Here is a 72,089-nt window from a genome sequence, read left to right as displayed (position 1 = left end):
TGTTTTTTGAATGCTTGATGTTAGTGAGAGTGTATCTGAAAAATAATGGCTTTGGTATAATAAATTTTGGGTTGGCTTTATTATTATTTATGTTAGTGTACCACCCAGGAGCACCAATCAGAAACCCATTGTGGTAGGTACTTTACAAACAAGAACAAAAGATGATCACTGACCCAAAGAGTTTTGCCTTCTGGGGTTTGGGTCTTTAGAGTTCATATTTTCAAGGTTTTGTCCACAACTGAAAATAGAAAATTGTTAAAAGAAAAAAGGAAAGGCTGTTTTTTTAAACATAATCATATGGTTGCTGGGGCTTCAAATTGCAAAAGTTGGCTACACTTTGGACACCCTCAAATGAATCAAATCAATAAAAAGGCCAGTATTGGAAACAAATGTTCATTTTTTAAACTTCAAATGTTATTTTAAAATGCTAATCGAGACCTCCACAATTAAGATTTAGAGGAGGACATAAACCTGTGCAAACAGCCTTAGCAATGAGTGGAAGTGAAAGAAAAGGTGTACCTTTGAACATAAGAACAACCATACTGGGTCAGACCAAAGGTCCATCTATCCCAGTATCCTGTGTGCCGATAGTGGACAATGTCAGATGCCCCAGAGGGAATGAACAGAACAGGTAATCATCAAGTGATCCATCCCCTGTGGCTCACTCACAGCTTCTGGCAAACAGAAGCTAGGGACACCATCCCTGCCCATCCTGGCTAATAGCCATTGATGAACCTATCCTCCATGAATTTATCTACTTCTTTTTTAACCCTGTTGTAGCCTTGGCCTTTATAACATCTGGCAAAGAGTTCAGCAGGTTGACTGTGTGTTCTGTGAAGTAAAACTGCCTTTTGTTTATTTTAAACCTGCTGCCTATCAATGTCGTATGACGACCCCTAGTTTGTGTTATGAGGAGTAAACACTTCCTTATTTACTTTCTCCACACCAGTCATGATTTTATAGACCTCTATCATATTCCCCACTCAGTTGTCTCTTTTCCAAGCTGAAAAGTCCCAGTTTTATTAATCACTGCTCATTTCTCCTCTGTGCTCCATACCCTTATTCATTTTTGTTGTCCTTTTCTCAACCTTTTTCAATTCAAATATATCTTTTCTTTTTTTAAAGATGGAGCAACCACATCTGCATGCAGTAATCAAGATGTAGGCATACCATGGATTTCTATAGAGTCAATATGATATTTTTTGTCTTATTATCTATCCCTTTTTAATGATTCCCAACATTGTTAGCTTTCTTTTGACTGCCTCTGCACATTGAGTGGATGTTTTCAGAGAACTATTCACAATGACTCCAAGATCTTTCTTGAGTGGCAACAGCTAATTTAGGCTCCATCATTCTTTATGTATAGTTGGGATTATGTTTTACAATGTGGATTACTTTGCATTTATTAACATTGAATTCCATCTGCCATTTTTTGCCCAGACACACAGTTTTATCCTTGTTGTTCTTTATTTGGCAGTTAGTAAATAAGAAAATGTTATATCGCTCTCTAGATTGATGAGTCAACTCTATAGAGATATATATAGAGAAAAAATAACATTTTCATATGTTTTAACTTCCAAATAAAGAACTACAAGGATCTATCTATATCTAGATAGATAGATATATAAAATGTGAAAATGCTCCTGAAAGGTCATTTTCCTTTAATTCTCACTTTGCCTCTGTTATGTTAAATGTGTAATAATTAAAGATGAAGTGACTGCACTACAGATACTGGTGATGACACAGGCAAAGTGTAGCTTTACATTATCTCTCTGTTAAGAAACTAAGAGTACCTGTCTGATACTGATCTAAATGTTTAAGACTGAGCCAGATCCATCACTGGAGTAAAGTGGATGTATCCCCAGTGAAATCTGCTAGGCTTCCCCAGTTACAGCAATGGTGGATTTGGCACAATATGTATTTTGCATGCTACCCCAAAGCTATTCGAATAAAATGGATGACATACACTCACTTTAAACTTGCCTAACATTGTTCTAATTCCTTATTTCATGCAGACAAACAGATGGACTCCTAAAGCTCATCCATCAATTTATAATCTGCTAGCATTTCTTTTGATAAGTGCTAACATGATAGTCCTATTTCTGCTAATTGCATCACCTTTCCCCTTAATACATTTGCTGCCCACTTTATAATTTGCTGATACATTTGACAGTTAATCCACTAACATTAATGTGGCTTACATTAAGTTTTATTAAGTAGAAACTCTTTTCTATCCAAAGTCTTTTTGCACTCTTCATAAATGTTGAGCACATTTGTTCTTCTTCGAGTGATTGCTCATATGCATTCCAGTTAGGTGTGTGCGTGCCGCGTGCACGTTCGTCGGAAGATTTTTACCCTAGCAACACTCGGTGGGTCGGCTGGGCGCCCCCTGGAGTGGCGCCGCTATGGCGCCGGATATATACCCCTGCCGACCCATCCGCCCCTCAGTTCCTTCTTACCGCCCGTGTCGGTCGTTGGAACAGTGGAGCGCGGCTTAGCTGACCTCCACTTCCCTAGCTACTCGTAGTTTCTCTCCTTAATTCTGTTTATATAGTTCAGATTTATATAGTTGTAGTTAACTTTATTCGTTTGTAGTATAGTTAGTGTATAGTTCACAGGGGTTCGGGGATTATCCCCTTCCCCGCACCCGGTGCCGGGTACTATGCTCGGTTCACAGGGTTTCAAACCGTACTCGGCCGGCCATAAGCCAATGCCGACAAGAGATCCTCTCTTAAGTGCCTCGGGGAATCTCACCTAACAGATAAGTGCCGCATTTGTAAGGCTTTTAAGCCGAGAACAAAAGGGGAGTGGGACTTCATCTCAAGCAGCTCCTAAGAGCGGCAGCTCTTACTCCTCCGCCCTCGGCATCGAGCGCTGGTCAGTCTACAAGAAGCGCTCCCTCGGCACCGGATCGCCGGTGCCACCAAGGCATGGATCCCTCTCCTGGAGGATGAAGAGGGACAAGACTCCTGCTGCGTCCGAGCCGCCTGCTCCGCAGCCCGAGCGCTATGCTAAGTCGGACCGCCCAGCACTGATACCTGCCGTGGCACCGACAATATCGGCACCGTCGCCTCCGGCCACGCAAGAGCCGTCGAGTCCGGTGCCTGAAAGCTCCCCGGTACGAGCCGTGGTTGAGCTCACTTCCCTCCACATCAGAGACATTTCCACGGCGAGGGAGTTGATTGCAATGACAGCGCCTGCGCTGCCTCAACCCCGGCCGCGCGCCGGTGGGTATATATATAGTCGTCGGCAAGCCTGTCTTGATCAGTCCCACCTGGCACGGGCACCCACGCGGCACACCGCTGTCCCCCCCCCAGATGTTTCTCCGTCCAGTCCCCGTCCCAATGCAGCGGCCGCAGCCGCGCCGGTCCCATTCTGTTCCGGTACGTGCGGTCATCGCGGCACCGCCTCGATCAGCCGCCCACTCTCCCTCGTTGAGCTCCTCGGACCTCGCGGGACTCGCTCCGTGCGCCCGTCCCGCTCGTCTCGTTTATCGGTATGTAGTACCGATCCCGTGTACGTCGGCGTCGTGTCGGTCAGCTCGAGAGCGCCAGAGACGCGAGGGCTTTTCTCCTCCTCATGGCCATCCCACATATCCCATCGTCGCATCGGTTCATATCGCACGTCAGTTCAGGCGATGGTCTGTGAGTGCTGATGTCTCAGCCAGCCCCAGAGACCCCCCCCCCCCAGGACCCCCCCCCCACCCCCACCCCCACCATCAGGGCGCATGCCAGGCCCCCCAGGCGGCCCTGTGCTCTCCTCCTCTCTGCTGCATTCCATCAGAGGCACTGCAGAGGAGGCCCTGACCGCACGACCTCCGGCCGCCAACGGGAGGAAGGTCCCCAGATCAGGCCAGGATCAGGGATCTCCCCCATCATCCGGACCCAGAGCCACCTTGCCCCGGCCTTTCCCTCCTCTCCAGAGGCGGGCCTTTCTTCTTCCTCTCGGGCCAGGAGGGGTGGCAGAGGGCGTGCTCCCAGGGCCTCTGGGGTGATTTGGAGCTCCCATCAGGTCCAACCTGATTGGTGGATCTGGTGGAAACCTCGGCTCCATCGGATCGTGGATCTGTCGCATTCGATCGGCTGCCGCTACATTAGAGTGGCGGCCCATTCCTGCCGGTGGATTCCGCGGTCAAGGCCAATCAAGGCCAATCCGGATATCCCAGCCACTATCCAGGGCGCATGCAGGGCAGCGGGGCTTGCAGGTACTACGCTACAGTACCCGCCCAGGGCTACAGGTACCCAGGTACCGCCTCCCCGGCCCCGCCCAGTCCACCTCAGCAGCAACGCCATGGGCCAGGGGCACAGCAGCCTAACCCAAAGGGGCAGGCAGGGGCTCTGAGGCTGCCGTAATCAACAAGCAAGCCCTGGCTAAGCAAAGCCCCAGGCGGCGCACCTGCTTAGCTTACAGCCGCGGTGAGCCTGGGGGGTACTATAACTCAGGTGGGGTTTGAGGGAAAAAGAAGAGAAGAGATGCCTGAGAAGAAGGAAGAAGAAAAGATGCTGGGGAGGGCCCCTCCAGGCTGCTGGGTGCAGCTGACTCTGGCGCCCTGATTCTGCCATATGCCATGAGCTGGCCTCGGTCATCCTGCATTGTATTGAGCCTAAATGCCTTGCATGCACACTATACATTGCAAAAAAAAAAAAAAAAAAAAAAAATTTTGTTACTTGAAAAAAAAAAAAAAAAAAAAAAAAAAAAAAAGGCCTGCCTCTGGCCTAAAAGCAGGGCTTAGCACTGTCACTCTGTCTCTCCACGCAACCTGCTCCCATAGCCTCGAGCTTCCATCCCCCCAGCTCAACAAAGACCCTCAAGGCGCCTTCCCGACAGTGCACCAGCCAGTGCGTGGCAAAGGGGCAGCGTCAGAGATCAATCAGGAAAAACCCCCCCAATGAAAAAAGTTCTTCCTTTCTCCTCCAGGGCTTAGGGAAAAGCCTCCTCCCTCTTCCCCCTCTCCACGAGAGGAAGCCTCTCTCTCCCCTCTCATGGAGTGCTCCTCCTCTCTCAAGAAGGTCTACAGCTCCCCCTAAAACCTAAAGAACTCCCGAAGGAGGTCTCTCCTAACTAAATAATCTAGGGAGTCAATCCTATCTCAGACTATCTAAAAAAACTCAACACACACATCCATGGGCTGATAAGTTCCATGGTCGGGAACTGGGGAGACTCATCCATCAGGGGATTCCCCGCGGCGCATGTTTTCACGTCGCCATTTCTCCATTTTTTTCGGAGATTCTCCTCCGCCACACACTCAAAGGTCTCGCATAGGGCCAGTACATTTCATCATTCACCCTCACTGACATTATCCATAAATCCACCTCCCACCATCATCATTCCACAGATATGATCAATTCATAAAAATCCCTCTGCTCCACCAGCTTGCCAGAGCCTGCCTCTAGGTCCTGGTAGGGACATACCATAAATTATACACTTCAGGTGGACCTTCACACAACTGCCTGCATCCTTCAACACTTGCTCACCTCCTGCCTACTGGCTTCCGAATCATTTGGGTCGCTGCCAGCCCACACTCTGTCTGTTTGTCACCTCTCATGCCACGTCCACCCTCATACCACCTCAGCATGCTCACCTGACTGCCATTCCCTCCTCTCCCTGCCCCTCGACTGGCCCCATCATCCTCCACAGGGGCCCCAGCTCCTCTCACTCCCCTCACCTCACCTCCGGGGTCACCTCCTACCCCCTCATCGGCCACTGGGTGTTCTCGGCTGGGACCTCTGCGTGGGCTGGCCTGCGGTCCTGGTGCAAGCTGCTCTTCTGTGTTCACGGACAACACAACGGCCGTGTATTACATATACAAGTACGGAGGAGCACGGTCCTCCCCTCTTTGCAGAGAGCTATCTAGCTCCGGGACTCCTGCACAGCCCAATCAATAGACCTGGTAGCGTCCTTTCTCCCAGGGGTTCGGAACATTCTGGCGGATCGCCTCAGCGGATCCTTCCTGTCTCACAAGTGGTCGATTCCTCCGGATGCTTCCATTCTGGAAGTGGGGCTTTCCCCGCATAGTCCTCTTCGCTCTCGCAGGAACAGAGATAGAGAGAAGTTCTCCTCATTCCAAGGCCTCTCCCCGGGTTCGATATTGGATGCTTTTCTGATGCCGTGGATGAGCCATCTGCGGTACGCTTTTCCACCGTTCCCGCTGGTTCACAGGGTCCTGCTAAAACTCTGCAGGGACAGAGCGCACCTGATCATGATCGCTCCAGCGTGACCCAGGCAGCACTGGTACACCAGCTTGCTACAGCTGTCGGTAGCCAACCCGATTCCCCTGCCTCTTTGCCCAGACCTCATAACGCAGGTTCACGGCAAGCTTCACCACCCAGACCTGCAATCCCTGCACCTCACAGCATGGCTGCTGTGTGGCTAAACCGATCCGAGTTACGTTGTTCTGCCTCAGTTCTACAGGATTCTCCTGGGTGGTAGGAAACCTTCCACTCGATTAACGTATCTGGCCAAGTGGAAGCGTTTCTCCTGCTGTTACAAAACGCACAATGTTTCTCCACCGAGGTCCTGATCCATTCCATCTTGGACTACCTCGGGTTTTTCAAACAGCAGCGCCTGGCGCGGCCATCATTAAGGGTACACTTGGCAGCCATCTCTACCTTCCACCCAGCGGAGAGTGGCCGCTCCGTATTCTTACACCCTGTGGTTTCTAGGTTCCTCAAGGGCTTGGAGCGTTTATACCCCCCAGCTGGCCCCACCAAAACCTGGGTCTTCAACCTGGTTCTAACCAGTTTTATGACTGCCCCATTCGAACCACTGACAACATGCTCGCTGACATACCTGTCCTGGAAGACAGTTTTTCCTTGTAGCCTTTCCATCGGCCAGACGAGTCTCCGAGCTTCAGGCTCTCACGATGGACTCACGGTATACTGTGTTCTCAAGGACAAGGGCAGTTGTGACCACGTCCGGCCTGCCTCCCTAAGGTGCTGTCGGCCTTTCATATCAACCAGGATATCTTCTTTCCGGTCTTCTTTTCGAAGCCACACTCATCGCGAAGGGAGCAACAATTGCCCTCCCTAGACGTCTGTAGGGCACTCGCAATCTATATCAAGTGGACAAAGCCCTTTCATATCGCCCTAAATCTTCGTTGTACTGGCATACCGGATGAAGGGCCTACCTGTCTCCTCCTAGAGGATTTCATCTTAGATGACGTCGTGCATCTGCACCTCCTGTGATTTGGCCCATGTTCCATCGAGCCACCTTACTGCACATTCCACCAGGGCTCAGGCTTCTCTGCTGCCTTCCTGGCTCACATACCCTTCCAGGGGATATGTTGTGCAACTACCTGGTCCTCCGTCCACACCTTGGCCTCATTGGTCCAAGAGTCCAGAGATGATGCAGCCTTTGGCTCAGCAGTTTTGCATTCTGCAACATCTCACTCCAACCCCACCGCCTACGTAAGGCTTGGGAATCACCTAACTGGAATGCATATGAGCATATGAGCAATCACTCAAAGAAGAAAAGACGGTTACTCACCGTTGTAACTGTTGTTCTTTGAGATGTGTTGCTCAGATCCATTCTTCCCCACTGTCGGAGTAGCCGGCAAGAAGGAACTGAGGGGCGGATGGGTCGGCAGGGGTATATATCCGGCACCATAGCGGCGCCACTCCAGGGGGCGCCCAGCCGACCCACCGAGTGTTGCTAGGGTAAAAATCTTCCGACGAACGTGCACGCGGCGCGCACACACCTAACTGGAATGGATATGAGCAACACATCTCGAAGAACAACAGTTACAATGGTGAGTAACCGTCTTTTTCAAGTGATTTGTGGAAAATTCAAAACTGAGCAGAAAGTCAATAGCCTATAACAATTTCTGAACAAATGATTCAGGGTTATATAGCTTAGTGTTTTTCCTATTGAAAATGTAGTAAATTTGCTCTTCATAGCAATAATAACCATCCTAATTTTAAATCTTTACTTCTGAAAAGGAAAATTGAAGTTGACATTAGTATGCAGTGCCTTAGGATATCATAATTGTATTTATGTCTTCACCTCAATTTTTATCAATATATTCATTGCTTAATAATATTGTTTCATGAGTAGGCTCATTTTAATATAACACAATTACTGCAGGAAAGCTAATATAGCCAGAAGTTTATTTGTATCATTCACAAATGGTGGTGAATTATTCAAGGTTTTGTTTATTATATAGACAAATTTCGTCAGCTGTTCATGAGTTTTTAATGTCTTTTAAAAAGTACCTTTTACTGCTTGCATACAATGATAGACAATACAGGAAAAGCAAATTGTATCAAGACAGAAGTACTACCCTGATGGGTATTACAGAAGACAATAAGGTAGACAGACAAAATAAACTGGGCTAAATTCTGTCATGTCTTATACTTTTAGACAAAGGGATTGCAAAGGGTGTAAATATTGGCCCATTTCTTTTAATTAAAAAAAATGGTAAATTTTTCAAAATTATCTAGAATGACTTAAGAGCCTGAGTGTTTTCAAAAGTGATTTAGGAACCTTGGAGCCTAAGTCCCACTGACTCTCTATCCATAGCTCACACAAGTCTGCCTCATTCTCCATCTCTGAGCTATGAGAACCATCTATATTGCTTACAGCTTTCTTCTTCTATCTGAGTGAGTCCTTCCAGCCTGTCAGCATTTTCATTGACACATAGAATCATAGAATTCAAGATCAGAAGGGACCATTATGATCATCTAGTCTGACCTCCTGCAAGATGCAGGCCACATAGCCGATCCACCCACTCCCCTAGGCCCTGCCCCCCCCATGCTTGGAGGAAAAGGAAAAAAATTGCCAATCTTTGCCAATCTTCCCTGGAAAAAAATTCCCTCCCCCCCCCATATGGCGGCAGCTGAACCCCAAGCATGCATGCGGGACTCTCTCTCAGCCATACAAAGAAAAAATATATATATTAATTGACCCATTGTACTATTTGTGTGTGTGGGCACTAAAATTATTGATTAATCTTATCCTCTCCTATCTTCCATTCTCTTCCTCAAACTTATCTTCTTAAATTTAATCTCAAGTCTGTCCCGCCCACCTTGGTCTGCCTCTCTCAACAGACCCAAATAAACCTCCTCCCTTTCTGCCAGGGGCACCTGTTTAACCAGACAGGGTCTTCTAGTCTTTTAGGATTCCAGTCTTGGCAAAATAAAACCTGCTAACTTTTCTGGGGCTTGGAAGCCTCCAAGTAAGGGCCACATTGTTCTGCTAGCTGCTTTGAATGTGCATACATCAAACTGTTGTATCTGAATGGTTGATTTATCTTTCCTTCTGAGTTCTGTAACAATCTCTTTATAGCTTTCTTTGATTTAGCTCCATGCATTCAAAGCAACATACAAGAAAACTGAGTCAAACTTAATATTCATGGGAAATAACACAGGCATTTCTCCCCCTGTAAACATAAATCTCATGAGTGTACACCAGGCCACACCTTTGGACATATTGGTCTCTCTCACCCCTGACTCTGACATTCCTAACTTACAGGGTGACACTAAGAGGGATACTATAGTTTTGTCAATGCATGACACTTAATACACAAATGATAGGTTAACCATTGCAGTTCTACTACATAAAACATACTTGATATTTATATAGTGCATGATTATTTCTGGATCATATGTAACTTAATGTACAATAATACACAGTTCACGTTTATTTAGCACTTTTCACCAAAGGATTTCAAAGTGCTTAAATATTCAGTAAGAGGTGGAACAGCTCTGGGAAGTAAGGAAGTATTTTACAGATAAGCAAATTGAGGTACAGCACAGCTGGAAATATAGCCCCAGTGTCCCAACTTTCAGCTACTTGCCTTAAGCACTAGAGAACATCTTTCCCCATATAAATTATTTTATGTTGAAAACACGGAAGTATCTGCTGTATGGTGAAAGTCAGTGAAAACCTTGAATTTCTATGCACACACCTGTGCTCTCTCTGAGTTCTACTCACTCATAGGTAGCCTAAAAATCAAATGTACAGCCAAAATACCCATATAACACAATGGACCTTGATTCAATACCATCTTTCTCTAGCTTTATGCCAGTACAGTTTTAATGATTTACATGTGGTTACAATAGTGAAAAGACTGAAGTAACACTGCTCATGGTTTTTTTTCTGATTTGCAAACCAGTCCAATAGCCCGATCTGCAAATTGCAAAAACATCTGAGAACATCAGGGACAGAATCTAGTCATGCATAGAGATCAGCCAAATGTTTTGATTTAAGCACTTATTTCTGCATCTGGTGCTTAATATTTTTTGTATGAAGACAAGCGAAAGAGCAGGAAAATAAACAGACCAGGTCCCTGTGGGTTTGTCTTTCACATTTCATAATCAGAACTTGCTTGTGCAGATTTCAACATGACAGCTTAATAAATTCTGTCTTGTTTTGATTTGTCAAAATTGTTGAAATCCCCAGAGCTGAAAGCTTTTTTAAATAGGAGCTAGAATAAAAGAGCAATAGCAATTGACATAAGAATAAATGAAAATGTATTAAACAGTCATTGCAACCTATGTACAAGACAGTTCTCATTAAGTTTTCTTTTCAATCATAAAATAAGATAGAAAATAGTGATGATAAACATTCGGATGAAAAGTTCTCTATATATGGAAATTTATGATTTGACATTTAAAGCTTTGTGAGTGAGAAGACACTTCAGTTCACAAGTGGCAAAGCAATGAAAAAATTGAAGTCTCTTCACTAGGGAAGACAAGTGACACAGCAAACTAGAGGCATAACCATGGGTGAAAATGATCCTCGCACAGAGGGTCTGATTCTTGTACACAGGTCTATGTGTATCATTCAAGTTCCTCTTAAACCGTATTTTTGGGAGTTTAACTGGAATTTAAGTTGTGCATAGGATTTGTGCTAACTTTCTGTATAGAGTTGAATTCCATCCCAAAATACTATAATTCTGTTCTAGTCTAGTCTATATAGGTTATTATACCATGCTTATTACCATAGTATCTGAGCACCTTCCAGTAGTGCATTAACCAATGGGTCTAACATCTGTCATTTGTTGTTTGTTTTTCTCATCTTCTCCCCAGAGAGAATGTTTGGTTTGGGGATTTTTTTTTTAAATTAAAAGTGCACTTGGAGTGGAAGGTGGTGAGATTTGTGACAGCCCTAAATTCCTGTCTTGGTCTGGCCCCTGGGAAAGCTCTGTACAGACCAAATCCATCCTTCATATACACAGGTACAAACACTATATATTGAAATCAATGGAGTTGAACCTGTTTAGACCATAACTGAATTTAGCCTTATAGATTTTTATTTCTTCCAAAATTGGGGTCTTGAAGGTCATGACTCCACATGAAATCCGATTGGAATGGAGTGACTCAGCATTTTACCTGCAGGTTACTAGCTGTGCTCTGCTGTTGTACTTCTGTGATTTACTAAATACCATTGGCCTAACTTTGATCTCATGTAAATCAGAAGTAACTCGAAGTCAGTGGCATTAGATAAGTGTAAAGCTGGTAAGATAGAGGAATCAGGACCTGGATTTTGTTAACTGATGTTATATGAAAATATTGTAGTGTACCTAAACTAAAGGCAATTGCAAGCTAGTCTCTCAGCCTTTCCTTGTCTGCTTGGCTGGCTCACACATTTGCTTGTTCCTTTCTAAAAATCAATGGAATCCCTGACTACTTTCTGTACATTCAGCATAAGCCAAGTAGAAGCAAGATGAAGCACTGGCCAATTACAATGGATTCGTATTACTAGTGTGTAGGAAATAAATGCAATGTGCCTCTCCCAGCAGTGATCTAATTACCTTATTAAACTATTCCAGAGTATCAAATATTGTCCAAAGAACTTGCAGCCATAGTTCTGCAATGCAGTGTTCCAGTGCAGTATCTCAGCATTGTAACAGGATATGCATTATTTGATAATTTGTCAGCCATTAGTTTAGTAATTAGGTTAATTTCTGCGGCTAGATGAGAACTATAATTTTTGGAAAATGTAAATGTTGCTACAAATTCTGATGTCTTCGAGATACCAAAATGAAGTCCCCATCTACAGTAAATTGCCCAAGTAATACTATATGTTTTGTGAGGCTATTGGGTATAATCAGTGTACATATTGTAACTATAGTTATGTATTTAAAATATGTAGAGAATTACATTAAACTTTGTTAAAAGAAAATTAAGGTGACTGAATCAAGCACTGTGAAGTTAGGAAATGACAGAATTAAGACTGCAATAGTAATTTAGCTCCCTTATATGTATGTAGCATGATAACATTGTCCCCAGCATCACACTGGAATCTGTGGGAGACCCAGGATTGGAATCCAGGTCTCTTTTTGTATCTAAATTTCTTAGGTTTTAAAAAAGAAAACTGAGGAAAATAACCACTCACCAGTTTTATTTTATGGAACCATATTGAGCACCATTGCCACCCCCACCCCCAACCTTGAAAAATTTGCTGTGATTTGGATCCTGCTCCACAGCTCTTTGTATGCTTTGTCTTAGGCCTTGATGCAGCTAGAAATGGCATCCTTTCCACCCTCACAAATCCCAGATGATATCACTGGGCTCCACTCAGGTATAGAAATCTTTATGCAGGGAGCTCATTGCAGGATCAGGGCCATAGACTTAATCTTCTTGGGGTATCTCTTCTGGCCATAATCCTGCAAATATTTATGCATCGTGTGACAAAGCTCCGACCTTCTCTCAGTGGATCCTGTGCTTCCAGGCAGATTACACTAGCCTCAGAGGCTCACTGTGACTCTCCAGTGTAGCCCCTCTCTCTCTAGAAGCGAAGGCCACAGCCTACTGACCCATTTTTCCATCATAAGGAAGGGCGGTGGAAAGAAGCAACCCTCCCTCACACAGTCTCTGTGATAAATTGGGGAGAGTGGAGCAGAGGGGAGAAGGGAGCCTGGGCCCACCTTCTACTCCAGGCCCACCCTCTACTCCAGGGACCCTTATAGTAGCAACTATTGGTAGCTGACTTTTTGAAACAGGACAAGTACAATTCCCTGGGCCACAGGGCCACCAGTGGGTGGGAGGGGTGGGATTGGGCAGGTGGGGCAATTTGCCCCAGGCCCCACAGGGGCCCCCATGAGAATATAGTATTCTATAGTTGTCAAGGGAAGGGAACAGCCCTCCTGTGTACAATACTATAAAATCCCTCATGGCCAGAGACACCAAAATCCTTTTACCTGTAAAGAGTTACGAAGCTCAGAAAACCTGGCTGACACCTGACCCAAAGGACCAATAAGGGGACAAGATACTTTCAAATCTTGGTGGGGGGAAGTCTTTTGTTTGTGCTCTTTGTTTTTTGGGGGTTGTTCACTCTTGTCCCAAAAGTGACCAGAGTGAACAACTTGACCAGACATCAATCCAGGCTCTCCAAATCTTTCTGAGCCAGACTCTCATATTTCAAACTTGTAAGTAACAGCCAGGCAAGGCGTGTTAGTCTTATTTTTGTTTTCTCAACTTGTAAATGTTCCTTTTTGCTGAGAGGATTTTACCTCTGTTTGATGTAACTTTGAACCTAAGGCTAGAGGGGGTTCCTCTGGGCTATATGAATCTGATTACCCTATAAAGTATTTTCCATCCTGATTTTACAGAAATGATTTTTACCTTTCTTTCTTTAATTAAAAGCTTCCTTTTTAAGAACCTGATGGATCTTAAAAGAAGGAAAAATCAAAGGGGATTGGATCTGGACTCACCAGGAATTGGTGGGGGAAAGGAGGGGGGGATGGTTAAATTCTCCTTGTGTTAAGATCCAAGGGGTTGGATCGGTGTTCACCAGAAACTTGGTGAAAAAGCATCTCAAGGCTACCCAGGGAGAGGAAGGTTTTGGGAGGAAAGGGGGTGTTCCAGACACTGAGGAATCTGGATGGTGGCAGCGAACCCAGATCTAAGCTGGTAGTTAAGCTTAGAAGTGTTTATGCAGGTCCCCACATCTGTACCCTAAAGTTCAGAGTGGGGGAGGAACCTTGACAATAGTAATGCAACATTATTTTTTGGAAGGGGACTCCAAAATTGCTTTGCTCCAGGCCCCCTGAATCCTCTGGGTGGCCCTGTTGGGCCACTTCCCCCCAGCAACCCCCATTTCATCAACATCTACTTCACCCATACCTCAGGGCCTCCTTCCTTGTACCTGATAGGGTTTGTCCTGTGTGGATTCCTCCTACAGCTCCTGACACACGTGCATAACTGACTAACTGGGAGGCTTTAGCTGACTAGTTCCAGCCAGCCCTTGATTGGCTTCAGGTGTCTCAATCAACCTAGCTATCTCCACTACTTTCTAGAAGTATCTTAATTGGCCCCAGGTGCCTTGACTAACCTGGAGCAACTGCCATTTGGTTACCATAGTAACGGGAATTTGTTTAGCCTGGGGCTAATATACCTGTTCCTCACTACTTTACTGTAGCCATCTGGCCTTGCTCCAATCTTACATGAACCAAACTGTACCATAGAATCTCTATGGGTAGTAATTCCATGCTTGAATAATAAGTATATAGCAGTAGGGATATATTACAGAGCACCTGACCAGGATGGTGATGGTGACTGTGAAATGCTCAGGGAGATTAGAGAGGCTATTAAAATAAAAAAAAATCAATAATAACGGGGGATATCAACTATGAACATATTGACTGGGTATATGTCACCTCTGGAAGGTGTGCAGAAATAGTTTTTTGACACCTTGAATGACTGTTTCTTGGAGCAGCTAGTCTGGAGCCCACAAGAGGAGAGGCAATTCTTGATTTAGTCCTAAGTGGAACACAGGATCTGGTCCAAGAGGTGAATATAGCTGGACCGCTTGGTAATGGTGACCATAATATAATTACATTTAACATCACTGTGGTGGGGAAAACGCCAGAGAAGCCCAAGACTGTAGCATTTAATTTCAGAAAGGGGAATTACACAAAAATGAGGAGGTTAATTAAACAGAAATTAAAAGGTACTGTACCAAAAGTAAATTCCTGCTTCCTACATGGAAACTTTTTAAAGATGCCATAATAGAGGCTCAAATTAAAAAACATAGAAAAAGAACCACGGTGGCTAAACAACAAAGTAAAAGAAGCAGTGAGAGGCAAAAAGGCATCCTTTAAAAAGTGGAAGTTAAATCCTAATGATGAAAATAGAAAGGAGCATAAACTCTGGCAAGTGAAATGTTAAAAATATAATTAGGAAAGCCAAAAAAGAATTTGAAGAACAGCTAGCCAAAGACTCTAAGTAATAGCAAAAAAAAATAATTAAGTACATCAGAAGCAGGAAGCCTGCTAAACAACCAGTGGGGCCACTGGATGATCGAAATGCTAAAGGAGCACTCAAGGACAATAATGCAATTGAGGAGAAGCTAAATGAATTATTTGCATCAGTCTTCACAGTTGAGGATGTGAGGGAGATTCCCAAACCTGAGCCATTCTTTTTAGGTGACAAATCTGAGGAACTGTTCCAGATTGATGTATCATTAGAAGAGGTTTTGGAACAAATTGATAAACTACCGTAAACAGCAATAAGTTACCAGGACCACAGGGTATTCACTCAAGAGTTCTGAAGGAACTCAAATGTGAAATTGCAGGACTACTAACTGTCATCTGTAACCTATCATTTAAATCAGCTTCTGTACCAAATGATTGGAGAAGGGCTAATATGATGCCAATTTTTAAAAAGGGCTCCAGAGGAGACCCCAGCAATTACAGGCCAGTAAGCCTGACTTCAGTACTGGCTGAACTTGTTTAAACTATTATCAAGAACAAAATTGTCAGACATATAGTTGAACATAATTTGTTGGGGAATAGTCAACAGAGTTTTTGTAAAGGGAAATCATGCCTCACCAATCTATTAGAATTCTTTGAGGGGTCAACAAGCATCTGGACAAGGGGATCTACTGGATATAGTGTATTTAAATTTTCAGAAAGCTTTTGACAAGGTTCCTCACCAAAAGCTCTTAAGCAAAGAAAGCAGTCATGGGAAAAGAGGGAAGGTCCTCTCAGGATTGGTAACTGATTAAAAGATAGGAAACAAAGAATAAGAATAAATGGTCAGTTTTCAGAATGGGAAAAGGTAAATAGTGGTGTCCCCCAGGGGTCTATACAGGGCCCAGTCCTATTTAACATATTCATAAATGATATGGAAAAAGGGGTAAACAGTGAGGTGGTAAAATTTGCAGATGACTCAAAAGTACTCAAGATATAAGTCCCAGGCAGACTGCAAAGAGTCACAAAAGGATCTGTCAAAATAGAGTGACTGGGCAAGAAAATGGCAGATGAAATTCAATGTTGATAAATGCAAAGTAATGCACCTGGGAAAACATAATCGCAACTGTGTATATAAAATGATGGATAACTTGATTACCTGTTCTGTTCATTCCCTCTAGGGCACCTGGCACTGGCCACTGTCAAAAGACAGGATACTGGGCTAGATGGACCTTTGGTCTGACCCAGTATGGACATTCTTATGTTCTCATGTTCACTTAGTAATCCCAATGATTTCTATGGGACTAGTCAAAGTGGTAAAGTTAAGTATGTAAATAAGTATTTTTATAGCACTTAGTACAATGAAGCCCAGATACTGACAGGGGCCTTTGGCCAATACTGCACACAAATACAAAAAATACTAAGTAATAACTAACAGTCACTATAAAGAAGAAATTCAGAACAACTTAACTGTTAATGAGAAATAAAGAATCTCCTAGAATGTTTGGTGAAGTGATATAGATATTTATGAATATCAAAGAAAAGTAAAATCCATCTTTCAGTTACCAACTCAACTTGAACTATTACATTTCCAAGTTGTTTGAATTTTATATGCATTTAATACCCCCTGTGAATGCTTTCCTTTAAGCAGTTCCCAAATAGAGATAATTGTTCTTAGGGAAAGCAGGAGAATATTTTCCCTATGTTTGTTATGTGTAAGTACAAAAATGATTTATATATTAGAAATACAGTAGAACCTCAGTTACAAACACAGTTACAAATTGACCAGTCAATCACACATCTCATTTGGAACCAGAAGCACACAATCAGGCAGCAGAGACAAAATAAAAAAGCAAATACTGTACAGTACAGTACTGTGTTAAGCATAAACTACTAAAATATAAAGGGAAAGTTTAAAAAGAAAAGATTTGACCAGGTAAGTAAACTGTTTCTGTGCTTGTTTCATTTAAATTAAGATGGTTAAACACAGCATTTTTCTTCTGCATAGTAAAGTTTGAAAGCTGTATTAAATCAATGTTCAGTTGTAAACTTCTGAAAGAACAATTATAACATTTTTTTCAGATTTACGAACATTTCAGAATTATAAACAACCTCCATTCCCGAGGTTTTCATAACTGTGGTTCCACTGTATGACCAGGTTGAAAAATTAAAAATGACTATAGTATCCTGCAATTTAGTTGGTTATACATTATATGATCCGTATTTCACTGAATATCACATATGTCCCCTCTGTTCATAATAGAGGGTTTTTTTTAAATTTTCCTCAATTAACAGGAGCCTAATATTTTTAATTGTATAAAGTTTACATTAACTATTTTTGTTTCATTCCTTTTAAACTGTTCTGATGATTTGATAAAAAGGATCACTTCCTATTTTGTCACAGTATATGCCTAAATCAATATCAGTTTTTATCAGAGGGGTAGCCGTGTTAGTCTTGCATCCGAAGAAGTGGGTATTCACCCACGAAAGCTCATGCTGCAAAACGTCTGTTAGTCTATAAGGTGCCACAGGATTCTTTGTTGCTTTTATCAGTTTTTATGTTACTCAGTTTAGTTCACTTATTCCAAAATGAGTTTATATCTCAGGCATCTTTAATTGCTCATGCTTTAATTGCATGGATTTCTTTTTTGTGCTTACTGATTCAATCGGTGTTCTGATAATCATTTCTTTCTCTCTTTTATTTCCTGAATCTCTTTTCCCTAATTATAAAACCTTTTATGTCAAGATGTATAGTGACTATCAACCCATAGATAAGTACTAAAGGGAGTGAGTATATTAGCCTTTGTAGTTACTAATTTATGTTTTGCTTTTTTGGAAATATCATTTAAATGCCATTAAAGCCCAGGGACCGAAGCATACCCCAGTTCTGGGGGAACATTGTATGTGGGGGGGAACCCCAAAGGAAACATGAAAACTATCTACAAAGACTATAAAGAACTTCTCTGCTACTACATACACTAATTATTTATATGAAAAAGGTCACTGCGAAGCATGCACTTGTGCATGCAAGAGCAGTGGGGAGCTCCAGCTAGCTGTCAGAGGCAATAAGAAGGAACTGAGGAGGTGGCGATCGATGCTCCGAGGGTCGATTTAGTGGGTCCACTGGAACAAGAAGAGTAAGGGAAATTGATGGGAGAGTTGACTCAGAGTGTTATAGACACCACAGTAAGTCAACCTAGCCGCAACCAGCACATCCCTCGCCCGCGCCACTTCCCATCACCCCCATTGGCCTGGGACGGTGACCTGCGGCCAGTGGGAGCTGCGGTTGGCTGAACCTGCCGATGTGGCAGGTAAACAAACTGGCCTGGACGGCCAGGGTGCTTACCCTGGTGAGCCGCGTGCTAGAGGCTGCTGACCCCTGCCTTAAATATTGTCTTAAGGACAAATTTTGTGAAAATTGCCAGGGTTGTGTTATAAATGCACCCAGGGCCGCCCAGAGGATTCCAGGGGGCTGGGGTCTTTGGCGGCAGGGGCCCCCGCTTCACTGATAATTTGGCGGCAGGGGCCCTTCCGTTCCGGGACCCACTGCTGAAGTGCCCCGAAGACCCGCCGCCGAAGTACCGCCAAAGACCCGGCTGCACTTCAGCGGCAGCTCCCGGAATGGAAAGGCCCCCCACCGCCGAATTACCACTGAAGACCCGGCTGCACTTCGGCGGCGGGTCCCGCTTCGGCAGTAATTCGCCGGCGGGGGGTCCTTCTGCCCCAGAGCAGAAAGACCCCCCGGCCGGCAAAGACTGGGAGCGGAAGAAGCTCCCGTGAGAGTTTTCCGGGGCCCCCGAAGCGAGTGAAGGACCCCGCTCCAGGGGCCCCGAAAAACTCTCGTGGGGGCCCCTACGGGTCCAGGGCAAATTGCCCCTCTTGCCCCCCACTCTGGGTGCCCCTGAATGCACCAGGCTAGTGGCATCAGGACTGTGTGAATTGGACTTCAGAGAATATAAACTGCATGCTTCAGACCCTGTATGCTGACCTGTATTTGGAAAGCTTATTAAATGGGGTTATTGTCATAGGTTATGGAATACAATATCTCTGCTTAACCCAAGAATATTTAGCACTAGGGGTGACCAATGCTATGCAAAGAGCTCAAACCCCTAACAGTTTTTTAAACAAAATTACCAAACCGAAAGATACCCAGTTAGTGCATTATATTGACTGCCTGATCCACACAAGCAGTTATAGAACCCTGCTTAGGAAAAAGACCACTTGTAAGAAATCTAAAATGATTAAGTAAGAGAATGGTGAGGGGATGTACAGATGATATCAAATAAAATAAATCTTGGTATCTGTAAATAAATATATTTATTGAAAAGATTTTTGTGACTGTTTCTATTACAAGGTCTGTGTGGTCCTTAAATAAGATGTAGGGTTTTATGGAGCATCTTATTTTGTTTTCAAGGGCTGTATGTCTCTTTGAAATAAAAATAGCTGGTGAGAACTCAGCTGTTGTCTCTTTAAGAAAAGAGACCTATTTACTGCAACAACACAGAAATGCATGTAGTAGAATCCAGGGCAAATAAAACAAACATAAGTTTAAAATAAAGCAAAAATTTATCATATTTTGTATAAAACATAGATGTTTTGAAATGTGTGCCTGAGTGCAATACAGCTCACTCAACCCTGTTGAACCCTCTATTGAAATGGCTGGGTGACTCCATTGCCTTCAGTGATTCCATAAGCGTAGGTCTAGATGTGATTATCCAACCCAGGTTTCCTTAACATTTCCAACCCCCTAATATCTTTAACCCTGATGGAACCTTATCAGTAATTAGGTTTGATGGGTGTTCACCCACAGGTGGGGGTGGTGAGTTCTGATTAATATGAAATTAAAGAAAACTTCAGGAGTTTGTGGAACACTAGTGGTCAGTTTAAATAAAGCCTCAGGAGTCTGTAGAATGCTATGGGTCAGTTTTCTAGCAAATTAAAGTAATTAAAAGCAAGTTTCAAAAATGTACCTTCCACTACAGGGAAAGGGAGGCAGTCACAGAGTTATTCTGTTTTCCCCCACATGTATTTGGGCCTTTGGGTTAAAGAACAAGCAAAATGTTAGTTAGGTGTTAATACATCTGGGGAATACTACTCTTTAAAATCCTATGTGTGTTTTAAATAGTACTAAACACAACCACAGTAAAATGGGGTTTTACCTTGCCTGGGTGAAATACAGCTTGAAGTTGCTCTTTCCACACTAAACAGCTCACACTGCAATATAGACATTTCTAAAACTTGCTTTTAAATGTGTGTGTGTGTGTGTGTGTGTGTGTGTGTGTGTTGCAAAATTTGTGATGCTTATATTGTGATTTAGGGACATATGCCATGAGTCTTATTTTTCTATGGGAAAATATGTCTCCTCGGGAAATGGGGTACATAGGGGTGTGAGTTTTTTAAAAGTATTTTGTTGCAAACTGTGATTTTGGATGCTTAAAATACTGGGGTTTTGTGGTTTGTTTAGATGTGTGGAATTGTTTGCAGGCTTTTGCTAATGGTTGCATGGGGAAAAAAGCTGGTATTAAAAATGTCTGTCTATGTTTTGGAAAAAATAAATCAAACATGAATGGGTAGAGTTTTGTGTGAGTGCTTGTTTTACAACCTGAAACTGATTTTGCAAAGCAATGACTTTTACATGACTTTTAAACAGCAAAAACAATACAAACCCCCTAGTTAGTATTTTATTTTTAAATTTTACAAGACTACTTCATGTGTTTTTGTAATTAGGATATCCCGCAAAATACAGTCAAAACCAGAAATACCCTTAGACCAGAGTGTGAACAAGCTCAAAAGAAAAAAGCAAGACAGCTGAAAAGGAAAATTCTTCAGCATCAACAACCGACAGTTTGTTGAAACTCAATAAATATATTTTGATTATTCATATGGTTGTTTAACCAATTTCAGTTTTAAGTAAATACATAGGGATGGGTAGGTTTGGAGAGGAAGAGACATTATAAAATTAAAGGTTTTTTTATGAATTTTGTAAAATGTTTATTTGATGCTAAACTGGAATATCTGTTTTCTTAATCAGGCCTGTGCATACTTTCCTGATGATGCTCTAGTCCAGGGATCAGCAACCTTTGGCATGCGGGCCGAGGGATGTGCTGGCTGCCACTTCCTGCCACCCTCATTGGCCTGGAGCAGCAAACCACGGCCAGTGGGAGCCGCAATCAGCCGAACCTGAGGATGCGGCAGCTAAACAAACCGTCCCAGCCCGCCAGGGTGCTTACCCTAGCGGCCTGCGTGTCAAAGGTTGCTGATCCCTGCTCTAGTCAGAGCTTCAGACACAGTGCCTACAGAATTAACAAAAAACTGAAAATCTGTTTTGAAACCTTTAACAACAACTCCAACACAAAACAGCAGAATAACAAAGACAAAGCATCAGGACAACCCAAAACTCAGATATGTTAAGACAAAGTACAAAACAAAAGACACTGGTAAAAAGCAACAATGCAAACACAGCTCCAGTTCCTCAGGGGTCAACACCACATCAAGCCCTGAGAAAACTAAGAGCAAAAACAAAGATTCACAAACCCAGATCACGTATTTTAGGGGTTGTGAGTATTAAAAATATCAAGGACTGAAAGTACACATGGTGCAGGGAAGTCTACGCTCTGTGATAATGTTGCTGAAACAATTTCTCTTAAAGGACATTAAGTAGCTTATTAATATTGGTTGTAAAGGTTTTGAAAACTGGAAGAAAAAAATTATAATGGATGTTCTACCTCTCAGTACAGGCCCTTTGGGTGATTCTGAGAGACCGTTAAAGCTTACAAAGGCTATGCTGACTGCTGTAAAAAATCAGGCTTTTCTAACAGGAGAAGGTAGGTCTAAACAAACAGGACAAGACATGGATATCAAGACTGTAGAGACAAAGGGGTGCAAAGGGGGTTTGAATACAAGAAGGCCTGTACAGGGTTTGAGAGGGGGCAGGGTTAGAGGTAAGAACGGTGGTGCACAACAGTTGCAGGAAAAACTAACTTGGGATCCGCATTTGTATCTGCAAATTTGGAAGGATAAACAGACTGCTAACAAAACATTATGGGCCAGGCTCATTGCTAATTAAAAAAAAAAAGCTAAAAAGGTGGTGAGGACACAAAACAAAAAGATGCCTCCTAGTGGAGGCTCTCAAACTGTCATGACTGAGAATGAGGGTGTGGGATCTGGCCCTGTTCTCCTAGGGGGCAGTGATGACTCTCTGAGTCTGATTTAGAAATTACCCAAAGTCTCTGTAGTTGGGTTCTCATCTACTCCTGATGATCCTTGCAATGTGGAAAGGACCATGGTGTAAGCAGTCTGGCCTTCCAGTCACAGCTGGGCTGGGGTCTGCACATCAAAGACAGTAGACACTGAGCAGAAGTCTGAGGAATCACAGGAGTGGGTGCAATAAGTAAGAATCTGGGTCAGAGTTAGGTTGGGGTTGAAGATTGGAGATCAGAGGAAGTAACAGGCTGTAATCTGGGTCAACGTCAGACTGGAGTCAGAGGCAAGAGATCAGGTGAAGTCTAGTGTCATAGCAGGCTAAAGTCTATGTGGTTGCCCAGATAACTTCCTGGAGCAATGCCCCACCCCTTAACAGATGTGTTCATGAGGTGAGTGGGAAGCTAGTACTGGCAGTGTATTTTGATGAATTTTATTTTGTCAATACTGAGTGAATAAATTCAAACTAGCTCGTTATGGAAGACTGTAACCTGAGGGATACAGTTCTTGGTGATTTTAATGGTAGGTTAGCCCCAGATTATTTTGTTCAATTACTTACAGACAGCCATAATTTAAGCAATCCTTTGTTTTGAAGGAAGAACTAGGGATGACCTGTCTGCTGAAGATTTCTCAAATCAGGCTGCTAAGCTGCTACAGAGTAATAGAGAGAGACACGTTGATGGGACTCTATGCCTCATTGTGAAAATTGTAAAAAAAACATTGGTGGGAGTGTCTGTAGAGCAGGGGTCAGCAACCTTTGGCACGTGGCTCACCAGGGTAAGCACCCTGGAAGGCCGGGCCAGTTTATTTACCTGCCGCCTCCGCAGGTTCGGCCGATTGCACCTCCCACTGGCCGCAGTTTGCCATCTCAGGCCAATGGGGGCAGCAAGAAGTGGTGCGGGCCAACGGATATGCTGGAGACAGGGCTGCATGTGCCCAATTATATTTTTGCCATGTCCCTAAAGCCTGAAAAAACCGTGGGTGATGAATGTCTTTCTACCTTAAAGACGTTTATTGACAAAATGTTCCAGGACTGCACATTCACAGTGCACAATTCCAAAGGTTCTGATGTGTACTTCATTGTTAGACAGTTACTGAAGGGGGGAAAATGTGCATAGAAGTGATAACTCAGGGTAGTAAACTAATCAATGTGAAAGTTAAGGCCCTGGGCATTCAATTTTTTAACTTCTTGCCTATGAAGCTTAACAAGTTCCCACAGCTGATGGGGTTTGAAGGTTATAAAGGGTATTTCCCACATTTTTAAAAAATAAAAAGGCCAAAATTATGTGGTGCCTATGCTAGGGGTGGAGCATTGTCAGCATGATGCCTGAGAAAAAAGCAGAATTTCTAGATTGGTATCCACACAATCAATATAAGATGTTTGACATGTACAAAGAACTCACATATTATGGTCAGCAGGATATCAAAATTTTGAGACAGGCCTGTATATTGTACAGAAAAGAGATCATTCAAATGACAGAGATGGAAGATATTGAAGAGAAATAACTGGCATTTTTTCCACGGCTATGTCACCTGTTATTGTAGGAATAAATGCAGAACCCTATGACAGGGACAACTTTCAGGATTTGGGATTACAAAACACAGCTCAAAACTGATTATCTGAAAAAAACAAGGGAGCACGAGTGAGAGGTGATGAGTGTGGATCTGATGCCTATGGATGCTCTTTTTTTGTTTGTTTGTTTGTTTGTTTGTTTGTAGGGGGGACTAACACTATTTGTCTAATTTGTGCTAAACTGCTAAACTGTTTTTAAATTTTCTGTGGAGTAAATTCAGCAAAAGAACAAACCTACCCAGAACCAGCATTATGAAAGACCCTGAAGAACCTGCAGTACCTATTTTCCCTCATTTATGAGGTTTCATACAGCAAGTTTATCGATGATGAAACAGCTTGCACATGTTGGAAGCATGAAAACGAGTTTCACCATTGACTACTCCTGCTTAGAACTTTCTAACTGGTTAGATAACTTTCCAAAGCAATGCCTCTACTATGACACAGACTTGGTGATATTTGTGAAAAGGGAGGGAGACTCGAACCCTCCTCTCAGGAATTATTCAGGGGACCACTGAAGCAACATCCTCCCAGATCAATACATCACGGAGTAGTCAGCAGGTCCAAAAACATACAGGTATAAGCTGTCTGGAGGAAAGGCCTATATGAAAGTAAAAGGAATTACCCTAAACATAGCAAACTGGAAAGATCAACTGTGACAGTTTGAATGATCTAGTCCTGGCCTATAGCATAGACCCAGGGGAGAACACCCCACAAAAGACAGAGATGCAGCAGTCTTCTTTTGTAAGGAACAAAAATCAGTGGCAAAAAAAGGTATTTTTCTCTAAGAAAAAACTCATATATAACAGAAAATGATCTTTCCTGTGTTTACTGGCTGTCTGTACCACATTCATGTACTCTCTCCCGCAGTTCCTGTCCTAAAAGTCTGGTTGCAGAGGCTTAGCTGGTATGTGCTCACCATCCACATACCAGGCCACACAATAATATTGTAATGTTTAAAGTGAAAAGGGTTTTTAGTGTAATTCCCACTAAAGACATCATTATTCACAAACCCAAGGACATGCATTCTGGGTAACTGCCCCAGGAACAGGATCTCCCGGTTACTAACCCTGCTGCCTGTGGGTATGCTAAGCACATTAATTCATTCATTCCCATATGGTCCACAGAATAGTTCGCATTAGCAGTATACAGGGCCTCTGCATGCCCCAGACAGATGCCTCAGGTCACCCATACTTTCCTCACAGAAAGGGACACTGATATACCCTGAAGTTTAAAGCCTTTGGTCTCATTTCACTGTGCAGATGACCCAACAGCTCTGTCTTCCTGCTCTGGGTCATCAGGTTTGCCCGGCTCACAAACTCTTGATTCTTGCCATCTAGTTCCATTGATTTGTGCTGTCTGGGAGTGCCTTTGTAAAACAGGCTGGAGGAAAATTGTGTGGCAAGGGTGTCATGGCTGTAATTGAGTACTAATTCTACAAAGGCTCTGTAAGGGTAACAATGGTTGCTTTGGCTTATGAAGCAATCTCCCAAAGTAACATCCAACTGACTGAAAGCAGAAACCAGAGTGTAATTTACCAGGCTCTATTGAGAGTGATCCCATCTTCTTTTACAATCTTGCAACAAAATTACAGTAACATATAGTTTAAAACCATACAATCTATGCAATTCCCTGGCAGACTCTGTAATGACTGATCGAGGCTGTACTTTGATGTTTTTGTTTTTTACCAGTGCTGGTCTGCACAAGGGCTAATTTCTTCAAAAGCCATGTTCATTAAAATATCTCTCTTACCAGGTGAGATAATTTCCTCTTTCTCCCAGGCTTCCTTTTGGTCTTTCACCTATGGCTGGTCCTGCATGGCCCTTTCTTTTAAAGTGTTTTGGAGGACTTGTGCATCGCAGGTATGATGCATTTCTCTTTCTCCTAAGCTTCCTCCTTTTAAATATACATCAGCCCTCATCTCTACTGTGAAGCCAGATTACCTATCTTTTCCAGACCAATTTGGGAGACATGGCTTACCATACCTCTGGCTATGTTTTGAGTGCTGTTTTTACATTTAAACCCGTAGCTCCTTCCTCAAAAATGGCACTGCTTTTTTGAAAGAGGCTGTGGAATACTCCACCCATGCCAGTCCCATACATCACAGGGGCCCCATGATATTCAGAGAGGACATATCCAGTCTGAGTTTTGTCATAGTTTCTGTACAGGTTAGGGTCTCCACAATTTTTTAGAGTTACCATAACATTTTGGTTTTTAAAAACCCCAGTCTATCCAAGAGCGCAGGTACAGCTTGATGATCACCTTGCCGAAATTAAATGAGAGGTGTGTTCTGGTCTGTCTTTATGTCAATGGTAACAGTGTTGATGGGGGTGGTGGGAAGTGGCGGGATGCAGTGTAACAGGGATGCAAGGAGTTGGAAGACCCTGTAGTGTCTGCTAAGAAGGGGATTTTTGACACTGTGTTTGAGGCCCAAACTCAAAATATTAGGTATCTCCGCACCAGTAGAAAATGCATAAGGAACATCAGAGGATTTAAGTCTTAACTTTTCTACCCACAGAGTTGTAGTTCATGACCACCTCAAGCAGTCCCAGATGACTAGCCATGGTATTGTTCATATAATTCAGTAATGTGGGTATGGACAAGTAATAGCCTTGTTGTAGTGTGAAACTCCATTTCTTAATGCCAAAGGTTATTTCAAAAGGGGTGTCTTCACTGATATCGTTCCAGCTGTGTGAGTATTGTATTTCAAGGCCCCAGGCCTCAGGGAGATTCAAACACTTAACTAGTTGTATTGTAAAATCCTTGCTGCTTTGGGGTCGAAAAACATAGCTGGCATTGCTGGGCAAAATAATATAAACACCATTGTTCATTTTTTCTCTCTTTTCAGCGGTAATTGTTTTCTTTCATGTCTAAATATCAAAGTTGAGAAGTTTCCACCCAGCTTTTAAACTTATCAGCTACCCTAACCATTTCACCAATAGCTGCTTTTTTCTCCTCTTTCCTTTCTCAAATAGAATTTTTTCAATCCTATGCTGTTTGAGGTTACGTGACATTAAGAACAGAGCAGAGGACAAGTGGTACCCAGATATCTGGCAATAAACTGCAGCAAAATTAGCTTGTTCAAGTATACCCCAATTCTTTAATGTTATAAAAAGTATTTGGTAAATATCATGAAAGGTATCAAAGGAAAGCTCATGACTCACAGGTTATTAGTATCATTGCATAATGTAGGTACAAGCAACTGTGTACAAAGTTATTGGAGTTATTTCCATAGTACTCTGAAAGACAAAGATAATATGTTTACATATAACATAGACAGACCCATCAAGCTAACAAGACAAACCTTACATTATCACAGCAGGGAAGGAGATTGATACTCATATGTCTAACATTTATTCAATTGCACTGGAGGGGGCCATAACTAAAAAAAAAATTGCATTTTAGCAGACACAACTTCAGCAGGAGAAGAAGCAGAAGGAAACTTCCCTCAAGACAGATTCCATGTTGCCTACCTCACAGCTGGAAATAGACTTTTATCTGGCAGTATCCTTCAGATGAATTCATTTAAGAGTCATTGAATTATAAAAGGTTTCAGAGTAGCAGCTGTGTTAGTCTGTGTCCGCAAAAAAGAACAGGAGTACTTGTGGCACCTTAGAGACTAACAAATTTATTTGAGCATAAGCTTTTGTGGGCCACAGCCCACTTCAATACAGTAGGAAGATATATATATATATATATATATATATATATACACACACAGAACATGAAACAATGGGTGTTACCATACACACTCTAACAAGAGTGATCAGTTAAGGTGAGCTATTACCAGTGGGAGAAAAAAAAACTTTTTGTAGTGGTAATCAAAATGGTCCATTTGCAGCAGACGACAAGAAATTGTGAGGAACAATGTGTGGGGGAAATAAACATGGGAAATAGTTTTACTTTGTGTAATGACCCATCTACTCCCAGTCTTTATTCAAGCCTAATTTAATGGTGTCCATTTTGCAAATTAATTCCAATTCAGCAATCTCACGTTGGAGTCTGTTTTTGAAGTTTTTTTTGTTGTAATATTGTGACTTTTAGGTCTGTAATTGAGTGACCAGGGAGATTGAAGTGTTCTCCAACTGGTTTTTGAATGTTATAATTCTTGACATCTGATGGAAACAGGAGTTGAGGTTTTACCTTGAACCAAGTCTAACTTGTTAAGTTTTAGTAATTAGAAAGGGTTTTATCTTTATTTCTCTAGTAACCATTTGTGATTTTACTCCAATACTTGTACTCACTTAAAACTTATCTCATTGGAATTAAATATACTTGTTTTATTTTTTTAATGTGAACAAATCCAGTGCTGTGTTTAAACCAAACTATTTGGTATACTGACTCTTTAAAGGAGCAATAGACCTTAACATTTCTCTGATTATTCCAGAACAGTGCTGGACATTTCAGAAGACAGATTTGGGGGAAAATTCAGGGCTAGGGAGAGTGGGGAGTCACCTTACCAGTTGTTAACCAAGGCTGGTGGAAGTCTGTGGTATTGCAGGCAGGCTCCAGGTGCATACTTTTAGGACTAAAGGTCTCAAGTTCAACCCTTCTAACTATATAAGCAGAGGACATGCAGCAGATGCAGCAGATATCCCCATGCAGCAGATATCCCCGTGGGAGTTAGTGCAGCTCCAAACCCTATTAAATTCCCGTCATTTACTCTGGCTACGGTGCAGCTTCAGGAACAGGCAATATGGCAGCCCAGCTCCTGAAGAAGCAATGTTGATGGAGTGAGGGGACATCAGAATGGTGCAGAGGCTCCAGCATCAGTGAGGCTAGATGTAATATTTCTCAGACCCTGTGGGTTGAAGGCCCCGTAGGCAACCTCCAAAACTCTTCACCATCAATGCCATCCAGGCACCCTGAAGAAAACAAGTGATTTTTAGACCAAACTCTGAGGCGCTGAATACACTCTACTTGCCAGTGGAGGGAAGGGGAGTGGGGGCTGCAGGTGTTGAACATCTTTCATGGTTTTGATCTTTCTGAAAGTGAAGCTCAGATATTCTGCTTTTCCTTCCTCCTCTCTGCTATTTTTTTTTTGTTTCCTTGTGGAAGAGTATAAGACAGTATCATTTAGTTATAATTATAAAATATTGTCACTTAATGGGAACAGTATATTCTAGGGAAAAACATATTTGTATAAAAAATAAGATGAAGAAATGAAAAATGAGAAACTCATTGTTTCTTCTTCCTTGCATGTAGCAGCCGCAATTTGTACTAGCATACCCTGAGCTAAAAAAAATATTTTCAAAAATTCTGTGTTCCTGAATACAATATTTTATGTCCTGAAGAGAGTGTTAGTAGAACCCTCTTTGTTTTTAAAAAAGCATCTAGTCTCTTGGGTACACTATGAGGCTTGCAACATTTTTCAAAAAGAATCTACAGTGAAAAGAAATCATTAGAAATATGTAGTTGCAGTCACAGGGGGGACCAGTGACACAGTCAGCAGTTACTGTGCATGTCCCTTGAAAGATGAAAAAAGTTGACCATCCTGACATGCAGTATGCTGCGCCTTGCCTCTGTGTTACAATTGATTCTAAGAACAGCCTGTGCTATCATAAAAAAGCATATTTCTTATTGTTATCTTTCCATATATTCAGTTGCTTTTGGTCAGTGTTATGTATTATAGGATAACAGTTGGAGTATCAGCCAGCATTAACTGTAATTATATAACACATTACACTTAGAGCTTCAAACACCTGATACAAAGTCCTCTCCTTTCAATAGGAGTCTTTCCATTGCCTTCATGGGGTTTTGGCTCAAATGTATATTTTCCATGAGGGACACAAATTATTGATCTTTCCCCTCCAAAAGAAAGTTTTAATGACCATTATGTATGTAATATTAAGAATGCAACAATGTACATGAAGTTCTTTGAAACAAAATGTTACGCAACCCAATACCTGTCTGTAATAGTACTTCCAAATCTATTACTAATAGATAGATGAATTAGCTAATGAACTTCAAATTTACATTTTCCATTCTGAGTGAATGCGTGTAAAATAATTGATTTTACAAGATATATATGGTAATGATTTGTGCCATGTATTAGAAGCCAAAATGCCCTTACAATTTCCTAATTACCATTAACACAAGTTGCTACATAAATGTGCTGCTCCTAAAAATGTCTCAGAGTAATATCTTTTAGCCCTATTGCTCTAGAAAATGTAGCTTTATCTTACTGAAAAGAGTCAATTCTTAGCTTCCCAATGGAACACACAGCTCTCATTTTTAGCTTTGGAAAATACTGAGATAATGGACTTGAAATTTGTGACAGTTTTAGCTATATCAGGCCATTTTTAGAGGTTTTTATGACTCCTCTGGAGCCGTAGATAGTTGGATTCATGGTAACTAAAGCTCAGACTTTATAGGTAGAGAAATATGGTGAAATAGTATCTTTTTTTCCCTTGTTACATGTACATTTGCTACTGATAAGTTATGTAGCCATCCCAAACTTATGTCAATAAAACCTGGATACCACATCATCAGTGTGTGTGTGTGTGTGTGTGTGTGTGTGAGAGAGAGAGAGAGAGAGAGAGAGATCTGTGTCACAGAAGCAGAGAGCCCAAAATGTACCAAAAAGATTGTGCCCGCCCTATGTACACCCATTTTAAACAAAAATTAAATTTCATTAGGATACTGTTGTTTTCAGGAGGGAAAAAGGCCTACTTATATTTTGAAGTCAGACAGCAAACTACCTTACCTGTTACACTATTTATCTGAATACTATAAATATTAATGTGATATAGGGTATATTACAATGTAGAAACTTTTCACAGCATTGATCACCAGTAAATGTTGTCGATTTTGCACTGAAGTTAGCTCTGATCTCTCATCTGTTAGGAAGTGGTAAGGCCTCAACCTGCTCTATGAATATTGCATTTGCAATCAGTACATACAAATTGGACAGTATAAAGTTGTTTCTCTCTATTCCCTATAATGTGGATTTTCAGAATCATGTGGGGAAGGTGAGTGAGATATGTTGGATGTTTAGATTTTATATAGATGGCGGATGAAGCATATTGGGTTCCACAGCTCATAACAGAAAGAGTATGGGCCTGCTGTAGTGGAAATAGCATGAGATGTTGCTATATTTGGCATACAGCATGAACTAGAGAGGTGGGTTTGTGACCATGTCATTGAGTGACATTTCTCAGGTGAGATGTAGAATGTGAGATGGGGGGTGATAGAGAGGAGAATGTGTAGGCTATAACTTAAATGTAGATAGAACAGCATAGATAAGAATAAATAGCTAACCTACAGGTGAAGACTTGGTGGAGACTGAGGGTCAGAGTTAAGGCTGTTTATGAACTCTGAATTTGAACTGTTTTCTTTTTTAAAATGAGGCCCTTTTTCTTTAAAGCTTAAATGACTTTTATCTTAAAATTTACTAGTTCACTGGCAGCAATACTATTAAAATGACATTAGACAGATACTCAAACATCCTGCACATATAGGTAGATAATTAGCTACAAGCTTTCCTACTTTGTCAGTACCAGGTATGGTATTTGGACTTCTATTCCTAACCGCCAGTGTATCAATTACTACAAGAGGCCTTTCTGCTTAAGAAATGTTGCCCCTATACCTCAGAAATTATTAGGGTTACTATTTGAGATAGATAGATTAGATAGATAATATTCAGGCACTTCCAAAAGTCAGTTCATCTTTGTATATCTGACAGTAAGGCAAAAAAACCCACATATTTGGGAAGAATAATGAAAAATAACTAAAATGTAGTTAGGTATCAATAAAAGATTTTTGAAATATATTGAAATGAATTATTGGTGACTATGGAGTGCCAGGAGGGAGAGGAACTGAATAGTTAGTTTGGTATGGGCATGATGAACATGCATCAGCTATTCAGCTACTACTAACCAACAGAATGAGCATATGTTCCTGGATATTATCATATATCACCCAATATAATATATAACCATATATCACTGAAACAAAAGAGGGAAAATCACATAATATGTTTCGGCCCAAGGTGTGCAGTGCATATTTAAGCAGGGGTGCAATAGTGGAGGAGGGAAGGCGTAAGGATCTTCTCTCCCCCGACACACCCACATCCGCACTCACTTGCATATTACAGTTGAGGGCCAGGACAAAATTAATGAATGTCATATATAGGATGCTCTCTCTGGATTTATATCCCCAGGAAAACACAGCACCCCAAAGACAGCAGGGAGGAATGGAGAAGTAGTGAGTGAAGGACTCTGCACTCAATCTCCAAATACTGACTCAGGGACTAGAACTCATACAGTGGTGGGTGTAAGCTTCACACCATGGGCAATATGGCATGGATGCACTGGCTGGGTGCACCTGAGGGCTCTGGCAAAGCAATGATTCTCCATGCTTCCTCTGGTATCATGATTTGTGCAACTGGAGTCAGAGGGCCCATGTTTCCTGGAGACACTGTGATTGATGGGACACCAATGAGAACAGAGAATGCTGGAGAGTTAGGCTGGAAGTAATTCAGTCATATGGACAGAGCACTGAACATAGTTCTACTTGTTCAACTTAACCTGCATTCAGCATCACTCTTTGTGAATGAAATGTGGTGGTGGGATCAGAGCTGTGATTTCTCTGAAGTGCAGCAGCTGGCAGCGTAAGCCATCGAACTTGGTCTGACACTTCCACCCCGAGCCCTGGATTTTGAAAACATAAACCTAGCCCAGTGATGGACCTGATGCAAGGAGGAGTTCATACTGTACATAGACCTGGCCATGCAGAGGAACAACCACTACAGGAAGTAAAACTGTTATTTTACCTTATTGGGGAAAAAGACAGAGAGGTCTGCAGCACTCCAGAGCTCATCATTGTTTCAAGTTGCACAGTAGTCCATGGAGCCCTGGGGAAATACTGCTCCTAAGAGCAGAAGGAAACTGTGGAGAGACACATGTTTTTCATTCAAAACTAATCTAAAAGGATGGGAATAAACCCCATGCTTGCTGCATGCCGTTTTGGGGATTTGGCACGTTCCCTAATTTCAGACGGGTGGGCTGTGGCACTTGGGATCACCACCTGTGAAAAAGGCTGCTCTAGGAAGGTGATCTCACATTAGACATCTGCTTAGACATGGGGCATGCAGGAGAAGCCTCAAGAGAAAGGATGAAGGCCCTAGGAGGAGCAATGATCCCAGAAGTTCACTCAATGAGACAACAGCAAAGGAAGCAGTTGGACATGGGCAATACCCGTCGTGAGATGCATTTACTGTGGGAGACAGCATGGGCAGGTAAAGGAGAAGTGTCCAGTGTTGCCAGGAATGTGGCAAGTTGAACTATTTTAGCAGTTAAATACAAAGTCTTAGAAAGATTCAGTCAGATTTGTACAATAGGGATGGCACATAAGATAGCGGTGATGACATCGTGACTCTCTCCTTGAGTCTAAGAGCATATCAGGTTCACACTGCCAGGACAGGAAAGCAACAAGGAACAACACCAACCTCTGTGCATGCAACACTGTTAAAAGAGCAACGTCCTTTGCAATTTCAGTTGAATAGCAGATCTCCTGCATTATGATTCCTGGAGGCGAATTGGACTCAAATACCCCCATTACAAACATCAGGCACAATCTAATAATGTAAAATGAGAGCATAATGCAACCTGTAGGAAAAAATGACTTTATGGTAACTAACCCAGAAAACAATGGTTATGAACTGAAGTTTGTGGTAGTATTTGACAAGCACCACATCCCTCTCTTGATTTTGTTTGTCCGTTTTCTGCTTTAGAGAACTGCGTGGCCTATCCTGAAGCCCACCTGGTAAATACTAAAAAATAAATCAACATGAAGAATTAAAACCCACCAGAGTAAGACTGATTTACTCCAGGGACCCACTGCCAGAGGGAGAAATATTGAGACTGATGAGGCAATGGTTACCGTAAAGAAAACTAGGATTGGAAGTAGACCCCACAGTGGAATCTGTGTGCTTATCACAAAGGAAATGTCCAGAGGCATTATGCAATGCAGTATGCAAGGAACTCAAAAGTCTGCAGAACAGGGGTATCATAGCAGCTGTAGAGGCTAGCACAGCTTGGGTGAGCATCATAGTGGTGGCAAACAAGTCATCTGGCAAATTACCATCTGCATAGACCCAAACTCACTGAACCATATTTTGAAAAGATACCACTTTCCACTGCCCGCAATTGATGACATCTTGCCAGAACATTCCAAAGCCAGAATATTTATGGTCTGTTACGTGAAGAATAGGGTTTTGGCACATAAGTATGGATAAAGAGTCCAGCATGCTGACAACCTTTGCAATACGATTTGTGCTCTCCATATGGCTGCCCATGGTGATGGGCATAAGCCCAGCCCCAGAGCGTGTTCCAGAGAAGACTCACGCAAGCAGTGGAAGGACTCCATGGGATGAAAATAATTGCAGATGATATCCTCATTGTCAGTGAAGGAAGCAATGATACAAACCTGAATGGGACCGTGACAGAAAACAACAAGCTTTTCTACAGCAATGGAAGGACAAGGACATAAAACTGAACCCAGAAAAAAAATGTGACTCAAACAGCATGAGGTGACATACATTGAACATCAACTCACAGCAGAGGGACTGAAAGCAGATGCTAACAAGTTCTAGGCAGTCAGAGACATGTCAGCTCCAGTGGACGTGAAAGGATTACAATATTACACAGGAATGATAAGGTTTCTGTCCAACTTCTGTCCACACCTGGGTGCAGTAGTGGAAACCACAAGTCAGTTCACAAGGCAGAATATTGAATGGGACTGGACAGGTCCCCAAAAGCAAGAATTTGATACACTGAAACAAATGGTAATGGATGCCCCAGTCCTGAAGCACTACCAGCCAGGAGAGCCAGACTCTGTGATGCATTGGAGAAAGGACTGGTGAGATCTTTTGCAGGAGCAGCCAGTTGCTTATGCCAGCAGAGCCTGTCAGAGACTGAACAGGGATATGGCCTACTAGAAAAAGAGTTTCTGGTTCAGAAATTGGAGTGGAATGACTTCATTAGTACCCTATGGCCACCCAGTAATTGTGCAATCAGATCACAAATCCCTAAAGACAATCACGGCAGAGCCCCTTAATTCTCCAAATAAATTGCAACATATGTTGATGCACCTCCAGCGCTACCAGTTAGAGATCAGATATTGTCCAGATGATTCTGATGTTAGCTGACACACTGAGCAGAGCATCCAGCATCAGTGAGTTAGGGGAAGGGGATCGGGCCACTGAATCTATTAATATGCTGCACTTTCCCCCAGTTTCAACAGTGAAGCTGATAAAAATCAAAGAGGCTATGGAAAAGGACATCCAACATCAGGCAGTCAAGAGGGCGGGGTGGCCAGAGGACAAAAGCCAACTCCAGGTAGGAGCAGAAACATACATTCAAATTAACAAATGAGCAGAGTGTGCAGGATGGACTCATATTTTAATGGCAGCACCTCATACTTAAGGATGTCATAGAAAAACACATGCCTCACACCTGGGCACCCACAGGCTCAAGAATGTGCTTAGTGGCCAGGAATGAATACACAACTGCGCTCCTTGATAGAAGGGTGAGACACCTGCCTGTGGTGTGATAACTGCCATCAGAAAGAGACTGTTATGACAAAAGCTGTGCACCTATCATGGGAAAAGATTGGCATGGACCTATTTACCTTCATTGGAAACCCGTGCTTGATTACAGTGCACTACTATTCAAATGTTTGGGAGGTGACCAATATAAGAAGCAAAGAGATAACTTTGAGAGAGAGAGCTTTCCAGATACTGTATTCACTGACAATGGACCCCAATTTGCATCAGGAGAATTAAGAAATTTACACAAAATTGGAGTTTGACCATCATACCTACTCCTCAGTATGCCCCCAATAATGGTAAGGTGGAATCAAGCTGTGAAACATCTAAAAGACTTAAGCCTGGTCTACACTACGCGTTTAAACCGGTTTTAGGAGCATAAAACCGATTAGAGGCCCTTTATATCGGTATAAAGGGCTCTTTCTAACGAGAGGAGTAGCGCTAATATCGGTATTAACATATTGGATTGGGGTTAGTGTGGCCGCAGATCGACGGTATGGCCTCCGGGCGGTATCCCACAGTGCACCACTGACCGCTCTGGACAGCAATCTGAACTCGGATGCAGTGGCCAGGTAGACAGGAAAAGCCCCGCGAACTTTTGAATATTTCCTGTTTGCCCAGCGTGGAGCTCCGATCAGCACGGGTGGTGATGCAGTTAAAAATCAAAATAAAGAAAGAGCTCCAGCATGGGTGATCGCTGTAAGGGCAGGCAAATCTGTTCTATCAGCGCTCCGTTACAGAAGACGAAATTCAAAATCATTTTTAAATATCTCCAGACAGATGCCATAGCAGAGACTCAGCGCACTGCTGCGTGACAAAGCCAAAGAATCAAATGGACGCTCATGGACTGGAGGACTCAAGCTATCCCACAGTTCCTGCAGTCTCTGAAAAGCATTTGCATTCTTGGCTGAGCTCCAAATGCTTCTAGGGTCAAAAACAGTGTCCTGGGTCAGGGCATAGCTAGGCAATTTACGCCCTCCCACCCACCCTCAGAAGTGAAAGGAAAACAATCCTGTCTTGACTCTTTTACATGTCACCCTATCTTTACTGAATGCTGCAGATAGACGCGATGGTGCAGCACTCAACACCAACATCCTTGCTCCTCCCCGCCATGGGTGGCTGATGGTACAATAAGACTGATACCCATCGTCATCATCAGCCTATTGGCACATGGGGCAGTGCAAAGGACTGGTAACCATGCGTACTAGCATCCGTCAGGTCGATCAAGGCGCCTGGCCTAATTTTTCCTGGTAGATGGTACAATATGGCTGATAACCATCATCATCATAGCAACAGGGGGCTGAGCTTCATCAGCCCCCACCCTTCATGTGTAAAGAAAAGATTCAATTGCTCCTGGACTAGCAGCAGGATGCTGGGCTCCTCTCCTCCACACTCCTTAATGTCCTATGTGGACTATCATAGCAACTGGAGGCTGCCTTCCACTCATTTCTCACTAACAAGTATTCCTGCATTCTTTATTACTTCATCACAAAAGTGGGGGGACAATGCTACCCTTAGGGTACGTCTACACTACGGGATTATTCCAAATTTACATAAACCGGTTTAACAAAACAGATTGTATAAAATCGCCACACTAAACACATTAAATCGGTGGTGTCGTCCATGGTCCGAGGCTAGCGTCGATTTCTGGAGCATTGCACTGTGGGTAGCTATTCCGTAGCTATCCCATAGTTCTTTGAATTTCCGGGTTGAGATCCCAGTGCCTGATAAAATCATTGTTGCGGGGTGGTTCTGGGTAAATGTCGCTGGGAAAGCAATGGCAGACAAGCATTTCATGCCTTTTTTCCCTGGATTGCCCTGGCAGATGCCATAGCATGGCAATCATGGAGCCTGTGTAGCCTTTTGTGACTGTCACCGTATGTGTACTAGATGCCGCTCACAGAGGCGATTCAGCAGCGCTACACAGCAGCATGCTTTGCTTTTGCATGATAGCAGAGATGGTTATCAGCCATATTGTACCATCTACCATACCATAAATTGGTAATAAGATGATCGTGGCTACCAGTCCTTTTGCACTGTTCCATTTGCTGCTGTCATAAGTGAATGACTCCTGAGTCAATCCCTCCTTTGGTATCTAAAAATAGAATCAGTCCTGCCTAGAATATGGGCAAGTGTACTAGAGAACCACTGTATCAGAGAACCAGAGAGCACAGCTGCTCTGTGTCAGATCCTGCAGAAATTATGAGCTGTATTCTATTCACACCACCTGTTGATTCCGTTCTTCCTCAGCCTTCCTGGGCTACCCACTTGTGTGATGAAGTAATAAAGAATGCAGGAATAAGACACAGTGACTTGTTAGTGAGATATGAGTGGAAGGCAGCCTCCAGCTGCTATGACAGTCCAGACAGGACAGTAAGAGTGTGTAGGAGAGGGGCCAGCATCCGTCTGCTAGTTCAGGGCAATTTACACATGAAGGGTGGGGCTGATGGAGCTCAGCCCCTGTTGCTATGATGACGATGGTTATCAGCCATATTGTACCATCTACCAGGAAAAGATTGACCTAACAGATGCTAGTCAGCATGGTTACCAGTCCTTTTGCACTGCCCATGTGCCAATAGGCTGATGATGAGGACGGATACCAGTCGTATTGTACCATCAGCCACCCATGGCGGGGAGCAAGATGTTGGTGTTGAGTGCTGCACCATCGCGTCTATCTGCAGCATTCAGTAAAGATAGGGTGACATGTAAAAGAGTCAAGAGAGGTTGTTTTCCCTTTCACTTCTGGGGTGGGTGGGGTGTGCGTAAATTGCCTAGCTATGCCTGACCCATCCCGGACACACTTTTGAAGCATTTGGAGCTCAGCCAAGAATGCAAATGCAGAGACTGCAGGAACTGTGGGATAGCTTGATCCTCCAGTCCATGAAGTCCATTTGATTCTTTGGCTTTCAGTGCGCTGAGTCCCTGCTATGGCATCTGTCTGGAGATATTTAAAATGATTTTGAATTCTGATAGAACAGATCGTCCATGCTGGAGCTCTTTCTTTATTTTGATTTTTAACTGCATCACCACCCATGCTGATCGGAGCTCCACGCTGGGCAAACAGGAAATATTCAAAAGTTCGCGGGGCTTTTCCTGCCACTGCATCCGAGTTCAGATTGCTGTCCAGAGCGGTCAGTGGTGCACTGTGGCATACCACCCGGAGGCCAATACCGTCGATCTGCGGCCACACTAACCCCAATCCGATATGGTAATACCGATATTAGCGCTACTCCTCTCGTTAGGGAGGAGTACAGAAACCAGTTTAAAGAGCCCTTTATACCGATATAAAGGGCCTCTTAGGCCTGGTCTACACTAGGCGTTTAAATCGGTTTTACGAGCGTAAAACCGATTTAACGCCACAACCGTCCACACTAGGAGGCACCATATATCGATTTTAATGGCTCTTTAAACCGGTTTCTGTACTCCTCATTAACGCGAGCCTCGGTATTAACATATCGGATTATGGTTAGTGTGGACGCTGATCGACGGTATTGGCCTCCGGGAGCTATCCCACAGTGCACCACTGACCGCTCTGGACAGCAATCTGAGCTCGGATGCAGTGGCCAGGTAGACAGGAAAAGCCCCGCGAACTTTTGAATATTTCCTGTTTGCCCAGCGTGGAGCTCCGATCAGCACGGGTGGCGATGCAGTTAAAAATCAAAATAAAGAAAGAGCTCCCGCATGGACCATGCGGATGTGATCGCTGATAGAACAGGCAAATCTGTTCTATCAAATTCAAAATCATTTTTAAAAATCTCCAGACAGACGCCATAGCAGGGGCTCAGCGCACTGCTGCGTGACAGAATCAAATGGACGCTCATGGACTGGAGGACTCAAGCTATCCCACAGTTCCTGCAGTCTCCAGTATTTGCATTCTTGGCTGAGCTCCAAATGCTTCTAGGGTCAAACACAGTGTCCGGTGGGTCAGGCATCTACCCACCCCAGAAGTGAAAGGAAAACAATCCTCTCTTGACTCTAACATGTCACCCTATCTTTACTGAATGCTGCAGATAGACCCGATGCTGCAGCACTCAACACCAACATCCATGGGTGGCTGATGGTGCAATAAGACTGGTACCCGTCCTCATCATCAGCCTATTGGCAAAGGGGCAGTGCAAAGGACTGGTAACCATGATGACCAGCATCTGTTAGGTCGATCAAGGGTGCCTGGTCCTAATTTTCATGGTAGATGGTGCAGTATGGCTGATAACCATCATCGTCATAGAAACAGGGGCTGAGCTCCATCAGCCCCACCCTTCATGTGTAAAGAAAGATTCAAGTGCCCTGAACTAGCAGAGGGATGCTGGGCTCCTCTCCTACACACTCCTTACTGTCCTGTCTGGACTATCATAGCAGCTGGAGGCTGCCTTCCACTCACATCTCACTAACAAATCACTATGTCTTATTCATGCATTCTTTATTACTTCATCACACAAGTGGGGGGACAATGCTATGGTAGCCCAGGAAGGCTGAGGGAAGAACGGAATCAACAGGTGGGGTTGTTGCAGGAGCACCCCCTGTGAATAGAATACAGCTCATAATTTCTGCAGGATCTGACACAGAGCAGCTGTGCTCTCTGGTTCTCTGATACAGTGGTTCTCTAGTACACTTGCCCATATTCTAGGCAGGACTAGGGGACTTGCCCATATTCTAGGGGACTTGCCCATATTCTAGGCAGGACTGATTCTATTTTTAGATACCAAAAGGAGGGATTGACTCAGGAGTCATTCCCAACTGGCTAAGAGCAGCCAGGGGCACTTATGACAGCAGCAAATGGAACAGTGCAAAAGGACTGGTAGCCACAATCATCTTATTACCAATTTATGGTATGGTAGATGGTGCAATATGGCTGATAACCATCCCTGCTAACATGCAAAAGCAAAAGCATGCTGCTGTGTAGCGCTGCTGAATCGCCTCTGTGAGCGGCATCTAGTCCACATACGGTGACAGTCACAAAAGGCTACACAGGCTCCATGATTGCCATGCTATGGCATCTGCCAGGGCAATCCAGGGAAAAAAGGCATGAAATGCTTGTCTGCCGTTGCTTTCCCAGCGGAAGGAGTGACTACATTTACCCAGAACCACCGCGACAATGAATTTCTCAACCCGGAAATTCAAAGGGGCGGGGAGGCGGGGAGGCTGCGGGAACTATGGGATAGCTGATTTAATGTGTTTAGTGTGGCTTTATAAAATCTGTTTTACAAAACCGGTTTATGCAAATTCGGAATAGTCCCGTAGTGTAGACGTACCCTTAGTGTGGACGGGTGTGGCGTTAAATCGGTTTTACGCTCCTAAAACCGGTTTAAACGCGTAGTGTAGACCAGGCTTTACACAAGGCTATTTCTCTGATTCAAACACCTTGTTAACACTTTTGGCATCACAAGTGTCCCAAAACAGTCCAGTACAGGCACTGATGGGACAAAAGACTAAAAGCCTGCTACCAGTGAGGGGAGATCTGTTGCAGCCATGATAGAGATACTGTGGAGAGGAGATGGCCAATAATTAGAGAAAGTATGCACTAGAATATGACAAGGAGCTACCGGTTCTGGAGACAGGCAACCCTTTGAGGATCCATCGATTATAGAGACATCAGGAGTGGATTAAAGGAGTTGTGAGGGTCAAAGTGGCATCTAGGTTATAAGAGGTGAATATGCCAGAGGAACAAGTGACCTGAAGAAACAGGAGATGGGAGCCAGCCTATGCAACACCCAGGGAGAGCCTGCAGAGATAATCACAGAACAGAGAAAGATAGAGAACCATCCAGAAACCAATCTAACAGGGAGGGAGGGAGTAGATTCCACAGACAGACAATTTGCTAAATTTGGAGACAGATTACAAAGAGAGAAATAGCTTACTCTCAGTGTGGTTGCCTGTTGGGGAGACCAAATTATCCCAAAGACTCAGTGAACAACTGAGTCCTGGTATAGATGAAACTCCAGCTTGGTTCTGTGCTAGCATCTTCTTAGCAAAGGACATAGGGCTGGGTTAAAATGTGAATTATTTGGTTTTAATGTTTATATTAAAATGTAAAGTTGGGAAGATATATCACGTAAATGTTGGTTAACATGGATTAAACTGTACACACTCAAACAAATATAAAAAAATTCCATTGATAATTAAAATATACAGATAGGCAAAGTAGAAAACATACTCCAAGATCAAGGTCCTGTTTCTGAACACAAGTATCAGAGGGGTAGCCGTGTTAGTCTGGATCTGTTTCAGATGCACTTGCATCCGTTTCTGAACACAGTAAAGATTAAAAAAAAACACTCCTGGGCTTCTCTGAAAAGGCACAATTTAAAGTATTTGGGAGCGCAGGAGGAAGAAGTCAAATTCCATCTGATAAGATTCATGTTTTGACCTTTTTGCTTGCATAGAATTAAGATTGATAGATTGCAACTTTTCAGCCAGCATGCCGTGTCACTCTGTATAACACAGCAGCAACTGCAAACTGATATTTCATTTCATTACTAACTCATCCTCAATTGCATTACCACTTAGTGTATTTGGAAATTCATTGTTGGATACATAAAAGTGGGCATTATGACACTGCATTGTTATGAGCTTTATACTGTGACTAAACAAGGGTACCTGCACACCATGAAGAAATATTTGATTTATCTAGTCACAGCAGGCAATGACTTAATTACATTGCACAGCAACCAACAGAACCTCACCAGATAGCTTTGCATTATTTATCTCAAGGAAATTTCACCTTTCAGCTTCCTTGCAATGGGCCTCTAGTCTCAGTTCCAGGACTTCATGCAGCATCATTACTGTTTATTAATTACATTTGTATTGTGACAGTCACCTAATTAGTATAGTCATGCTTAGCATAAACATGCACAAAAATGACACAGCCCCTGTGAAGATCATAATTAAGACAATTAATATAAAAGAAGTGGAAGAAAGATTTCATTGGAAGGTTCTAAAATGCATTGAAGGAGACTCTGGGCACATGGGAGTACAACAAGCAAACTGATTACGGTAATGGCAGTGTGACAGGGTGCTGGCTAGGAAACCCTGAGCCAGCCCTCTGTCACTCCAGCTCCAATCAGGAAAGTGGAATTGGAGCTGGATGAGTAAGCCCAGGCCTAAGTGGCAAATGGGGAACAGTTGCTGGCCTCTTTAGACAAGGGCTACATAAAGGCTGGCAGGAAGAAAGCCAGGGAGAGGAAAGAGAGGAGCCAGAGAGATAGGGTACGTCTACACTACGGGACTATTCCGAATTTGCATAAACCGGTTTTGTAAAACAGATTTTATAAAATCGAGTGCACTCGGCCACACTAAGCACATTAATTCGGTGGTGTGCGTCCGCGGTCCGAGGCTAGCGTCGATTTCTGGAGCGTTGCACTGTGGGTAGCTATTCCCTAGCTATCCCAAAGTTCCTGCAGCCTTATTTCCGGGTTGAGATACCAGTGCCTGATGGGGCAAAAATCATTGTCGCAGGTGGTTCTGGGTAAATGTCGTCAGTCACTCCTTCCTCCGGGAAAGCAACGGCAGACAAGCATTTCGCGGCTTTTTTCCCTGGATTGCCCTGGCAGATGCCATAGCATGGCAATCATGGAGCCTGTTTTGCCTTTTGTGACTGTCACCGTATGTGTGCTAGATGCTGCTGACAGAGGCGATTCAGCAGCGCTACACAGCAGCATGCTTTTGCTTTTGCATGACAGCAGAGATGGTTACCAACCATACTGTACCATCTACCAATCCATAAATTGGTAAAAAGATGATCATGGTTACCAGTCCTTTTGCACTGTGCCATCTGTTGCTGTCATAAGTGCCCCTGGCTGCTCTTAGCCAGGGGCGCAAAAGCCAAAATTGGGAATGACTCCCTGAGTCAATTCCTCCTTTATGGTATCAAAAAACAGAATCAGTCCTGCCTAGAATATGGGCAAGTGTACTAGAGAACCACTGTATCATAGAACCAGAGAGCACAGCTGCTCTGTGTCAGATCCTGCAGGAATGATGAGCTGTATGCTATTCACAGGGGGTGCTCCTGCAACAACCCCACCTGTTGATTCCGTTCTTCCCACAGCCTTCCTGGGCTACCGTAGCAGTGTCCCCCCACTTGTGTGATGAAGTAATAAAATATGCAGGAATAAGACACAGTGACTTGTTAGTGATAAATGAGTGGAAGGCAGCCTCCAGCTGCTATGATAGTCCAGACCGGACATTAAGGAGTGTGGAGGAGAGGAGCCCAGCATCCTGCTGCTAGTCCAGGGGCAATTGAATCTTTTCTTTACACATGAAGGGTGGGGGCTGATGAAGCTCAGCCCCCTGTTGCTATGATGAAGACAGTTATCAACCATACTGTACCATCTACCATGAAAAATTAGGTGCACATGACATTGGGGGACCTGACAGATGCTAGTCGGCATGGTTACCAGTCCTTTTGCACTGCACCATGTGCCAAAAAGCTCATGATGATGAGGACGGATACCAGTCATATTGCACCATCAGCCACCCATAGCGGGGGAGGTGGGAGCAAGGATGTTGGTGTTGACTGCTGCAGCATTGCGTCTATCTGCAGCATTCAGTAAAGATAGGGTGACATGTTAAATAGTCATGAGAGGATTTTTTCCCTTTTACTTCTGGGGTGGGTGGGGGGGTGTACATTGCCGAGCTATGCCCTGAACCACCATGGACACTGTTTGTTTGACCCTAGAGGCACTTGGAGCTCAGCCAAGAATGCAAATGCTTTTCGGAGACTGCAGGAACAGTGGGATAGCTTGAGTCCTCCAGTCCATGAGCGTCCATTTGATTCTTTGGCTTTCCGTTACGCTTGTCATGCTGCAGTGCGCTGAGTCCCTGCTATGGCGTCTGTCTGGAGAATTTTTAAAAATGATTCTGAATTTCGTCTTCTATAACGGAGCGCTGATAGAACGGATTTGCCTGCCCTTACTGCGATCACATCCGCATGGTCCATGCTGGAGCTCTTTTTTTATTTTGATTTCGGACTGCATCGCCACCCGTGCTGATCGGAGCTCCACGCTGGGCAAACAGGAAATATTCAAAAGTTCGCGGGGCTTTTCCTGTCTACCTGATCACTGCATCCGAGTTCAGATTGCGGTCCAGAGCGGTCAGTGGTGCACTGTGGGATAGCTCCCGGAGGCCAATACCATCGATTTGCGGCCACACTAACCCTAATCCGATATGGCAATTCCGATACTAGCGCTACTCCTCTCGTTAGGGAGGAGTACAGAAACCGGTTTAAAGAGCCCTTTATATTGATATAAAGGGCCTCTTGGTGTGGACGGGTGCAGCGTTAAATCGGTTTTATGCTCCTAAAACCGGTTTAAACGCGTAGTGTAGACCAGGCCTTAGAGGTCACGTGCCCCTGCTGGCTGCAGGAGCCAACAGTCCCTGAGGTGATAAACCTGATGCTGTCTGTAGCTACAAGGTGGTGGGAATTTGTACTGTAAATAAAGAGCACAGGCGGTTGCACCAAAGCAGAGGTCTAGGCTGGTTTGTGGGTGCAGAAGTGTCAGAAAATAAAGGGGCTCACCTGTGCCCTTTTATAGGCAGGCAAATGTCACATTAGTTGCATATTTTAGAGACTGTTTATTTCAAGGAACTTTCATATGTATTAATTAACTATTAACTGTGAACTATTACTAATAGCTATTATTTCTGTGGGGCTCAGATACTGCAGTGTGAATCAGACAACTCAGCCTTTAGCTGCCCTGGACACTTGTGGCAAGTACAGATGAACTAAACATGTATCTGTTACCTCCTAGCATTACATTACTGTTCATATTCCCTTTAACCTAAGCTGAGCCTCCACAATGTTGCAAGAAAGGCAAAAAACCCAACGCTTTGGGCCCTTAACAATTTGGTCCAATGGGCAAAAAATCCTTTTTGATCCTAGAAACAGGTGATCAGTTGGACCCAGGAAACACAGCTCAATGTACCTCAACTACAGAGAGGGAGGAATGGTAGCAATAGCTGCAAGTGGCTCCTGGATATCTGGGGAAGCTTTAAATTAAAGGGGAAGGCCAATTAGCTCCTCTCTATCTGTGAGGCTGGCCAATAGGAGGCCGAGAATCCCCTTCCCCAGGCACACTTATACATGCACTTTAAGTGCATGGATATCTGGTTATGAGCTCTCACCTCTCCCATCCCCAAGCTGATCTGACCAAATTTCCTACCCCCTGTCCCCATGCTGAAATGGAGAAGACTATTTCCACCAAAAAAATACAATAATAATAATAATTTAAAAAATGTTGAATTCTACAGCTGCTGAATTATAAAGGACATAGAACCCTGGCCATAATATTCCAGTTTTCAGGATGGAAGGGTTTAATATACCATTATTAAATCATAGGACTCAGAGAAACTACTGTGCATGCTAAAAGGGCTATATACAAAAAGGAACTTAAGTGTGGTGACACTGAGCATTTCCCTGTCTAACTTTGAGGTGCTTAGAAAATCATCAGAATTCAAAAAGACTGACTTTGGCAGCAAGGCTCCTGATAGAATGAATGCGGGAAAAGAGGCACTTCAGAATGGGATTCACCACAGCCAGTGCATTGGGTGGCTTCTCACCTAAATTAGCCAATGGGAGGTGCCAAATCTGGCCCCTTTTTCAGTGATAGGTGCCTAAATCCAGGCTGCAGGGAGGCACCTCCCTCACTTGGGATTCTCAGCTGGAGACATTGGCTTGGTTTTAGGTGCTTACACCATTTTAGCAAGAAGCCTGGGGTGGAGAGGAGGAGGATAACCTTCATAATCATTTTTAGCCCAGTGGTGAAGGTACTCACCTGGAACTGTGGGAGACCCCCAGTTTAAGTCACATCTCCACCTGAGGGGAGAAAGATTTAAACTAGGCTCTACCACCACTCTACCAAGTGCACTAACCACTGGCCTATGGGATAGTCTGATATGGACCAGGGACGGCTCCAGGCACCAGCCCAGCAAGCAGCTGTTTGGGGTGGCCACCGGTGGGCAGCAGGTCCGGGTCTTCGGTGGCAATTTGGGGGCAGATCCCTCAGTTCCTCTGGGAGCAAAGGACCTGCCGCCGAATTGCTGCTGAACACTGAAGCTGCAGAGCTGCAGATCTCAATCGCGGCTTTTCTTTTTCTTTGTGCTGCTTGGGGTGGCAAAAGCCCTGGAGCCAGCCCTGATATGGACCCCTTCATTCTCTCCTGTTGAAGATGTTCCACTTTGGATTAAATAATAATGGAATCATTGGGCCAGAGAGACCAAGTATGAGAATGATTCTGTAGCCTCATAGTTAGTACATCACTGAGGGGGACCCAGGATCCACTTCTCGTACTCCATTTTATTTATTCATTATCCCCAATGCAACAGCTTCAACAGGAGAGACTGAGGGACCCCTTCCCCATCAGAAAATGCCTTAGCTCAGTGGTTAGGACATTTAGTGGAGAGATGGCAGTTCATATCCCTTTTCTTGCACTCTCAGGTGGAGAGGGGACTTGAACTGGGAATCTCCTGCCTCCCAGGCGAGTACCCTAGCCACTGGGCTAAAAGTGACAAGAGGAGTCCTCCACCTCTTTGCCCCACACCCATTTTTGTAAGCTAATCTAAAGGGGCCCAATATAGTAAGCAAGCTCTGAGCATGCTTACCAGATGGGCCCTGAAGGCAATTTAAGCAAAAGAATACCTATCTTTTCCGAGTTCATGCATCACTCTGGGGCTTGGCATGCAGACCACCTCTGTGGAGTGGCACTGTGCATGTTCAGAGGCAGAAACATAGGGGTTCTGAAAGAACTTTCACAGCAAAAATTTAGTCGGTGATATTAGACACCTACAGGGTTCAGGAGCAACTGAGCAGGTGTTTTGTTAATCCCAGTTGGGCCTGATTATGGGATTTAGGTGTCTAAAGTGGCAATATGAATATAGCCATAAGTTGCTATGTAACAACTCACTGAAAAACACAATGAAAAAAGTTTTGAGTAGTGGGGTCCCACATTTGGAAAAGAGTTGCCACCTGTATGATAATTCTCAGCAGCACCAGACCTATGCTTGACAGTTGCTCATATAGCTCAAGTTAGCACTAGGATTCTCAAATAGCTCTAAACTGTGTAATCGCATGGATGTGCTTGGTTGTCATTCTAGGATGAATCCCTGCCTCCCTCAAGCATAATGAAAGAAAATGAGTCAGTCAAGCGGAAGAAAAGCATGTGCAATATTCTCCACCCCACAACTACCAGTTAGATACTGTTAATGGCACCCCTTATAAGGGACCCTGTCACATATTTGTAAAGCAGAAATTGTGTCTATTTTTCACAGTTTTGTACAGCTTTGGTGTGATCTAAATAATTAAACAATATTGTTCACTTACTGAGATATGAGAGCTAATTTTTAAAGCCCAATATACTCACCAATCCACACTAACAGTGTCAGAAATTACACTGTCATATGCAACCATATTAGTAACAGAACTAAAAAGATATTTGTAACAGGAGATGCTCAGTAAGGAAAAATAGGCTTCAAAAATGTAATGGTAAATGATGGAATGACTCACAGTTTTAAAGTCTTACCATTATTAACATCAGTCCAGTTCTGCATTTGAGGAGACCTAAGCCTATTGCAGGGAATCTGAGCCTGAACTCAATTGAGCAGCTTGAGCCAGATTAGATCAGGGTTTCCCTGCAGACTGGGAAATACTGAAAAGCTAGCCAGCCTCGCTATATTTCCGAGCTTGTCTTTGAGCCCTGGTGGGAAATTATGTTTAACGCTTTTGAAAACTCAATCTGGTACTGAAGCTTGATCTTCTCAACTGGGCATTCCGTCTTTGCTTGCCATGTCAGAAAGTAAATCAAGCACAGAACACCCCCCCATCTCTCCTCTGATATTTATCAGTTTCCCAGAAAATCAGATAAAATATATGCAAAGAAATTGGATCTGGCTATTCCTTGGGCTAATCAGTTCACAGGCTCAACAGGGATGAGGTGAGGCTGTCAGGATTATATTGAAGAGAAGATTCACTTGACTAGCTTGATACACACTGATTAAGAGACACTTTCCTATGTGTGTTACAGCAGGCAGCAGGTCAAGCAAATATTTACAAAAGACTAAGGGATAATATAGTGCCTAGTTCCTACATAGGGAGATTTCAGATAATAGAGGACTCTTTATTGTATCAGACAAAACAAGTTACGACGTTACAAAACAAGTTACGAATTGAAACTAGATAAATTCAGATAGTTAAAAAAATTGCACCGTATTTCAATGAAAGTAATTAACCAATGGAACAATTTAGGAAGAGATGTTATGGAGCAGGGGTTTGAATGTGACGGGAAGTGGTGGCCAGCACATCCCTCGCCCACACCGTTTCCCGCTGCCCCCATTGGCCTGGGACGGCGAACCGCAGCCAGTGGGAGCCAAGGTCCACTGAACCTGCCGACACGGCAGGTAAACAAACTGGCCCGACCCACCAGGGTGCTTACCCTGGCAAGCCGTGTGCCAGAGGTTGCCGACCCCTGTTATGGAGTCTCCATCATTTGAGGACTTCAAATCAAGATCAGATATTTTTTCTATAAGGTATGCTCTAACAACAGGAACTGATAGACATGGGGAAGGAATTACTGGCTGGAATTATTTGGCCTGTGTTATGCTGGAGAGCAGACTAGATGATCATTCATCATCCTGGCCTTAAAAGTCTGTGAATACAGACATGCACTTTTTTCTGGAAACATGCTGAAACATGTGGGTGAGAGTTTTGAGAGGGTGTCATTTATATAATTGTATCCATTTAAGCTACAGTTAGCTATATTGTGGATGTTCATGTTGGAAGAGGCACTGTGCTCAAGCCAAAATTTTAAAAACAGATGTCCCTGAATATTCAGGCATTGGTTGTTAGATCTGAATCCTGCCTTATGGGAAAGCCTTATAGAATTTAATACAAAAAGATAGATTAATATATATTTGAACCACCACATGGAAATTAATAGAAATTTATATGCCTGGTACAGAAAATGTAAACAAAACTCTATAAAGTGGGCATCCTTCTCTATTATATTTTGTTGGTTTTTTATAGAACCCTATTAAAGGCCCAGACATACTCTGTTGAAGTTAGTATTAAGATTCTCATTGATCTTCATGGTCCATCATCAGGTCCTCGATTTCTATAGAACCCTATTAGGTTTCCCCCTGAAGTCGACATATTCAAGTGGGTAGGACTTTTCCAGAGGGGCTGATCTAAGCTTCCCAAGTTCATCTCATTTCTTATGACTGAGCTAAACCAGCACATTCAATCTGAACCACTTGAAATTAAGGGATGGCAAGAATTACATTCAAACTTTTGTTAACTGTCCCATCTTTAGTGGCAAGTGTTTTTCAAATCTTTGGATATCTTTTTGTCAAGTGAAGTGGTACGTTTGTTGAAAACTGTGTTAAAGTTATCTGTGGATTGTATAATGCACATTTTTAGTTCTGTTATTTAAGAAAATGTATGACACAGAAAGGCTTTTCTTCAGTTGTATCAGCATTACCAATAATATTCCAGATTTGTAGTTTTTGTGACTTTTATGTTACTGATCTTAACTAAGTTAAAACTGAATTATTTTTAATCAGGAAACATATGGTGCATAGTTATGGTTGTCAAATGTCACTACTGCTATTTTTAATGGAATGTAATATTATTAAAAAGTATTTTTACTATTGCATATTTTGTAACAAGCTTAAAAGTGTTTATAGTCTTAATTATTACATGTAGGATTATATGTATTCAAATGTTTTAATTATCTATTTATAATTTATTAATATTAATAGGCCAAATTTTCAAAAAATAGGAGTACAAACCTAGGTTCTTAATTCCATATCAGGCACCTAGTTGATTTTCAAGTGGTAAAGCCCCCACAAGTTCTATCCAGACTCACACTCAGCCCAATTACATGGGTGCCTGACTTTAGGTTTAATATTAGGCTCGTCTTTTTGAAAATCTTGCCCTTTATTTCATCAAAACCCTTTGGGAAGGGAGTCACTTTTATTCATTGTTGTACACTTAATATGCTAGTAACCAAAACAAACATTTAAAAATATTTGAAGAATGAATTCTTATAAGCTTATATAAGCAGTCTCACCAAATGGCTATGAAGTATGTGCTATATCAGAGATCGGGAACGCAGAGATTTGGCTATGAAGTATGTGCTATATCAGAGATTTGGCATGCAGCTTGCCAAGGTAAGCCCCCTGGCAGGCCGGGATAGTTTGTTTACCTGTCGCGTCCGGAAGTTTGGCCAATCACGGCTCCCACTGGCTGTGGTTCACCGTCCCAGGCCAATGGGGGTGGTGGGAAGTGGCGGCCAGCACATCTTTAACCCCTCGCCACTTCCTGCAGCCCCCATTGGCCTGGAGTGGTGAACCGCGGCTAGTGGGAGCCGTGACTGGCCGAACTTGAAGACACGGATTGTAAACAAACTGAGCCACGTGCCAAAGGTTGCCGATCCCTGAGCTATATTATAATAAGGTCATATTTAGTATGTGAAAATGGATTATTTTTGCTATTTGATTCACATGGGACTTATTTTTAAAAAAAAATTAATATGAAACAAATCTTACTTTTACATCATTTAGGTGCTTTGTGGCCAGTCTAAACTTATTCTGGTAGTTTTCACATCTCTGGGTCAAGTGTGTGTTGAGTGGTGGAATGAACCACACTCAAAATGCCACACTCAGGGCAGACTGCAAGACACAGGACAGACATTCCCCAAAAATTGGTGGTTTATTCTATAATTAGATTCACCAAACCAGTAACAAAAGGAGTGTCTGTAGCACCACACTAACCAAAAACCAAACACAGTCTCATTTAGGCATTGCAGCCCTTGGCTTCCATCCAGACAATCTCCACATAGTGAGAGGTTACTGAAAATCTAATTCACCATATATGAGGTTCTACCAATCCCAAGGGATCAGACACTGACCACCAGGTCAATATATATTTCAAATCTTACCCAAATATCACATTGTCAGCCAATCCTTAATAAACTAGCTAAAGATTTATTAATAAATGAAAAGAAGAGTGTTATAAATGATTAAAAGGTCATATACATACAAATGATTGCAAAGTCCTTAGGTTACGTTAGTAGGAGTGATGGAATGGCTTGCAAAAGTCTCTCTGGAAATTTCCAAAGATTGGAATTTCTTCTGTCCATTGTTCAAAATACTCTTTTTAGTTAGAAATCCACATTCCAAAGAACTGCAGTAGAAAAGAAGCAAAATGGAGATGCCACGGGTGTCTTTTTTTATCCTCTGCCATCTGTATAGAAATTTACTGTCCCACACAACGTCCACAGCCCGTGTATATGGAAAGTTACTGACAAAGATGGAGTCCAAGGTCACATATCCATATCCCTTGCCCTTACATGTGTAACCCTTCTGCCCCTCTGAGTTGGCAGCAACAAGGGCCGGGTTCAGTATCCAGGGGTTCCGTTTCAATAACACACTGCAAAACCGGCTCGAGCCCCCACCCAGTGACCTGGGACAATTACCTACAACCCCCCCGGGCGCCTCTAGGAGGCAATACTTCCCCACTCGCAAGCACGAAGTCTGAGTGTAGCAAAATCCTTTTAATAAAGGAGGGAAACAATGTGGCATCACGTTGGAGAGACACCACAAACAGGACTATACACAAACCATAAGCAAAAACCCACCTCCAAGTACATTTGGCACTGTCCTTAGGGTCTTAAGTCCAATCACCCCAAAGTCCAACAACCCAAAAGTCTCAGTCTCCGGTCAGTGCCACCCCAGAGTTCAAAAGTTTATCTGCAGAGTTTTACCCCCCCCCCCAGCCTGGGTGGAAATGGGGGGGGGTCACACACACAGGGTGCTAGGGACACCTTACGTGGGCCAGGGCCGACTGCCCCGCTTCTCCGTGGAGTTCTGCTGCAGCCTTCACCACTACTGGCTCCACTCCACTAGCTGTGCCGCTCCTCCAGCAGACCCGTGAACCACGTCAGCCGTCCCCCACAAACCGCTCCACACTGCTCACTGTTCCATGGGCTGCTCCAACATGCTGCAGACTGCTCCGCTCTGCCAGCTGCTTGGTGATAGATCTTCAGGCTCTCCCACTACTTAACACAGCACTCAGTGATCTTAGCTTAGTAAGCTTAGCTCTTTTAGTGATTTCAGCTCCTAGTGATTTCAACTTGTAGTAGGAGAGCCCCACTGCCACATGGCCCAACGTGAATTCAGGTCAGCAGCCTCTAGATGGACTCCTAAAGGATTCAAAATTAGCTCTGCTCTTTAACAGTGGAGAGAGGAGGAAGTGCAATTGGTGTTCCAGGCCCTCAAAAGGGGCCCATACCATCAGGTACACACACCAGTCCCCAGCCTCTCTCTCCTCACTGGGTTTTGGAACCCCTGTCCCTTGTCTGGCAAGTACTATTTAATGTAGGTTGAGTCATTTCTGTCATAAAGCAGTCTCATAGTTCCTCATTCACATAATTAAGGTAACAGCCCCTTTTTTTCCTTCCTGCCCCAATAACAAAGAAATTGGGGATTCCACAGTGTGAAAATAACCTTCCCATGCTGCTGTGTGTTATGCTAAGTGGAGTGGGTTTACCAATGCAAATGCACATTCCTAAAATTCCTTTGCCCACTCCTCATAATGTACCACCAGATGTCAGGGTAGGGCTCATCCTGACTCTGCTTACATCCTCCCCCCAGCCGAGAATTTGTCGTCCCGACAAATCACATTCCCTACTATACCAACTTACTGGTCCCCTCCAAAGGGCCTCAGATAGCCCACTTTAGCTTTCACAAACCTGTGTGCTAAAGGTATTGGCTCCTCACTAATCACCCCAGGTGCATCGTAAGTTAGCCGTTTCACTGGTCTTATTACTCTGTCTCGCCTATGAAGAAACTCTGTTGCTGTGGTAGAGGGGACATCCTCTTGAGTGATGGATGGGGAGGTTTCCTGTGAGTTCCCCTCAGATACTGGCATAGGCCCCTGCATTTCTAGTTCTAACCATGGAGGATCGAAGGTGCTTGGGACATCTTCCATCTGTATGTCGCCACTGTCCAATAATCTGTGTAAATCATTACATGGGGGTTCCACCAGTGGCTCAGGAGTGTCAGGAATGGGCCTAAATACTTCTGCCATAGGGTTTAGGGCGGAAGAGGAGGTAGTCTCTTTTGATTCAGCTGATCGAGACTGCAATCTTGTCTTCATCCTAGGATACACCATGGTTGTGTCTTCCTCCTCAGACTCACTCTCAGATGTGCTGAGTAGGGGTAGGTTAGCTGCAGGAGGCTGGCTGTCCACGTTGGGAAGTGGCTTTGGTACAGCACCTTCGTTCTGCCCAATTGCCCTGTTGTGGCCCATCTCATAAGGGCTGCCTACCAATTCCCCCACCGGGAGCAAAAGGTTTCTATGCACGGTCTTTGTCTGCCCTGGACCCTCTTCAGGTTTGATCTTGTAGACAGGCAGGTCTCCTAGCTTTTCCATCACCAAGTAAGGTATTGCCTTCCATCTGTCAGCTATCTTGTGTTTGCCAGCAATACCCAAATTTCGCAGCAGGACTCTGTCCCCTGGCTGGAGCTCTTGCGGACGTACTCTAGCATCATATCGATGTTTGTTACGATCTGCATTCTTCTGAGCTGTAGATGCAGCTAAGTGGTAAGCATCCCGCAGCTTTTCTCGTAGTCGGGATACATATTGCTGATGGGTTTCATAGCTATCGCCATCCTCTGATACACCAAAGCACAGGTCTATGGGTAATCTTGGTTCTCGCCCAAACATCAAGAGATATGGGGTGACTCCCGTAGCATCATTCTTGGTGGCGTTGTAGGCGTGCACCAGAAATGCAACATGTTGGCTCCAGGTTGCCTTCTGCTCTGGCCGCAAAGTCCCTAACATATCTAAGAGGGTTCGGTTGAACCTCTCTGGCTGAGGGTCACCCTGCGGGTGATAAGGCGTTGTCCTCGACTTTTTAATTCCTGCTATCCTCAGCACCTCCTTCAGAAGGTGACTCTCAAAGTCTCGTCCCTGATCCGAGTGTATCCGGGCTGGGAATCCATAAACTGAGAAATATTTTTCCCAAAGTACCCGAGCGACAGTGGTGGCCCTCTGATCACGTGTGGGATATGCCTGCGCATATCGCATATAATGGTCGGTCACGACCAGAATGTTCCCAATATTCCTCTTGTCCACTTCTAAAGACAAGAAATCAATGCAAACCAGCTCCAGAGGTTTGTTGCTGGTAATGTTCTTCAGATATGCAGCCCTCGTGGGCAGAGTTTTCCTTTGAACACATCGAGCACAGGTCTCACATTTCCTGCGAACATCTTCAGCCATCCGGGGCCAATAGAACCTACTTCGGATAAGTTCCAGGGTCCTCTCCATCCCTAAATGTCCAAAGTCATCATGCAGGGCCCTCATGGCCAGGCCTCTGTACTCTTTTGGCAGCACTAGTTGGTTCCGTTGCCTTTGTAGAGGGTCTGTGGTCACACGGTGTAGCACTCCCTGAATCAGTTTTAGCTTGGTCCATTCTCTCAATAGTAGTTTGCCCTCTGGGGTAGGTGGGACAACCGCAGCTGGGCCTCGCCCCTCCCTTTTGGCAAGTAGCGTATCACGAATGTCAATATCTTGCAGCTGGGCTTCCTGCCAGTCAGCCGCATTGAGCACGGGCAAGAGAGATTGGTCCAAAGCAATATAGTTCACTGAAGCAGAAGGCACGCATTCAGGGGGCAGTCCCAAAGCTTCAGCAACGCATCCATGAAGGCTCTCATGGGCCTCTGGTTCTCGGCGACTCACACTGCAAATAGCTCTTACTCCATCCGTGGGTATCACAGCAACTCCTGGTGCTTGTGGACACCTGGACAATGCATCTGCATCTACATTGCTTCTCCCTGATCGGTATTGAATGCTGAAGTCATAGCTAGCCAAAGCGGCCACCCATCTTTGCCCTGTAGCATCCAGTTTAGCACTTGTTAACACATAAGTCAGTGGGTTGTTGTCTGTCCACACCTGGAACTGAGCACCATACAAGTAGTCTCGAAATTTCTCAGTGATGGCCCATTTCAAGGCCAAGAACTCCAGCTTGTGGGTGGGATAGCGTGTTTCACTATCAGACAGTCCTCGGCTGGCAAAGGCTACAGGTTTACGTGTGCCTTCCGCCTCCTGGTACAGTACTGCTCCCAGACCCTCCAAACTGGCATCTGTATGCAGGATAAATGGTTTGCTTGGGTCAGCAAAGACTAGGACAGGGGCATGAGTTAGGCAAGTAATGATTTCTTGAAAAGCCTTTTCACATCTCTCATTCCACCGTGGCCCAAAGGGTTCGAAGGGGCCATAGTGTCTCTGCACGGAAGGCCTTTTATTCCTGGTCTTAGATTTGTTCTTGCTGGACTGATATCCCCTGGTAAGATCATTGAGGGGTTTTACAATTGTAGCATAGTTTTTTACAAATCTGCGGTAGTAGCCACTAAACCCAAGGAAAGTCTTGAGTTCTCTGTAGTTGCTTGGACATGGCCATGTAGTGAGTGCTTCTATTTTATCAGGATCAGTACTCACACCCTCTTGGGACACGATGTGGCCCACATACTTCACTGAGGTCCTGCAGAACTGGCATTTGTCAATTGAAAGCTTCAAACCATAATCCTCCAACCTATCAAGCACTTTAAGAAGTCTTTCTTCATGCTCTTCCAAAGTTCTTCCAAACACAATCAGGTCATCCAAATAAACTAACACTTGCAGTAAATTCATGTCTCCCACAACTTTCTCCATAAGACGTTGAAATGTGGCAGGTGCTCCAGAAATCCCTTGGGGCATGCGTTCGAACTGATAAAACCCTAATGGGCAGATGAAGGCTGTCTTCTCCTTATCTTCTTCACCCAGAGGGATCTGGTAGTATCCACTCCGAAGATCCAACACAGAGAACCACTGGCTTCCCAGTAAACAGTCTAAAGCATCTTGGACTCGAGGCATTGTGTACTGATCAACCACTGTACGGCGGTTCAAGGTGCGGTAGTCAATACACATCCAGATTTTCCCATTCTTTTTACGGACCACCACAATGGGTGAGGCGTATGAGCTGCGGGACTCTGTAATGATGCCATTTGCAGCCAGCTCCTGAAGATGTTGTCGCACATCTTCCATCTCGGAGAGAGCAAGCCTCCTAGATCTCTCTCGGAAAGGTCGGGAGTCATGTAGTCTGATGTTGTGCTCTACTCCTTTTGCACATCCCACATATGCAGTGAGAACACCTTGGGTCTTTCACAAAGTTTCCTCCTCAGACGATCTTTCCACTCCTCCGACAATGGTGAATCTCCAAAGTCAAACTTTGCTGGGTCTATTGTCGGAACTTGAGTCTCGCACTGGGGTTTCACAATTGATTCAGGCTCGAAGAGGTCTGCTATCTTTTGTCCTTGCTTCACAACAACATCTCGACTTGTTTCATTAGCAATCAGTATAGTCACCTTTTCCTGGGCTTCAGCAGGTAGGGTTATGACTCCACTGGGGACCAGCACTCCTTCCGGGAGCTCTCCTTCAACTGGCTGCTCTATCATTGCTAATGTCCCTTTACTGCCTTTCAGCCTGGTACTCATGACAAGCACCTCTTGCTCTGTCCTTGCGGGCACTACTAAGGGGGTTGTGCCCATGTACTTCAGTGCCCCAATCGGTAGCTCAGATGTCTCCATTTTAGCACTCTCAATCTTCCTATAGGCTTCAGCACAAAGCGTATGGATCATCAGGGTACTCAGGTACTGGTCCCCAGCCCGTCGTCTGCAGTAATCCGCGAGCACCTTGAAGAGACTGGAGTTGGTCCCTATCAGCACAGACACATCAGAGGTCCCTTTAGGGTCAGGGCATATTAAGGCAGCTGTGTCTACCTCTTCCGTTACCCCAGCAACCTCCTCTGGGAATTCCAGGTGCACTATGACATACCCTTGGTAGGGGTATTCATCCATGCTGAGGCCACACAGACCAATGCCAGTCAGTGGCTGTAAAGGCAGGTGCCTAAGCATCTGTTGGTAGAATGACTGAAATATAATAGTCACTTGAGATCCAGTGTCAAGCACGGCTTTACACTCCACCCCTTCAATCCTCACCATGACCTCTGCTCGCGGCCCTATCAGTCCTGCAGGGATCCCAGCTGGACGGTCTCTTTTGGGGGAATCTTCAAATCCTGTAGGTCTAGGTGGTCTCTGTCCCCAGACCTTTTGGCCGCTACTGGGTCTCTCCCAACTGCTCCTCAGCTTTTCGTACACTAAGGAGGGGTTCTCTTCCTTATGGCAGTTAGTAGCACTGTGCCCATCCTGACCACATCGATAGCAAAATAATTGCCCTTTCCCCCTTCGCTGGGGTGGGACAGTGGCTCTAGATACTGACTTCTCCATTGTCACAGTCTGAGGCTCCTTATTCCTGGAAATCTTAGCTCGGTCAACGGTGCTTTGCAGCTCAGCTATCCGTTCTGTCAGGACCTGCATTTGTTGGGCAAGTTCCTCTGTAGTGCTCACCATCAGTACACTGGCCATTTGCAGTGGCGTTGTGCTGGCTGGTTCCAATGTTTGGGCTTCCCAACACTCGCTGGCAGCCTGCCTTTCTTCCTCTTCCCTGACCTCCTTTATCAGCTGGGAGTAACTTGGGGGATGATCCTGCCGTTCTCTTAGTCGGAGATGAAGTAGGATCGGGTTCTGATACCGAGTCCCTCTTACAACTTGAGCCAGTCTGGTCTGATCCATCTGCTCAGCAGTCACTGCTCCCCTCATAACAGCTCTCTGAAGCAGTCTCTCCAGCCTCTGTATATAGGCTGAAGTTTTCTCACCCCTTTGCTGTCGGGAATCAAGGAATTTACAGTAACTGTCTTCAGGGCTCTCTACGCTCCCAAAGGTATTATCAAGGGCCTCTAGGCAGTCCTTCACACTGACCTTAGGGTCAATGAGCTTCAGGGTGCGAAGTACATCTAATGCTGGGCCACTAAGGCTCTCTATTAGACATGAAGATGTATTTCGCTTTTCTACATCAGGTACGGCCCACTCCCGCAGCATTTCAGTGGTATGCTCCAACCAGGGTTCAAACTCCTCTTCCCCAGCAAATAACCTTAACTTACGACAAGAGTTTGACGTAGCATAGGCCAACACAATCTTTTCCAATATATGCCCCAGTGCTTGTGCCCAATCATTGGCTGAGGCTGCCGCCCCTGAGCTAGGGGCTGCAGGACTGGGGCCCAACAAATCTGACATATTAGCCATTATACAAACAGTAATTCCCTCAAAATATAAAGACAATTGTTTCCCAATACAGTGGAACACTCAACAGGTGCTTGCGAGGGGTACTGACCCAGGGATCCCGGACGAGCCCCCCAAAATGTAACCCTTCTGCCCCTCTGAGTTGGCAGCAACAAGGGCCGGGTTCAGTATCCAGGGGTTCCGTTTCAATAACACACTGCAAAACCGGCTCGAGCCCCCACCCAGTGACCTGGGACAATTACCTACCACCCCCCCGGGCGCCTCTAGGAGGCAATACTTCCCCACTCGCAAGCACGAAGTCTGAGTGTAGCAAAATCCTTTTAATAAAGGAGGGAAACAATGTGGCATCACGTTGGAGAGACACCACAAACAGGACTATACACAAACCATAAGCAAAAACCCACCTCCAAGTACATTTGGCACTGTCCTTAGGGTCTTAAGTCCAATCACCCCAAAGTCCAACAACCCAAAAGTCTCAGTCTCCGGTCAGTGCCACCCCAGAGTTCAAAAGTTTATCTGCAGAGTTTTACCCCCCCCCCAGCCTGGGTGGAAATGGGGGGGGGGTCACACACACAGGGTGCTAGGGACACCTTACGTGGGCCAGGGCCGACTGCCCCGCTTCTCCGTGGAGTTCTGCTGCAGCCTTCACCACGACTGGCTCCACTCCACTAGCTGTGCTGCTCCTCCAGCAGACCCGTGAACCACGTCAGCCGTCCCCCACAAACCGCTCCACACTGCTCACTGTTCCATGGGCTGCTCCAACGTGCTGCAGACTGCTCCACTCTGCCAGCTGCTTCGTGATAGATCTTCAGGCTCTCCCACTACTTAACACAGCACTCAGTGATCTTAGCTTAGTAAGCTTAGCTCTTTTAGTGATTTCAGCTCCTAGTGATTTCAACTTGTAGTAGGAGAGCCCCACTGCCACATGGCCCAACGTGAATTCAGGTCAGCAGCCTCTAGATGGACTCCTAAAGGATTCAAAATTAGCTCTGCTCTTTAACAGTGGAGAGAGGAGGAAGTGCAATTGGTGTTCCAGGCCCTCAAAAGGGGCCCATACCATCAGGTACACACACCAGTCCCCAGCCTCTCTCTCCTCACTGGGTTTTGGAACCCCTGTCCCTTGTCTGGCAAGTACTATTTAATGTAGGTTGAGTCATTTCTGTCATAAAGCAGTCTCATAGTTCCTCATTCACATAATTAAGGTAACAGCCCCTTTTTTTCCTTCCTGCCCCAATAACAAAGAAATTGGGGATTCCACAGTGTGAAAATAACCTTCCCATGCTGCTGTGTGTTATGCTAAGTGGAGTGGGTTTACCAATGCAAATGCACATTCCTAAAATTCCTTTGCCCACTCCTCATAATGTACCACCAGATGTCAGGGTAGGGCTCATCCTGACTCTGCTTACACATGTTTTGCTGAATAACAAGGGTGGCCATTGGCTCTTTGTTATGTGAGGCATCCTCAGGAAGAACTATCTGATTGTTCTTAATGACCCATCAAGCTTGAATAGTCTCAGCTGGCGAGACTGGATGTAAACTATCTTGTGTGTGTCAACCCAAGAACAAACATATTTGAGATACAAATACATAGACAATAGTCATTATTTCATATACAGTGATGATACATACATTTAACAGGATAATCATACTTGACAGATTTAACAATTCTACTGACACCTTTCATGATACACTTTGTAGATTTGTTGCAATTGTATAACAGTGGTAGCAACAATGATACCAATGGTCATCTTCAATCATATAGCATCACAAATGGCACTGACTATATCAACCAAAACGACAAAGTTGAACTATTCAGAGAATAATCCACAGATGCTAAATTGTCAGGTTTAAATGAAGAAACATTACACACTGAAATGAATTTTCCATCTAAAAAAACAATCTCCCAAAAATTCATTATGATTTTATGCTCTATTACTAGTCCTGTATCATTAAGTCTGTATGGTGAGAGGTGATTACATATCTGAAAACCTAATGCTGCCAGCATTTCAGAATGAGTCCAGAGGGTGACAGGTAGGAGGAATATCAGTTACTTCTTGGCTTGAATTTGGTATTTGTATTGAAGCCGTTTTTGTTTCTGCCTAATAGCCTTCTTAAAAAATGACTTTTATGCCATCAGTGTTTACTCCCTACAGGGCATGGAAATAGTTACCAATAATATAATATGTGAAGAGTAATTGCAAGTAACTAAATATGATTTACCAGATATTCAATTTATCTCAAATACTTCTACTTAGTTCTGTTGATGAGATTGAATAGAACAGAATTATATTTTGAACATACCCAAACACTGCTCAAGAAATCTTCCACAACATTCTTAGCTTGAATTAAACTGTATAAATGTGTATGTTTTAAATTATGTTATGACATGAACTTTCACCAGTAATTTTCCATTTGTTTTAAAACTATGTTTTGATCAATTTTAGTCCCTGCCCAACAGCACAAAGCATTAGAGTACCACCACATAGCTCAGTGAACTTACAACATGTTTAGTGGCAGATTGTGTAATCTTCAACTCCCCTGCCATTGCAGTGGAACTGTGTGTGGAGTAAGACACTACCAGTCAAATAATTAAGCATGGCCAAATCATGCCTTGAACATTTTCTTTCATTCCTAGCAGACCTTTTATGCCTATGGCAAAACTATCTCCCCTCTCTTCCTCTTCCAAAGCCAGCTATAATTAATGAGAGTTATGCTTGTTCATTGTAGGACAGAATGTGGTAGTGAAGTTCTAAAAATGCTTAGTGGCCCTTGTGTTCAAGTACATTTTCCTTATTTTGGAAGTTTTATCCCTAATACTCCAACTCTCTGGTCTTTTTCTTGCACTGGTTTTCTGCATCAGAACTAGCAAAGTCCCCACTTATGGCAAAAGAATGGACTAGTACAATGGTTCTCACAAAAAATTTGGTGGCATCAGAGTGCGGCCACCAATTCTTGCTGTTGGCCACACTGACACTTTAAATACTTAATTAACTTTAGGAAAAACAAATAAATATGCACATATACACATCCAAAGAATCTTAATTTATGTAGGGTTTTTTTTGGACTCAATAATAAAAATAATGTTGTGGAAAGTGACATTTGTATGTTTGTTAATATCACTTTTCTCAACACACTTAGTACTAGCTGGGAGGCTGTCATAAGTGATAATTGTATGTTTGTTAATATCACTTATCACAGCCTCCCAATTAACAACTAAGTGTGTGAAAAGTGATACTTGCATGTTTTATCAGCAAGTGGCAAGTCCCGCGACAAATTAAGCCTTGGATGGGGGAGATCTGAGGGCGAGGCAGTGGGGCCCTGGAGTGATGGGGGAATGGTGAACCCCGCCGCTGCAGAGCAGGGGGTCAGTACCCAAAGTCCTGCCACTGAAGCCTGCCATCCAACCACCCCAGGGCTGAAGCCCAAAGCCCACTGCCTGCCCTCCCCCAGGGGAATTGAGAACTCACCTTGCTCCTGCAGCGTTGTGTCCCACCTGTCTCTAGAGGTGGTGCAGGACAGTGCATCTAGAAGCAACAGGGAGAGAGGGACCGCATCACTGCCCAGGAGGCCCCTGGTGGCCACATTTGAGAATCACTGCATTAAAGCACTATCAGGTTCCACTAGTGCCTTATTAAAGAAAGCTGCTTATGGTCCTGATTCAGCATTATCTTAGTCTCAGGTAAATAAAATATGTAAATGTAAGTAATCTGAAGAACTCAAAGTGCTCTACAAATATTAAGGCATTTTGCCTATCAACATACATGGAAGCTAGGCAAGTATATATAAAAGAGACAGAGACCAAAAGATTAACGGCCCAATTTCCAAAAAATTTCAAATACAATTGAAGTACAATCTCCAGAATGATACTGCCAATTTATGTTTTGAATAAATAGCACCTTCACTCTTAACAAGTTGCAACAATTTTTTCAAATATCAATGCATGCATTAGTGTATAACATTTGTACAAGTACATTATTAGTGTCTAACAATATTGAAAATGTAATATGGCAAAAGACAAAATCTTCAACAATTTCTTGGAATGTATTTGGGACAAATTCTAATTTTAGAAGATGGAGAAAGTAATCAGGGAGGGCAGCCATTTTAGACTTACTTTGACTAAGAGGGAGGAATTGGTGGTGAATCTGAAGATGGAAGGCAACTTGGGTGAAACTGATCATGAAATGATAGATTTTAAGGGAAGAAAGGAAAGAAGGAAGCTGCAGAATAAGGACATAGATTTTAAAAAGCAGACTAAAATTTGTAAAACTGATAGATTTTTCTTCCCATTGAATTTTACCTAAGGGGAAAAGTTGTTCAGGATAGCTGGCAATTTCTCAAAGAGGAGGTGTTAAAAACACAACAGCACACTATCCCAATGCAATGAAAGACAGGAAGAATAGCTAGAGAATAATATGGTTGTATCAGGAGCTCTTTAATGACCTCAAAATCAAAAAAGGAATCCAACAAAAAAGTGAAAAAATGGGGAAATTGATAAAGATGAATACAAAAATATAGCGCAAGCATGTAAGGACAAAAATCAGAAAGACTGAGGCATAAAATGAGTTCCATCTAGAAAGATATAAAAGGCAACAAGTGGTTCTATAAATACATTAAAATAGGGAGAATGACAAATGAAAGTATAGGTCCACTACCTAGTGAGGAAGGAGAGCTAATACTGGACAACACCAACAAATCATGCCAAACCAACCTAATTCCCTTCTTTGACAGGGTTACTGGACTAATGGATGTGGCGGGGAAGTAATAGATATGACATATCTTTGTTTTAGTAAGGCTTTTGACACAGTCCCACATCACACAGACAGCTACAGCGGCACAGGAGCCAGCAAACAGAGCTGTAAACAGGGGAGTTTGAGTGGACGTTTGCAAGGGGAGTTTGGGGGGAAGACCAAGGGGGAGGCAGAGGAACAGACAGGCTAGTGAATGGAGTGTGTGGTGTTCTAGCAGTGTTTAGGTGCTTGTTGGGGGTTTGTTTTGCTGTGGGTGATGATGTTGTGGTTTGGTTTGTTTCCCAGATTTACAGGATTTAGGTGGAAAGCCTATGGCAGATACAGAGGCAGCAGTGGTAGTAACCCAAGCAGTGGAAGACACTATGAAGATGATTGGATGTGGAGGCTGCGGCATGTACATTATCCTGGAGGGGGTACCTGAAAAGAGTTTTGTCTGCATGAAGTGCTGCCTGATAGAGCTGATGGAGAAAAAGATCCAAGGATTGGAGATGCAGGTGGAAACTCTGGGTGAGTTTAGAAGGGGATTCGAGCAGATAATGGAGCAAACACCTGAAGAGTCTGAAGGGAAAAGCAACTCCTCCGGGTAGCAAGCACAGGGTTAGTCCGGCCAGTCCTGGCCTGCAGCTTGGGCTGCGGGGGTTTCCAGTCGCGGGCTAAACTATAGACATCTGGTCTCTCCGGCGGCTGGGGCTTTACTGAGGTCTGAGGGCGAGCCTTTATACTTCCGGGTCGCCGCCTGACTCGCTGAGGGGTGGGCTCAGAGCTCCCTAGCTCCACCCACTCCGGCCTCTGGATGGGCTCAGCACCCTCCGGGGCGGCAGGAGCCACACTGCCTCACTACAGGTTAGACTAGATGACCTCCTGAGGTCCCTTCCAACCCTGATATTCTGTGATTCTATGCATCAGATGAACAACATAGCTCATATCCTAACAACTAGCAGCTGGAAAGCAGGTGTCCGATCATCTGTTTTCCTTTTGCAGTACCAAAGGTCCAAGTTAACTTTGGGTAGGTGGGGAAATATATAAGAATATACTCCACTGCATGTCTTCTGCCTACAGATCCATGTAATATGCCTAGTTTTTGATTTTGCTCCATTCACATAAGCATTAGACAAGAAGCATAACAAGACCCCCTCAGAATTTTTCATTAGATTGATTTACATCCTGTCCTCACATATGCTTCTGTTGGGCTGCATTGTGTGTTTTTAATCTTTCCTGAACACAGGGGCAGCTCCAGGCCCCAGCACGCCAAACGCGTGCTTGGGGCGGCAAGCCACGGGGGGCGCTCTGCCGGCGCCTCAAGGGCGGCAGGCAGGCTGCCTCCGGCGGTTTGCCTGCGGAGGGTCCGCTGGTCCCGTGGCTTCGGTGGACCTCCCGCAGGCGTGCCTGCGGAGGGTCCGCCAAAGCCTCGGGACCAGCGGACCCTCCGCAGGCAAACCGCCGGAGGCAGCCTGCCTGCTGTGCTTGGGACGGCAAAATCCCTAGAGCCGCCCCTGCCTGAACATGTAAATGAAATGGTATCACAGTTCAGAATTTCAAACATACCATTAATTAGTTACCTGATAAATGGGGATTCAATTAATTAAGTAAAGCACAGGACATTTTGTTTAAAGGGGTATTTAATTATATATAGAGCACTGAGCTCTAACTTGGGGGTGTCTAAATGTTTCCATTCTAAATAAGCTTTTATCTGCTGCTTGTTATAGTTTCTCAAAGTCTTACATTGCTGAAGGAAATTTATTCTATCTGATGTCTGTGCAAAGGTGAATTTTTTTTAATGTCTCAATCACATTGAGTAGAAAGAGGACAGGGAGAATATAAACTTTTGCTATTCTAAAAAGCAATATACTTTTTTGTAGCATGTGAGACATATGTGTTACAAACTTGAAATTTGGATGGAGTTCACCTGGTGTTTCAGTGGTCTGGTAGCAAACTTTTTTATTGTTATTTAAAGGTTTAAAAATATTTTTTCTGTGTGCAGACTCTTTTTCCTTATACAACAAAAGATTAATTCAGTGGATTTTATCTAATGGTCCTCCCAATTTTCTATTCATAATGCACCTGTTTGTATATGAAAATTAAGAGCAATTTCTCATCTAATGGGTAGATGTATGTAGGATTTGTTCTGTAATGGTGCATGTGGAATAAGGCAGGGATCATAAAGCATGTGCTGTTTGACAGGTTAATGGACTAGATCAGTGGTGGGCAACCTGTGGCCCACAGGCTGCATGCAGCCCGGAAGGGTATTCTGCGGGCAGCCCATCAGGGGCATGCTAGCTGCCTCTTCCCGCAGCTCCCATTCGCTGGGAACGGCGAACCACGGCCACTCCCTTTCAGGGGCAGTAGGGAAAGAGGCTGAGAGGGAGAGAGGCTGTGATTCCCACTGTCACAATCTCCCTTCTGGGCACCTTCCAGAGCAGTCCAAACAATCTTGACATTCAGTCACACTGTCACAATCTAGCCCTTAGACTGTAAACTTGTTCATTGCAGGGACGATCTCTTACTCTGTGTTTGTAGATTGCCAATCTTGGTCCACTCCTTTAGGTGCTTTGGAATACAAATAATAAGCCTATTGATTTAGGGCCAGATTTTGCCACTCTTACTCCTACTGTGTAGTGCCTTACTCTGCCAGCATTCTACTGACTTCAGTGTAGCTTTGGGAATGAAGAGGGGGAAAGATTGTAAAGGAAAGGCCTTGTATCTCTAATAGGTCATTTGTAAAAGCTTTTTACTCCTGCTCTGTGGGGGAACATTAGAGTTCATTAGCATGTTTGAATCCATTCTAGCTGCTGAGTGACAAATGCTGGCATCTGAATCTTCCTGGTCTCCATCTGCCTTTGGAAACCTGCTTTCTGTATTCAGTATAAACAGAATATGGGATATTGTTCTCAGAAGCATATTTGAAAAATGCTCTAGGCCAATTAACAAGACCAGCACGATCCCTTCAAGAGTGGATCTTAGCTACAGTTTACATTCAGCATGAACACAAAGCATAAATTACTTTCCCCCCCTTCTCCCTCCCAAACATGAAGAGGCATATTGGCTTCAGGGTCTAATCATTACTGGTTAGCCATCATTACCGACCTCCATCTGAAGCTACAAGATCTTTGCTTATCTTTTCAGTGTAAACCGAAGAGTTTCAGGCCATACTGGAGAAACAAGACTTGACATTAATTTATGTTAAATGGTTGATCATTTGACTTGTGCAGTATGCAGGGATTCAAACGGGACTCACACGTTGCACTGCATATTTGATGCAAAGCATTGGAACACTTTTTCAAGCCATTGCATGAGAAGATAATCAGCTAGCATTTTTCTGAAGTACCTAAATCATTTCCAATACTTTGAGATCTGTAGTTAAAATGTGCATAAGGCAACTTTATGAAGCAAATTAGACTGTTTCATTCCTTAAAGCCCTCAATCAGCTAGACCATACTCAGCTCTTCAAGGGAAAATTTCAGTTTATAGTTATGCTGGGAAACATGAAAGTCGTTTGACAGTTTTCAAATATTCCCATCAAGATGTTTGAAAGCCTAAACTGAAAGATAAACTCTGCTTTTGCTATCCCCTTGCAGCTCATGCATGCAGTAGCACACATACATCAATGGCATGTCCATCTGCTGATATATTATTGTTGCTAGAACAGTACACAGTGTTTAAGGACACAGTGGGACAAATGCTTTTTGTCCATCTCCAATTTTTAGTCTTCTACATTTTACAGCTGATTAGACAGTGGTGATGTACAACTACTTGTTACTCACAAATTGCAGATTAAGATTTACAGCTCTGATTTGAATGAAGGGAATTTCAGACTTTCCAATATGATGTACTACTCAGGAATTCTCTTGATACGTGTGTGACTAGATATAATATACACAAGTTCTAATTTTGTAGCCTTTCAGGCTGAAGACTTATTGGTGTCAGTGCACCTTTCATCTATACAAGGATGATAAATTGGGAGAACAAACAAAATTGACTCTTAGTTTTAACATAAAGATATAGAATTGTGGACAATGAAGATTTTCAAATTCTCCAAAATGTTCTTTAAGATTTTATTAGCTTATCTGAAACTATTTTTTCCCTGTGATCCGTTTCTACAGACCCACCACATCATTTGAAAACAGCAAACATCCATCTGATTGAGTACTGAATTCATCTTATTGCAGAGGTAAATTATAATCAAAGCTAGTCATAACACAGATTGAAAATAAATGTGAAGCAGTGGTCATCATAAAAGTTCAGCATTTCTAACACTTAGTATATATTGATTTCACACGTGGCTGTTGGAATACAGCACAGCTGGGTGATAGAAAATGCTGTCTTTTTAAGGGCAGTTGCTGTAAACATACACTTAGGTGATTGATGTCACTTCATGGAAGAAAGATTAAGGGTCTTGAATGAAGGGATACAAAACAGACTCTGACTTGTTTACTTTTCAGGTTTTTTTTTTTTAATTGAGGAGTAGAGCTGACTCAGGATTCTACACTATAACTTACCTCAACTACTTCTCCATACTAAATAGTTCAAGAGTTGCTAGGGATTGGTAGTTTAAGGGATAGTAGAAATATAATTATAAAAAGTGAGGAATCTCTGCTGCTTTTAATTTTAATGAGTTTTCTTTCAACCTCAATGAAATCAACTATTTTTCTCCATGAAACAGAAACTTACCTGACACAGTGTGATAAAGACCAACTATATCTGTGTGCTACAGGGATTCCATGTATATATGGTTTCCTGCAACAACCTTTATGTTTTAACCTTCACACGTTATGCAGCCAACTTTAGTAATATTTTTGTCAGAATCCTAAGTTTAACACACATTCTAAATTCTGGTGTCATTTTGAACATCTTTATTTATACATCAGATTAACCCCATTTCCTTTTTAGATGTAATAGACTAGATGGCTAAAGATAATGCCTTCCAAACTAGAGATGTGCATATAGGTCCCAAGACCAGATTTCATGCAAATTTGTATTTTGGTTAGCAAAGCAAAATGGAAGATGGGATATTTTTCTAGGTCCTCTCTTGCTGGCTTGTAGTCTCTTGGTTTCTATTCTTCCCCTGTGCTCAGGAACAATTAATGGGCATCTTTCCTTTTCATTTCCCCTGGATTTTAGACTACTGAGTCACTCTTTTCTCCCACTCAGTGCATATGTGTGTGTGAGAGACAGAGTTTGAGAGAGAACACAGCACAATCTTCTGGCCCCTCATTCCATGGAGAGGATCAAGAGTCTGGTAGTATGTTATTCTTATCCCTTTGTCCTTTGGGGTGATGGAGGAATCCAGTGCCAGCACACTGTGTTCTCCCGCTCTCCACAGGGCAGGAGAAGGATGAGTGAGCTGGAGGGCTCCTCTCACTTCCTCTCAAATGTAGTCAATAGAAAGCTCAATGGCTCAAACAGGCTGCTTACATAACCTGTAGCTCTGCAATTCAATGTGATCAACAATTCATTGTTGTGCAATATGCCCTGAGGGCTTTGTTTCATACTTACAGCTCAAACATGTAAAAATCTTAAGATAACAGAGCTACATTTACCAGAAGTGCATTATGATGCACAGAATTAAGATCATTCTCACCACAGACTAAGAACATGGCTAGAGTGACACAGATTCTGTAAATCCATTGCAGCTCTTTACAGTATTGTAAAGACATCAAACTAAAGACTCTAAAGATAAATGCTTGGGGAAAAAATCCTAGATTTTGAAGATTTAGACCTGTTCTGGAATGTATAAATAGAGGCTATTCTTATCAAACAAGAATGGTATACTCTGGGTCGTCGGGTGATCTTGTTAAGCTAGGAGGGTTTGGGATCATGTCCGTGTTTGGATGGGAGACTACTAAGGAAAACAAAGAGTCCTGAAGGACATGACATAGGCAATTCAGAATATAGTACCCTTCTCTGAGTTATTACTAAATTAATGCCCCTGTACGGCTGTCGGAACTTTTTATTGGATGTGCTGGTTTTAGATGAAATGGAAAACTGAATTTGACCATTTCTGTCTTAAAGATCCCATGGCACTTTGACAAGAGTAAGGATGTATGTCGGGTAGATAGTTCACTAAACTGAATGTACCTAAGGAGGCATGGAGCTGAAAAACAGATGCATATTATATATACATAATATATTTGTAAAGTCCTTTCAGAGTCTTTGAAATGAAGATAGATATATATATAAATATAAGAGATTCTTCTTATATGACATTAGCAACACTGAGCCAGTATAGTAAGTACAATGCTCGTATCTTCACTTTGAAAATAAAAACTGAGGAGATGAAGCTGGAAGAAAGGCAATCAAGTAATCAATGGTGAATTTGAGAGACTGTGATAAGGATATAAACAGTTATCTTACTAAATGAAGCAGTACATTATTTCTATTGGAACAATGCACATCATAGTCCACATAACTATATATTTTTTCTTTTGGTCATATAGATGCATGTGTGTTTATGCATATTTATTAAGATAAAGCATCTGTCAAAGAATTCTAGAGATGGTGACTGATACTACATTGAAGTATGACTTTCATTTAAAATAATGTCCATTACAAAAAAAGAAAGAAAGATTAGATTGCTTGCTTTCTGTTCCAATATAACACTGACAGGAAGATCAAATTATGCTGCATATTTTGATGCCTAAATTGATGCAAAATATCTGTCCATCATTTGAAAATCTCGAAGTTGGCTTCTGTGAATGAACAACACATCTTTTGGACATAACAGCTTTGGAACTAATTATATCTACATTGATGTTATAGTCTAAGATAAATTAATAACTTTTTGCATCATTATGAAATATACTTAAATAAGATCAAAGAACATGAAATTGCTAAAGCATCATTTTTTACAATAAAATTACTCAGATTTCTAGCTCTAGCATCACCTAGAGATTAAATGATCAATAAGAGTGTAGCCAACAGGGAGTTAAGTGCCACCATTGACTAATATAATAGTGTGCATCAAATATTCCATAATATTGTGTTCACGTTGAATTATAATACAATTAACAAAGGATACAAAAAATCTTTGATGCCTTTTAAATGTCAAATACTGATATCCAGTTTCAATAGAAGAAGTTCAAATTGGCAAGCTTAGGTACATTTTTTTCCTGTGGTAAAACCTTTACGGTAACAATGCTTGGGAGAATTTTTTTTTTCTAAATTATGCTTCTGGTATAGATTTGACTTTTGAACACTATAGATACCTTCTACTACTATATGTATGTATTGTGAGTGTTTCTGCTGTATTATTTTACACCAGGGGTCGGCAACCTCTGGCCCGCGGCTCATCAGGGTAAGCCCCTGGCAGGCTGGGCCAATTTGTTTACCTGCTGCATCGGCAGGTTTGGCTGATTGTGGCTCCCTCTGGAGGTGGTTCGCCGTCCCAGGCCAATGCAGGTGGCAGGAAGTGGTGCAGACAAGGGATGTGCTGGCCGTGGCTTTCCGCCACCCCCATTGGCCTGGGACAGCAAACCGCGGATAGTGGGAGCCGCAGTCGGCCGAACCTGTTGACGCGGCAGGTAAATAATCTGGCCCAGCCTGCCAGGGTGTTTATCCTGGTGAGCCACATGCCAGAAGTTGCTGACCCCTGTTTTACACTAACCCTGTCCCCCACAACCCCAAAATTTTGCAATTGCCCTGAAGATGATTAAACTTAAACAGAGCAAGATTTTCATGAAACCTATGGACCATAATACATCAATAAGCCACATCCCAAAAACTGCTCCCCTAATATCATCCAGTGATCATACCCTACCACCTAGCTATGAATGGATTTAAAAGCTATGGGCCCAATTATACAACATTTATTTTTACTGGTAATCATTTACATAAATATTCTGAATGTTAGAGCTGAGTGGGAAATCATTTTTCATTCCTATAAAAATTTCTGAGATTAAAAAAAAAAATCTTATTTTGCTATGGGATGAAATCAAAACCTTAAAAATATCCAAAAAGAACAGAGACACCATCCCAGATGCACTTAGTTCTGTTCCTTTTGTCTCCTCCATGTTCAGTGCCAACCCTTACACTCAGACATATTTTGTGTAAAAGGTAAAAAACAAATGAACAAAGAAAACAAATACTTCCAACTCCATCTGCCTCTCTTCCTCCTCTGCCTACGTGGTCCAACTCTAACATCCTATTCTACTGTCATATTGATTTCCTGCTAAGTTCCTGACCCTAGTCTCATTGATATCCATAGGAATTTTGCAGTTGACTTCATTAGCAAAAGGATCTGGCTCTAAGAGATTTAACTCCTTTCTAAAGTCTTATTTGGACTTAGATAAAAATAGATTTCTAAATTAATATTGTATGAAGTGCTGAGCTACATGGACAAAATCCTATGATTTCATTCTGCAAAGTGTAAAATGGGGGGACTTTCCCATTTCTATTTAATTTTACAAATTTGTCGATCACTATTTTCACTTTATTTAGAATTTGTTAGAATGAAATTCCTCTCCCCCCTCTCCATTTTTGTTTGTAGTGAATTAAAAAGATTTGGTAGAATGTCAGGCTTTAGAATGTATCCCAGCTCTTCAAGGCAAAACAAAGGAATTTAATCTTGGTAACAATCTTGTATTCACACCTCAGGAAAGAGATCCCTGTTATGTACTTTGATGTTACAAACTCCATTTTTACTTTGGAAGAGTCAGACTTGATTGTGGTCTTCCAATACAACAACAGACCTTTTACAGGAGAGACACAGAAAGGCCTCCAGCTGGTGTGACAGGA

General features: G+C 43.3%; 1 long non-coding RNA gene across 1 annotated transcript; it reads right to left on the bottom strand.

Annotated features, from left to right (window-relative positions):
* Nucleotides 1-28,834: 28,834 nt before the first annotated feature.
* Nucleotides 28,835-52,296, bottom strand: LOC120380350. The gene is made up of 3 exons (XR_005587732.1): nucleotides 52,262-52,296; nucleotides 51,473-51,616; nucleotides 28,835-28,951 (listed from the first exon to the last, which is right to left on the bottom strand). It is a non-coding gene; the product is annotated as an uncharacterized LOC120380350 (long non-coding RNA).
* Nucleotides 52,297-72,089: the final 19,793 nt, after the last annotated feature.

Source organism: Mauremys reevesii, linkage group 1 (assembly GCF_016161935.1).
Source record: "Mauremys reevesii isolate NIE-2019 linkage group 1, ASM1616193v1, whole genome shotgun sequence".
In the NCBI taxonomy this organism is placed as follows: Eukaryota; Metazoa; Chordata; order Testudines; family Geoemydidae; genus Mauremys; species Mauremys reevesii.
The sequence above is the reverse complement of the archived record's forward strand: the minus strand, read 5'-3'. Positions and strand labels throughout refer to the sequence as shown.